This window comes from Meriones unguiculatus, chromosome 3 (assembly GCF_030254825.1).
Source record: "Meriones unguiculatus strain TT.TT164.6M chromosome 3, Bangor_MerUng_6.1, whole genome shotgun sequence".
NCBI lineage: Eukaryota > Metazoa > Chordata > Mammalia > Rodentia > Muridae > Meriones > Meriones unguiculatus.
In genome coordinates this window covers 144,562,888-144,634,976 of record NC_083351.1, presented here as the reverse complement: position 1 = coordinate 144,634,976, position 72,089 = coordinate 144,562,888, and positions in this window count along the sequence as shown.

Below are 72,089 nucleotides of genomic sequence, written 5' to 3'. Positions count from 1 at the left end.
TAGACATTGGAAGCAGGAGAAGACAGGAACAGGACAAGTGCCTACCACAGATGGCCTCTGAAAGACTCTACTAATTGAGGTATCAAAGCAGAGGCTGAGACTCATAGCCAATTTTTGGAAAAAATACACGGAATTTTATGAAAGAACAGGGAGATAGAAAGATCTGAAGGGAACAGGAACTTCAAAAGGAGACCAACAGAGCCAAAAAAAAAAAAAAAAAAAAAAAACTGGCCCTGGTGGCCCTGCATAGACAGATACCCCAACCAATAACCTTAGAGTGGATCTAAACCCCCTGCTATCTCATAGACTCAGTCTCCAGGTGGAGTCCTAGTAAGGGGAACAGGTGCTGTCTCTGGCAAAAGCAGGTTCTTAAGTGTGCCTAGCCAGTGTTTTTACTAACTCAACCATCTCCCTAGTCCTTGTATAATTTTTTTAATTATAATAGATGACCTAATTCTTTCAGTATTTTGAAGTACATATTCATTTTCTAAACATTAAGTTCCCTTTATATTTTAACAGATATAATCATTTGTTATACAAGAATGAAGAAGACTTGGGCCCTGTTGATGAGTTGCTCATAGTATACAATGAAATGAGGCATTTAATAAGGTGTAAAATGAAATGTTAGAAGAATGATAACAATATATGTATATATTTTGAAATAGAGAATGTGTTAATAGTAATACTATTAATATTTAATGCGTGAGCTTCAGAATGAGGACAAAGATGACTTTCCCATGGAAAAGGAGAGAAGGGTATACTGAGGAGGCTCCTGTCATGAGCTGTGGCATGTAGCATCCTCTCTATTCTTCTGTCTTGCTTCAAGGAGAAGTTTGAGAAAACAGGATTCCATGAACTTGAAACTGTTGATTTATACAGTGTAACTATATAGACTTCATTCATGTTGGAAGTATTGAATTTTGTAATTCTTATATGTCTTCCCATAATTACATTAGATATGAAGATGAAAAAATACAAATTAAAGCATCCTACTAGGAGATGTGGTGATCCTTCATGTCTCACTATAATATATAAGTAATTAGTTATTATTATTATTATTGTTATTATTACAGCCATTTTGAGACAGTATCTCAATAGGTAATCCTGTATGCACTTCACTTCATTATAGCCAGACTGACTTCGAGCTTATATTGATCTTCCTGCTATAGTCTATTGTGTGGGTGGCATATAGGTGTGTCCTACACCCAGGTAAAATCTAGAAATTCTTTCTGGAAACAAAGATGTATTGTTTCTTTTGTATGGAAGAAGATATGTATAGCTGGGCAGGCTGAGATGAGCTGGTTTTAGGAAAAATGGCTACTTGATCTTCAGTTATGTTAGAGAGCCAGGTATATTTTTGTTTACTCCTCTGTAAACTACACATGTACACAACAGTGAGCTAAAACACTGACCTCCAGAAAAGCTCCTTTTCTGGACAGGGGCACAGGTATCTTCTTTTGCTTTGATGAATGGTATGTAAAAGCCAAAATATTGCACATAAGTGAATAAAACCCCTTCTTATAAAATTTGTGCGCTAACTTAGAAAAATGCAGTTTGTAAGTGTCATACAGGTTTCTGAAAGCCGGAAACATTTCTAGATTGTTCTTTTGCTGGGCTTCCTCAAAGATAAGCTTGTCTGACACAGAGCCTACCACACAAGGCATTGTAACTAGCTTTCCTTTCGTCCTCTTGGGTCTGTTTTTTACCTCTCACTTTCCAACTAGCTCAGCTTGACCTCTCATTGCCCGCATTAAGTGCAATTTTCCTTGCATTACTCTTTGAATTTCCATGGGAGTAACTGGCTGATTTTTTTCATTGCAGTACGCCACTAACCACACTGTGTTAACACTTTCCTCACAAAGGTGACATGGTCTCATCCAGGCAAGATTTTTATTTGCTGGGAGACCAACAGGAAGTCAATAAATGTTAAATGAAATTGACTTTTTTTCACTCTATCCTTTGAGTTGAAGCTGACTCTATTTCTTTGCTTGTTTACAATAACACCCACCTAACTGATACCACTATGTTCTTCAACCACTCCCCATGCTGTTAAGTGGGTCATCACTCAGAAATATACATGGCTTCCTATGTCCTAAAACAGCTCCTCAGTTTCGCTTACAAGTCTGCGACTTACCTTGTCATTTCTGATAGTCCAGTTTGAATCTGTCTTACCTATGCTTCTATCTTCTAGCTATATAGGTCTACCTACATTCTTGCATGCTTTTGAACCTTGCAAATGCAACAATATGTGCCACCACCATGACCTATTACTCTCCATTTAAATCTGAATTTTATAAACTATTGGTCACAACACAGTTGTCACTTTTCCTTAATATATAGTGCCCAAGTTCCCTGTACCTCCCTTGTTCCAGATTCTAATTAGCTTTTATAATTATGAATACTAATTGTCTTTAGTTTTTTTTTTGTTTGTTGTTTTTTTTATTTTTTTATTCATGACACTGTGCTCCATGCTACCCTGTATACGCACTGTGTGTGGTTAAATCGGAAACTGACACTGATTCTCATCAGATTAACGAATGCTCTTTTCTCTACTCCAGTTTCCAAATTTTCTTAATCTCTTATGAGTCCCTACAGATGGTACACCTATATCCACGTCTTTGACCTCATTTATAACTTCTTTCATGCACCATGCTTCCAGGCTCTGGGTTACCTATCAGTTCTTTAAAGTACCATATGTTCTTTGCCCTCTAACTTCTTCATTCGTTCAGATGATATTCATAAGTCACCTCCTCTAAAACAACGTCACTCCTCATGTAAAGCATCTTTTTATCTTGTGCTCCAGCTACATTCAGCGTAGCCAGTAGCCATTTCCAATGTAATGTATTACACACATTTCTCTTTTGTATCGTTGCATGTACCCATAACTTCATAATTCAGGATCCGTCAATATGTGCAATGTGATCAATGGCTTTCCATTACTTTAAAAAATATCTGAGAGAATTAACTTTAAAAGTGTGAAAATATTTGGATTCATGATTTCAGAGGTTTGTGTCCTTGGTCAAATGTCTCTGTTGTGTTGGAACCTGTAAAATACACTCCAACACAGAAGAGAGCCCATAGCACAGCAGTAATGTCATACCTCATGGGTGCTGAGGAATGTTAAGAAGAAGCTAGAGTAGCAATATCCAGTTCAAATGCATTCTCCAGATGACTTCATTTCTTTCCATCATAGCCTGTGCACCCAGGCTTCCATATCTCCAAAGCCCCATCAGTTAGGGATAAATGCTTTCACATGGGAGCTCTCATAATTCTTTCAAATCAGAGCAGATGATGACACTCATATATCTTATTGTTAGTATTTACGTTAAAACCTGAACAAAAATCTTAGTTTATTTTCTATTGCTGAGAGGAGACTCCATGATTAACAAAACTTGTAGAAGAAAGAGTTTATTGGGACTCACAGTTCCAGAGAGTAAAGCCAGAGACATCATGTTAGAAAACATCACAGCAAGCAGGTAGGCATGACACTGGAGCAGTAGCTGAGATTCACATTTTGAGACAAGAACCAGGATGAAGAGAGAGCTAGCTGAAAAGGGAATAAGCGTTCAAAGCCTCAAAGCATACACCTAGTGATATACTTCTTCCCACAATGCCAGATGTCCAGATAATTTCCAAATGTTTCAACCCACTACGAACCAAGTATTCATATGAATGACCCTGTGGAGGCCATCCTCATTTAAACCACCACAGAAACTAAATATAGTTTTAGTGTATTTCTCGCACCTTTTGTTTATGAGATTTTATTTGCTTATTTTAGTTTGCCTTGATTATGTTGTATAACTTTACTCCTTTGTAAGTTAAAAATGTGTTGTAATACATAATATATTAAAATGCATTCTATATGCCTTAGTAATTGAAAATAATATATTATATTTAACAATAACTTTTGCATTTTTGTAGGTTTAAAAGTATTAATCTTTTAAATTTTGTTATACTATTATGTTAACTAAAATGCTTTATAATCTTAAAACAAAACTATAAAATTTTGTTTTTAGGTAAAATAATTAAAATGTTTCAAATCCTATGATAAATATTGCCAAACTTATTTGCATAATGGTGATTATTAATTTACCTTCTCTCTGACAATATAATGTCTACTCAGTATAAATGCCTCATACACAATAGTCTTGTGTATGAGTCTCATTCCCGTTTTACTTTCTTATTTAGTAATAATAAAACATCATTTTTACGTGAGCGTTTCTTTCCTTACCAATTAAATTATTCACTTTTTTCCTTTGATACATATGATTTATTTTGAATAGACTGTGTATAGTTTCCTCCATTAACCTATCTTAAATACTATGATTGGATTAGTGAAAAAGTTAATACGGCCAAGTACTGTGTTTATTTATTGCACATATTTATTCTGCTTCTTTCTTCCTGTTTACTCTATATGTTAGAATTATTTTGGCACATAAAATGAACATATCACTCTCCCTCTGAATGAGTGGTACCAGCAGAGCTCATCTTCACAGTGAGCACAAGTAATTACGTGTATTCATCATGTTTCCTTTAAATGTAAGCCAATGAATATAGGTTAAATGATCCACATGCAAATAGGTTAAATGATTCTAAAATGATCCATTTTAGAATTCTATTTCTGGATTCAGAGCACAGAACTTCTGTTTCTTCTCAGTATATCATGTTGTTCTAACTTATCTCTTGAAGAATAAAACTGCACCTTTGTTTTAAAAATATTCTTGGTTTTTCTGTCTGTTTTTTCACAAATATCAAAATTATCTAGAAAATATAACTTTACTTTGGGGTACTAAAAATATGATTCCAATAATGTAGATGGTTTTAGGTTATAATAGATTGTTTTATTTCATAATATAAGAAAATCATTCATGGTCTATATTCACTTATAAGTGGATATTAGATATATTATATATGATAAACATACTAAAATCTACAGACTTAAAGAAGCTAAACAATATTGAGGACCCTAGGGAAGATGCTTAATTCTCACTCAGAAGGAAAACAGGATAGACACTGGAAGTGGTAGAAGAGAGGAAACAGGACTGAAGCCTACCACAGATGTCCTCTACAAGACTCCAACCAGCAGGGGTTCAAAACAGGTGCAAAGACTCACAGCCAAACTTAAGACAGAGCATAGAGAGTCTTATGGAAGAAGGGAGATATAAAAAGACCCTGAGGGGACAGGAGCCCTACAGGTAGACCAACAAAGCAAAAACACAGCCCAGGAGGGACTGCAGAGACTGATGTATCAACCAAAGACCATGCATAGAGGGGACCTAGACCCTGCTGCTCAGATGTAGCCCATAGTCAGCTCGGTCTTCATATGGGTTCCCTAGTAAACAGGAGAAGAGACAGTCTCTGACATGAACAGGGTTGTCAGCTCATTAATCAATCACTTCTCCCTGGTGGGGCAATCTAGCCAGCCCACAGAAGAAGAGGATCCAGGCAGTCTTTTATTTTTTCTATTTAAAACAATTTTTATGTGGCTATTAGCTATATAATATAGGATAAACATACCAAAATCTATACTCCTAATGAAGCTTAGCAACAAGGAAGACCCTAGGGAAGATGCTCAATCCTCATTCAGAAGGACAAAATTGGTAGACATCAGAAGCAGGAGAAGACAGGAAACAGGACAGGAGCCTACCACAGATGGCCTTTGAAAGACTCCACTGATCGAGGTATTGAAGCAGGGGCTGAGACTTACAGTCAAACTTTGGGCTGGATGGCTTAATGGGACCTGGTAGGCTAGGGTCATACAGTAGGGGAGGAGGACTTCCTCTATCCGTGGACTAGGGAAGAGGGATAATGATAGCAGAGGAAGAGGGAGGGAAGGTGGGACCAGGAGAAGATGAGGCAGGGGACTACAACTGGGATACAACGTGAATACAATGTAATAATAATAATAAAGAAATTTGTTTCAAATTCTAGTTTGGACCTATATGATGATTTATATGATGATTATGATTGATAAGGACTCAGGTGTCTCCTGTGTTTTAGATGCGTATAGACAAATGAGGATCTTACATCATATATTGAAGATGGGAACAATTTCTCTTACATTTACTCTGTTCTCCACTTTGATATATGTACTATTCACTGACCTGCTGGAATTACATTTGACTTTTACTATTAAAAATGAAATTCAAAAAATACCAACCATGTATTTTTGAAATGTCATTACTCCTAAATATTTGTTACAAGATTTCATAAGAATTCTGATTTCCTTGGTTGGAGTATCAGTCTCAGAAAAGACCCCTGGGCCCAGATATTTTGGTTTTGTTGCTCTCCTTGTGGAGCTCCTGTCCCCTCCAGGTTTTCTATCTCCCCCTTCTTTGATCAGATTCCCTGCTCTCTGCTCAAAGTTTAGCTATGAGTCTCAGCATCTGCTATAATACCCTGTTGGGTAGACTCTTTCAGAGGCCCTCAGTGGTAGGCCCCTGTCCTGTTCCCTGTTTTCTCCTCCTGAGAGGGTGGGGGCAGCCTTACAAGGCCACAGAAGATAGCAATGCAGCCAGTACTGATGAGAATTGATAGACTATGGACAGATTGAATGGGAGGAGGACCTCCCCTAACAGTGGACTGTGGGAGGGGCATGGGAGGAGAAGAAGGAGGGAGGGCAAGATTGGGAGAGGATGACCAAGAGGCCACAGCTGGGATACAAAGTGAATAAACTGTTATAAAAAATTAATTAAAAAAGAATTCTGATTTCCCATTAGTTGTATGACAAAAAGTTTGCAAACTTATTTTATTTTTAAAATATTAGTTACAGTTTATTAACTCTGTATTCTGCTCCCTCATTTCCTCCCAATCCCACCCTCTCTCCCTCATTTCCTCCCTGCCCCTTTCCAAGTCCACAGATAGGGGAAGTCTCCTCCCCTTCCATCTGACCCTAGCTTATTAGGTTTCTTCAGGACTGGCTGCAATGTTCACCTCTGTGGCCTAGCAGGGCTGCTCCTCCCTCAGACTAGGGGAACAGGGAATCAAAGAGCCAGCCATTGAGTTCATGTCAGAAATAATCCCTGTTCCCCTTACTAGGGTACACACTTGGATACTGAGCTATCATTGGCTACATTGGAGCAAGGGTTCTAGTTTATATCCATACATGGCCATTGGTTGGAGATACAGTCTCATAAAAGACCCCTGTGCCCAGATATATTAGGTCCTTGTGGAGACTATACTTTCAGGGATCATTTCTATAGTTTGTAAACTTTGGATAATTCCTTTCACTCACATAAACATAAAACCATAAGATTTTTTTTAAAGAAAATATTTTGGTGAATCAATTTACCACTCACAATAATCATACTGGTACATAAAATAACCCTTCAGACCTGAAACTTATGGACTAGAAAAAGGGTAAAACTAATGCAATTATAAAAGACACTACTTATAGCCTGCTAATTAAAAAAAAAGCATAAAAGGAGTAAAATTGATCTCAATTACTGGAGGTTATGACCTTGGTTTGCAATAATAGGTCACATTATTTTAAACCAACCAACAAAGAATATAAAGGGTCATTTCATTTGTCTTACATTGGTTGCTGTAATGGTCATTATGTCATTTGTACAGCTGTGGCATTTTCCCCAGGAGATGCCATGTTGGAATCTTTTGCTAAAATGTTAACTTAGCGGTCTGGATGTCTCCAAAGGACATGGTTGCTGCTGATTTTTCAGTGGTAGTAGAATACCATGAATGAGTGTTCTACTTGCTGATGAATACTGGAAAGCATATCACTCTAGATTTATAATAGGGGGTATCTGGATGTCTGTGATATAATACTGGAAGGCATTATGTTTCAAAAAACAGAAACGGGATTCAAGCTTTTCTGTTTGACTTCTTTTTTTTATTTATTTTTTGACAGTTAAATTTTTTTTTTATTTTTTTCTTATCAGTTACATTTTATTAACTCTGTATCACAGCCGTGTCCCGTTACCTCATTCCCTCCCAGTCCTTCCCTTCCTCCCTTCCTCCCTCCCTCCCTCATCTCCACTGTGCCCCTTTCCAAGTCCACTGATGGGGGGGGACCTCCTTCCCATTCATCTGATCCTGTTTTATCAGGTATCTCAGAATGTTTCATCTGTAATTTCTATGCTTATTTTTAAGAACTTTGAGTGAAAACAAAAATGAGACGACTAAGTGAGGTAAAAGCCCGGAAACCTTTGTTGTACTGAAACATTCCAAGAGATGTCACATAATATAAAAATTAGCATGCATATACTTACATTAGAGTGTGGACAAAAAGAAGATTCATGTGATTGTTGTTTTATTCATGTGATTAGATAGTGAATAAAAATGGAAGAGACTATTAGTTTCCTGATGATTTTTTTTATTTGTTTTTCAATAAATATTAAGAAAGAATAGAGTGAAACTGAGGTTATTAATTCTGGCATTCCGTATACATTACACAATAATGGTCTTTTGTGATGAGATTATTCAACTGAGTGTTGGTGAGAAAATCTGTGAAGATTTACTTCCTCTAAATAATGACAGTGATAATTTTTTGTTGTTGTTGTTAATAAAATATCTACTGTTAGTACAGACCAAGTTATAAAATTGGTCTTTGCGATATGTGATCTTGGTGTTGCCAGTATTTGCTTAGCAAGAAGAAAATTTGTAGTAAACATATTTACAAAATGAATTATTATGCTAACATATCAATGAGATAATAGAAGCCTGTTAATAGAAATTAGGGTGAGGACTGTGTAAGCAGACAGGTGTATCTTGAGAACTGACATGGCCAAGGCGTGAAGAAACAGCAGCACAAGAACCCAGATTACCAGAGCTAGAGGTGCTTGAGGCATAGGCACTCTGAGAACAAATAGTGGCATTCTGAGCTTGGATCAAATGGAGGCACTAGGAAACTCTTCTCATCTCTGGATAACACTGAAGAGAATTTAAAGACCCATTATAGCTTATGAAACATTCAGAGCAAAATGGGAGTATATTCAAAATTCTGTAGCATAAGCCTACCATAATACCCATGCCCAGCTGTCAGACACAAAATGACATTTGTACAGAGTTATGGTGTACATAATCCAATTCATCATGTTTCCTCTATTCATGAAAAGATTTTAATTTTCTAGGTTTACAAGTTCTCCTTCTTTGTATTTTATTTTCTTTGTTTCATTGTTTCATTTGTTTTTATATCTAGCCTACCCTTTGTTCTCACCTATGTACCTTCAAGAAACTATGTAGATAATTTTAAAAGTATATATTGTTATTGTATGCATGCACACACATAAAGTACGGGTTAAACTTAACAATTATCACATCTAGGAAATACCCAATTGTTAATATGCAGCAGCTTATCTCAAAATTCATCTCATATATTAGCATATTTACTCACATAGATAATAGGAAAGTGAGACATATAGGGGCAAACCTTACAACTTGCTCAATAATTATTAGGAGGTCGGATGCAACAAATAAAGAAATTTGAGGACCTAACCAATATATTTCTTTTATAAGAACTTGAATTGGATTTCAGGTCACTTTCCATATTCTATTTATATTTTAAAGATTTGAGGACATTAGTATACAAATGTTATTGCTACAGAGTGATAAGTCTCAATTCCATTTTTTTTTTTTTTTAGGGTCTATTCACAATAAATGTACTTAACAGTCTAGTGAGAAACATGAATGAAGGGCTGTCCTCATGGAGTTCTTGGACTGGCACAGGTTTTCCTTTCACTTTCCTTTTTTTTTAATTTTTTTGTTTCTTTATTGAAGCAAAAATATTAATATGTGTTTCTGTTTAAAATGAATTATTTTTAACTTTTATTAGTTACACTTTATTCACTTTGTATCCCCCCATAAGCCCCTCCCTCCTCCCCTCCTAAATCCACCTTTCCTCTCCCTTCACACATGCCCCTCCCCAAGTCCACTGATAGGGGAGGTCCTCCTCTCCTTCCTTCTGATCTTAGTCTATCAGATCACATCAGGAGTGGCTGCATTGTCATTTTCTGTGGCCTGGTAAAGCTGCTCAGGGGGAGGTGATCAAAGAGCAGGCTAATCAGTTTATGTCAGAGGCAGTCCTTCTTCCCATTACTATGGAACCCACTTGGACACTGAACTGCCATGGGCTACATCTGTGCAGGGGTTCTAGGTTATCTCCATGCCTGGTACTTGGTTGGAGTATGAGTCTCTGGGAAGATCCCTGTGTTCAAATTTTCTGGTTCTGTTGCTCTCCCTTGTGGACCTCCTGTCCTCTCCAGATCTTACTATTTTCCACTTCTTTTAATAAGATTCCATGAACTCTGCCCAATAGTTGGTAATAAGTCTCAGCATCTGCTTTGATAGCCTGCAGGGCAGAGCCTTTCAGAGGCCCTCTGGCAGGTTCCTCACTTGTTTCCTGTTTTCTTCTTCTTCTGATGTCCATCCTCTTTGCCTTTCGGATGGATTGAGCATTTTAGTCAGAGTTCTCCCTCTTGATTAGTTTCTTTAGAGGTGTGGATTTTAGTAGGTTTATCCTATATTATATGTCTATATGAGTGAATATACACAGTGTGTGTCTTTCTGTTTCTGGGACAGATCACTCAGAAAGATCCTTTCCAGTTCCCATCATTTACCTGGAAATTTCATGACTTCCTGTTTTTTTGTTGCTGAATAATATTCCATTGTGTAGATGTACCACAATTTCCATATCCATTCTTCAGTTGATGGGCATCTGAGTTGTTTCCAGCCTCTGGCTATTACAAATAAAGCTGTTACAAACATGGTTGAGCAAATGCCCTTGTTGTGTACTTGAGCCTCTTTTGGATATATGCCTAGTAGTGGTATGGCTGGATCTTGAGGAAGAGTTAGGGAAACAAAACTTTCACAATAGCCACAAATGACATAAAGTACCTTGGTGTAACCCTAACCAACCCAGTCAAAGATTTGTATAAAAAAATTTCAAGTCTCTGAAGAAAGAATTGGAAGAAGATATCAGAAGATGGAAAGATCTCCCATGCTCATGGCTTGGCAGGATTAACATAGTAAAAATGGCCATTTTACCAAAAGCAATCTACAGATCCAATGCTATTCTCATCAAATTACCAACACAATTCTTTACAGACCTGGAAAGGAAATTCTCAACTTCATATGGAATAACAAGAAACCCAGAATTGCTAAACAATAAAAAATCTGGAGGTATCTCCATCCCTGATCTCAAGCTGTACTATAGAGCAACAGTAATAAAAACTGCATGGTACTGGCATAGAAACAGAATGGTGGATCAATGGAACCGAACAGAGGACCCAGAAACAAACCCACACACTCTATCTACCCATTTCCGTGTCCAGTTTCTGTCTCCTAATTCTTTTGGAATAAAGAATATGGAGGTGTTGGGTTTGTGGAGCTATGTGCCCAACAACATGTGGATTCTATCTCAGCAGATGCTTGGGCAAGGCTTAAAATAAAGTTCAGGCCCAGCAGGCTAACGTTATTGTCAGTTGACATTGACTCTAATTTGTACCTAGAATATTCACAATTCTCTACTCTTCACAAACGTGTGGTAAATCATTCCTTAAAATTCTTCTTTGAGCCCACACTTCGGTTGGGACTGCTCTTTTGTGCACAAACAGTTCTACTATTATTTCTGCATTTATTTTCACTTCCACTAAGAATAATTTACACAAAGAAGTACCTTGCCACATGACTGTAAGCAGCGAATGTTTATCTACTGTATGACCATCATCACTACTGTATTACAGACTATTTGAGGTGAATGCGAAGCCCATCTCTATGCGCTCTGACCTTTACTAATGACTAGTGGGTTTAACATTTCTTCTCACATCTATGTTTTGAACATTTTCTAGTACATATCAGTGTTAAATACACACACACAAAACAGGTGCACCTGGAGTGACTTATACAAGTTCCATACAGTGACCCCAATTATCATATTTTCAAAAAATGGATTTAATTATAAGACAGGCTTTCAAGTAAATCTGCTTGCATCCTGTGTTTTTAAGATGTGAGAATTGTTTTTCTATGTGGGTATGAGAAAATAAAATCAAACATGAGTAAGAGAGAAATGCCGGTTTTCTCTGATGGTTGTGGCTTTTCCTCTTGATCAGTCTAGACTCTCATGTATTTCTTGAACCACACATAAAGTCTCAGGAGTATTGGTAAACTGTATTGTAAAGAAGTCTTTTGCCAACCCCCAAAATCTCTGTGTAATAGCAGTAGAGATAGAAAACAGTGCTATTACTGCGTAAACATTAACTGGAAAGTACATTTTCCAAGCAATCTGCTGTTTACAAAGAAAGAAAAAAATTAATTCCACCAGTACAGTCAACCAGTGCAAGCAGAGCGCACAGCTCTCCTGAAAAACAACAAACCGTTTTCCCCAGACAACTTGACAGCACTATGCGCACGATGCTCACCTTACATCTGTTTGCTGATTGCAGTGATGATTTGCTTTAAATAACTGGTGGATAGGAATAAAATACATTTGAAAATTTCTGCCCTCAGTGATCTTGGAGCCTGACAGTGTCTAACTACTTAGCAAGAACAGACAAGTGAGCATCTTTGAGTGTAACCTATTGATATCTTCCCTTGTCTTTTACAGCATATGTAGATAATTGATAATATTGAAAACAATACAAGAGGTATTTCATTAGTTTTTATATAGAATTATTTAAGAAATATTAGCAACAACAAAATTTAAATCTGTAAGCATTAACTACAGACACAAGTTTTTTTTAATTTTAATTTTTTATATTAATTACAATTTATTCATTTTTTATCCCAGGTGTAGCCCCTCCATCATTCCCTCCTAATCCCACCCTCCCTCCCTCATCACTTCCCATGCCACTCTACAAGTCCACTGATAGGGGAGGTTCTCCTCCCTTTCCTTCTGACCCTAGCCTATCAGTTCTCATCTGGACTGGCTGCATTGTCTTTCTCTGTGGCCTGGTAAGGCTGCTCCTCCATCAGAGGGAGGTGATCAAAGAGCCAGCCACTGAATTCATGTCAGAGACAGTCCCTGATCCCCTTACTAGGAAACCCATTTGGAGAGTGACCTGTCCTGGGCTACCTCTGTGCAGGGGTTCTAGGTTATGTCCTTACATGGTCCTTGGTTTAGAGTTATTAGTCTCAGAAAGGATCTTTGTGCCCAGATTTTTTGGTTCTGTTGTGATCCTTGTGGAGTTCCTGTTCCTTCCATGTCTTTCTATCTCCCCCTTCTTTTATAAGATTCCCTGCACTTTGCCAAAAGTTTGGTTATGTGTCTCAGCATCTGCTTTGATAACTCTGCTGGGTAGAGTCTTTCAGAGGTTCTCTGTGTTTGGCTCCTTTCCTCTTTACTGTTTTCTTTTCTTTTTTTTTTTTTCTTGAATATTTTCTAACAGATATTTGATTGACTTACTGACACGAACACCAAAATATAAAAACAGGAACCAAGGTTTTATGTAAATAAATTATGGTGATTCATTAACATATTTTGGTTATGAAAAAGTAGTTGAGGGGGAGTTCTTGTGTAGCATGCAGAAACATTATGACACTGCTACTAGCGAGACACTCAGGTTCTCATTAGGGCGATAATTCAAGCTTTCCCTTGGTTTAGGATTTTTTCCCAGCACTGTGGTGGAGCTGCTTTTTTAAATGTCCTAATCGTTTTAGCCCTGTGTACCCCCTGCCTAGCTTCCTTGTGCAGTTTCCAGTTGCCTGCTTACTCCACTTTCCAGACTAGGCAGCACCTGCTCATGTTTCCCTATGGCCAGGGTTGCTTTGGTTTGCATTTCCCTGATGACTCAACATGTTGAGCATTTCTTTCAGTGTTTCTCTGCAATTTGTATTCCTCCGTTGAGACTTCTATGTTTAGCTCTGTACCCTATTTTTTAATTGGATTATTTGGTTTGTTTGTGTTTAACTTCCTGAGTTCTTTATATATTCTGGATATTAGCCCTTTGTCAGATAGAGGATTGGTGATGATCCTTTCCCATTTTGTAGGCTGTCATTTTGTTCTGACGACAGTGTCCTTTGCTTTACAGAAGCTTTTCAATTTCATGAAGTCCAGTTTATTAATTGTTGATCTTAGAGACTGTGCTGTTGGTGTTCTGTTCAAGAAGTTGTCTCCTGAGACTTATGACCAACTGTTGGACAGAGTGCGTGGGATCTTATGTAAGAAGAGGAAAATAGTAAGATCTGGAGGGGACAGGAACCCCACAAGGAGAGCAACAGAACTAGAAAGTTTGAGCACAGGGGTCTTCCCAGAGACTCATACTCCAACCAAGGACTATTCATGGAGATAACCTAGAACCCCTGCACAGATGTAGTCCATGGCAGTTTAAGTGGGTCACATAGTAATGAGAAGAGGGACTGCCTCTGACATAATTGGATTGGCCTGCTCTTTGATCACCTCCCCCTGAGGGGAGAGCAGCCTTACCAAGGCCACAGAAGATGACAATGCAGCCACTCCTGATGTGATCTGATAGACTAAGATCAGAAGGAAGGAGGACCTCCCCTATCAGTGGTCTTGGGGAGGGGCCTGCATGAAGAAGGGAGAGGGAGAGTGGGACAGGGAGGGGAGGAGGAAGGGGCTTATGGGGGGCATACAAAGTGAATAAAGTGTAATTAAAAATTAATAAAATAAAATAAAAAATAATAGGAAGTTGTCTCCTATGCCAATGAATTCAAGACTCTTTAACAGGTTTCTTCTAACAGGTTTATGTTGAGGTCTTTGATTTACTTGGACTTTAGTTTCTTGCAGGGCAATAAATACTGATCTATTTATACTATTTCCTTCACCTGTTTGAATGTGGATTCCTGTCTGTCCACGATAACCTCCATTTTTTTTGTTCATTTCTACTTTATGTGCCTCAAATAACTGCACATTTAGAGATTTAAGATCATGTTTTTTCCTGTGTTTCAGTTATATTAGAATATCTGTTGATTTTTGGAGATTCTGGTGAAGCCATGTTGTCCTGGTTTTGTTGCCTGCATTCTTATGCAGTCCTCTACCATCTGGTTGCCTGTAGCCTGCATTGCTGATTGCTGCATTACTGATTGCTCCTGCAGACTGGGACCATCTATCTCTGGCATCTGAAGTACCCTCTGCTGGATTTTACTGTCTTTCCTGGCTCACCGTTTGTGACCCAAGTATGCCAGGCGGTGGGGGCGCAAGCAGAAAGATCTCCAAGCCTATTGCTGCTCCAGTGCCCCACAAGCTCTCTTGAGATGGGGACAATGGGATTTGGGTCCAGCATCTGGCTCAACTTTATTGGGTTCAGTGGGTGTGCTGGGCAACTTGTTTCTGACCCAGGTGGACCAGGAAGCTGAAGAGCAGGCAGAGAGATCTCTAAGCCTAGAACAGCTTCAGTGCCTTACTGGCTTCCTCCAAATGGCAGGCAATGGGACTAGCGCTGCTCCGAAGTGTTCACTGTGCCTGTGCTAGCCAATTCTGACCCGGGTGCACCAGTTCGCTGCGAAGGAGGCAGAATGGATCTGCACCTCCTTCACAGTACCAGAATGTGTCCCCTCCACAGGAAGGTGAGAGGAAGAATCGCTAGCTGCTCAGACAAGAAAGATGCACACAGGACGGCGAGAGACAACTTCTTGAACAGAACATCTTTGAATACGGGCCCTACGATCAACAATCAATAAATGAGACCTCATGAAACTGAAAAACTTCATCTTGTTATATTTTATTTTGTCACATTTGTTTATTATCTCTCAGAAGCTTGTTCTTTTCTAATGAAAGACATAAAGGTGGTGGATTCATGGGTCGGACAGGTAGGGAAGAACCAGGAGGTGTAGAATGAGGCAAAGTATAATCGAATACATTTTGAGAAAAGATTCTATTTTTTATACAAGAAAAAAAAATTAAACCCTACTTTTTAAGCAGTTAAGAATATGTTGCAGGAACACAAATTTGAAGTTAGAGCACAGTAATCCTTAAAAAAAAATCTACTATCAGTATAAAAGTTTTCCAGTAAAAGACAAGAAACCTTCTTAAATATTTTTGTGCTAACAGAAATTTTAACTTCGGCAGAAAAACTATGTCATAGATTTAATAAAAGATGCAGAACTAAGGAATTTAGTCTATGACAACAATTTGATGCTTTATAATTGTTGGGAAACAGGATGCCGTGTTCAGTTCCAAAAGTAACACAGACTCACTAAGGGAGATGATGCTGGATAATTTAGAAACACTGTTTCGCTGATAGTACAGGTGTGAAAGTGATATATATTTTATTCCTGGAAGGTTGCAGTTGTCTAGCTTTGAAGAGAAAAAAAAAATACTTCTCTGAAACTGAATTTCCCTATCTGTAAAATAACTACTGAGGTGACATTTATATCATGAAATAGTCTGGGAATGGAAAGTGATGAAACATAGTCAAATTCTTAGCACAAAATGGGCCATGTGGTAAGAATTTAATGCTAGCTTTGTATCTAGAGGCAAAATAATTTATGCATATTTGTCACATATGCTGCTCTTAAAACTTTTTTTTTTTTTTTAAATCACCCATCAAATTTAGAATGCAAAAAGCTTACATAGCTAAAAGTAAAATATTTTTACAACATCTCATCCCTAGAAAGGTTCTCAAAGCAGTATCTAGAGCAGTCAACTTAAGGCAAATGTGTGCTAAGCTTTTATGTAGCTTGTAAGAAGTGTTCACTGAATTAATGCATTCTATTTTATCATAGAGTTATATATCAAGGACATTAAAAAGCCAGAGAATTTACCTAATCTAAGAAATCACTTGATTTATTTTTTGATATCACTGAAAATATGGTTAACATTCATTTAATATTGTCAAGTATTTGTGTTTATTTCTTAATATGAATAATTGACTAATAATACCAAAATATTAAAATATCATAATTAACAATCATAATACTATAATTTTTAATAATTATAAAACAGGTTCTAAAGTTCATTATATAAAAATAACTTCAAACATATTAGCACATTGAACTAGACTGGAATACTATTTCTATGAAGAAACAAAAGTAAGTTTGGGAGGAAAGGGTTTGTTTGTCTTACACTTCTACATCATTTTACATCTTTGAAGAAAGGAACTCAGAACAGGAGCTTGGAAGCAAGAGGCTGATGAAGCAGCCATGGAGGGTGTTGTTTACTTGATTGCTCCCCATGGCTTCCTCTGCCTGCTTTTTATATAACATAGGATCAACAGCCAAGGTATATCTTAGGGCACATTGGGCTGAGCACTCTCCATCAATCACTAACTAATAAAACTTTCTTAAGGCTTATCTGCTCACAGCCCAATCTTCTAGAGGGACTTTTTTCAACTGAGTTTCACTCCTTTCAGATGATTATAACTGGTGTCAAATTGACATAAATATAACCAACACATACAGTTAACTCAAAATATGTGTAGTGCTTTAGAGGTGGTGCATTCTTTTGTGTCTAAATCACATAATAATAATCAGTGGAACAGAATGCATTAGATTAATTTATGCATACTACATTTGCCAACTGGCTCCATATCTCTTTTTCTAAGATAGTGTGCTGTTTCATGCCTGCAATCCCAATATTTGAGAATGTGAGATAGGATTATAAATTCAAGGCCATCATGGAGTACAAAATAAAACCCTGTCTCAAAATTAAGTCTCATTTTTCTTAAATAAAATTCTTCCACTTTGAACCACTCACATATCCATGATGAAAGATAAATCAAGAAAAATTGGTGGAATTAAACTTTGAGAAGTATGTATAAGCTAAGTACAAACAAGTCTAGTTATATAAAATGCCCTAGACTGCAGTCAGCCCAAGGTTCTTTTTTGGGAATACTTGATGAGGTGGTCATACTCTCTAGAATGTTCTCTGTGACATTTGTTAGATTTATGTCTAGCAAGCAGAATTCTGCTATTCATTATGACTAAGAAATCTGATATGTAATATGATAATCAGAAAATGACTTATGATATTGTAGACAGGCAGAGACAGGGGGATTGTGAGTTTGGGGCCAGTCTGGTATACACAAAGCTCATCTCTACAACAAGAAAACTGAGTGAGGGTACAACAATTCTACAAAACTCTTTCCACAAAATCAGCGCTTAGAACAACTTGACAATACCCACACATATCTGAGTAAATACCAAAAATGAAATGTGTCCTCAATGAAACTATAAGAGTTAGACAAAGTAGGATGATTCAATTTTGTTCTATTCATAGATGTTGCCAATTTGAATTATTTTATATTTTGAAGAAAACTTTTCTGAAATATTATTGAGATAGCTAAATTATGGTATTCTTAAGGATAAATAATTTCTTCAATACATGTGATTAAAATGACTACAATAAAGAAAATGCATAATATAATTTTCATTACATCTAAACACTTAAATATTTAATTTGAAAGCCATTAATTGCCACATTATCTAGAAAATAAAACCATTTACTTTGTAAAAGAAATTAATTTCAAATAGTAAGACAGTATTAAAAGTACATAATATTGTATAATGAATATAACAGAGGAAAGGAGGTTATGCTACTATCGAAGTGAAGTCAGAAAAAGTCTACCACAGCAGATAAGAAGACCTTATATTAGATGAAAAGAGAAAGTAATCCTTAAAATGAGTAGAATGATATTCAGAACTGGAGACATACATTTACTAAATATTTTAATCATTGGATTATGATAAAAATAAGATTAATTTAGAAAACTTTAACAAGCAAATAATAAATTTCTATTAGATATACTTACAAAAATTTTAACTTTATATCTTTAAATTCCAGTTATTGAATACTTGAATTATGTTCTTTTATTATTTTTCTGTGTATTTCTATTTCTCTGATCATTGCTATGATTTATATTTCAGATTAAAAAACAAAATATCAGAGATCAGACCTCTACTCTTGCCTGATGCGTCTAAAACAAAAAGGGGGAACTGTAGAGAGCTGCGGAATGCCACGCCTTAAAGATGGAGCTGGTTTCCGCCTTCCACCTTCCCGATGGTGAGTGCTCTCTGTCACGAACAATTCCACATTTGGCTAAGGCTGAGGATCTGGCTTGCTTCCATGTATGTGGACCTATCTGCATTGCCCACGTGGCACGCCTGGGTTGGCTACCCAGAGGCTATTTAAGCTGTGGGCTGGCTTTCCCCAGGGTCCGAGGATTGTTCAAGGTTCCTGAATAAACTGCATTGAAAAAAAAAATAAATAAATAAATGAAACCAACCAACCAACCAACCAAACAAACAAACAAACAAAAACCCAAACCCAACCAATAAAACTGCAGTTTTGTCAATACATTTACAATACAGCACAAGCAATGAAGGCTCCGGACTTATTTCAGAAGTGAAGAGAGGAATAATATCAGTGGGAGAGGAACAGGTGTATTGATGTGAAATTGTATTTTTCTACAAATGTCAGAAGCTAAACCCATATAGTTTCACGAACATGGCTGCCTAAATGTGAGTTAAAAAAGAATGTGTTGTGGTTGTTTCTCTCCCTCTGGCCCCTCTCTGTGTAGAGTGTGTGTGTGTGTGTGTGTGTGTGTGAAATGTTAATGAAAAAACGAGCTGAGAATATTAGCGAGCAAGAAGAGATATATGAAAAGATTTGGGAAAGAAAGAGAAAGGGGAAACAATGTACTTATATTCTAATTTCAAAAGTAAAAGAAGAAATAATTTAAAAATAGAAAAGACCAGTACCATGCCTAATACTGCACTTATTCCCGAGTAAGAACATACAGAGGCAACCAAGAATTTGCTTTCCTTTCTCAGTTGCTGTGAATTTTTATTAACACAGGGCAGTTTCAGAAATCTATCCCTCAGTGGAATAATGAGGATGGGTTTAAAAGGCATACCTAAATATTTTAGATGAACATAAATCAGAAAATCTCAAACACTGCCAATAGCCTTGTTCTCTGTAGTTTTTAACCATGCCTTCTGAAAAGACAGAAGCTTAAATAATTTAAAGGACTTTGTGGTCTACTTTTCCAAAAGTCTTGTTAGAATCTTGTTCAAAATCAAAGTAGAGTGTTTGATTCCTCATGTTTTAAAAATTGTATATTAAAATTCTCCCCTCTAGATTTTGTATCAAAATTCAAAGTAGAGAAAAACTACTAAATCTTCAGTGTACAGCAAACATACCGAAATGCTTTGGTCTTGGATTCAGAAAAACTGAGTTTTCATTGTGAGTCTTTGAACTTGGAGAACTGTGTGTCTTCAGAAGTCAGACTATTCCTCTGATGCTCTGACTGTCTAAAGTAATCATCAGTGTGGGAATCAGATTGTAGTCTTATTAGGCTCTAAAATTAAATTGTACATAACCTACCCAAAGCCTTTTCTTCAAAAGAGACTCCTCACGACAGGCATTTATCACGAAAATCTTGGCAAATGTGTCTTCTGCAATGCACATATCCATCATGTTTTGTAATGATCAGCATCTTACTGTTGGACACAATTGTCGTAGTGATTAACTAGGTGTTTTTAGTGATTAACTAGGTATTTACCATCTGAACTGATGGTAAATATTTAGCTTTGGGCTACTTTGAAATGTTTGTTATGTTTAAAAGGGAGAAAAAAAAAGAAGAGTTTACATTTTCTCCAAATGTGCAAAAAATGGTCTGTCCCTTATAACCTACAGAATAGGTTAAATGCTTATTACATATTCAAAAAAGGAATGAAAAGCAAACAAACCAAGAAAGAGTTAGTGGGCACAGTATTTCCAGTCTTTAATTTGCCCAAATTTAATTTCTTTAGGATTTGTTTGCCAGCCGTGGCTCTGTTGAGATTTGGATTTGTAGAGCTTTTAGAAAGTCCTGGTAGGAAAGGTCAGATTACTGGTGGGATTCCCTCTGTCAGGAGGGAAAAAAATTGGGATTCTGTACCCCCTCCTTTTCCCCTTCTTCCTGCCCTGCTCCTCCTCTCCTCCTGCTCCTCTTCTTTCTTGTCCTCCTCTTCCTTCGCTGCCACGGATTCAAAGAAATAGAGCTTTATGACCATGGATTGAAATCTCTAAAACCAATCAGATATGTCAGAGGCCTGCTCTTTGATCACCTCCCCCCTGAGGGGGGAGCAGCCTTACCAGGCCACAGAAGATGACAATGCAGCCACTCCTGATGTGATGAGATCTGATAGACTAAGATCAGAAGGAAGGAGAGGAAGAGGATCCCTCCCTTATCAGTGGACTTGGGAAGGGACATGCATGAAGAAGGGGGAGGGTGGGTGGGATCAGGAGGGGTGTATGGGGGGATACAAAGTGAATAAAGTGTAATCAATAAAATAAAAATAAAAAAAGAAATCTCTAAAACCATAATTAAACTTTCCTCTCTTTTATATTTATTGCTTTAGGCATTTTGTCACAGTAATGAAAAGCTTCCTAACAGAAAAAGCTAAGGCTAACTTATAACTGTCAATTGAATCCTCTGGCATAGCTCATTGAAAAGTTCAGGTTTCAGTTTAAACCTCTCATTTCCATGTTATGACTTTACAGAATTTCCATTTTCAAATATCCTTTGGACATAGCTATATATATCCTCTCTTTAAATATTAGTATTATATAATGTGTTCGCTTGTTTTGTCCTGAGCTTCTATATATTAACATTTATTTAGTCTGGGAAGAGCGTTCAATCAATGAAGTGTTTTCTGTGCCACAAGGAAAACCTGGAACGGTTGGAGAATAGAGGGAGGAAAGAGAAAAGGATCCAGAAGTGACAGGAGCTCCACAAGAACTACAACAGAGCCAACTACCAGGGCCCTGAGGGGTTTGCTGAGAACGAAGCATCAACCAAGAACCATGAATTTTTTTAAGGCCTCTTACAAAGATGAAGCAGATGGCCAGCTTAGGCTTCATGTTGTGGCTCACAGAGCTTCACAGGGAGTCCCTCACTCAGCTTCAGAAAGCAGTGTCTGTTCTGGGGACTTGTCTCTGGGTAGACTCACAGGGCCTGTGAAACATAAGAATATGTAAGAAGATAACATTTCTGCAATCTTTGAGCATTTCTAATAAAATCAGTTGTGATTTTGATATGTTAGCATAATGAAATAGATGACATTTTAAAATCTCATCACTTGGTGGAAGCTTCTTGACTGTTGTTAGTACATTCCAGAAGTTTTATGTGATGTTAAGTCAGAGACGGGTGAGAAGTGAATGGCTATTAGGGAAACTGAAAAAACAGAGAAACTTTGGATTTGGACAGGTAATATTAAACTCTTAATGATCAATGTGTTATACAGTCTTTAATGTGGTGTTTCTTTTGTGAATTGCTTTTACTTCTCCTTCCTTCCTTCCTTCCTTCCTTCCTTCCTTCCTTCCTTCCTTCCTTCCTTCCTTCTTTTCTTTCTCTCTCTCTCTCTTGTCTATATTTGGGTTTGGGACCTCAGTTCACATTTCTAAAGCTTAAAAGAAACCTGGAGATGACAGATCAAAAAATACTGGGCACAGTGATCTTTTCTGAGACTGAAACTCAATCAAGAACCATGCATGGAGATAACCTAAAACTCCTAGAACCCCTGAATAGATGTAGCCCATGGAAGCTCAGTCTCCAAGTGAATTCCCTAGTAAAGGGAACAGGAACTGTCTCTGAGATGAACTGAGTGGCTGGCTCTTTGATCACTTTCACCTGATGGGGGAGCAACCTTACCAGACAACAGAGGAAAACAGTGCAGCCAGTTCTGATGAGGCCTGATAGGCTAGGGTCAAAGGGAAGGGGAGAAGGATCCCTCTTATCAGTGGACTTGGAGAGGGGCATGGGAAGAGATGAAGGAGGAAGGGTGGGATTGTGAGGGGATCAGGGAGAGAGCTACAGGGGGGATACAAAAAAACCCCACTAAACAGATGATCATGAACATAAATCCTTCCTCAATGAATTGGATTATACCAACCCTGAATTGCAGTTCAGACAGGTAGGGAAGTAATCCTCCTTGCTTGTAGGTAAGAATGAATATATTCATCTAAACATAATTATCAAAAATTACCAGCATTCATCCTAGCATGTTTCTTATAGACAAGTAAAGTGTTTATCTACTGTATATATTAATAAACAGGGTCTATCTCTTAGCCTCAGGGTTTTTATCAACAAGGATGTAATGTTGTTAGGACATTTAAAATATCTAAAATTTAAAGCAAAAAAGTTAAATTAAAACTTAAATTCTTGGATTGTTTTTCCCCATGTTACATATATCTCTTTTTTAGAATTAACAGTATGCTTAAAGTTCAAGCTAAACATTTACCTTGATACGTACATTTATGAGCATGAATTTTCTGTTACAATGTGCACATTTAACTCACTATAAAGAAAGTTATACCTCATGACCTTGGCTTGTCTTTAGAACAGTAAACATGATCATCTCCTTAGATGCCGAAAAAGCATTTGACAAAGTCCAACACCCATTCATGTTTAAAGTCTTGGAGAGATCAGGGATACAAGGCACATACCTAAACATAGTAAAAGCAATATACAAGCAAGCTTATAGCCAACATCAAACTGAATGGAGAGAAACTTAAATCAATCCCACTGAAATCAGGGACAAGGCAAGGCTGCCCACTCTTTCCATATCTCTTCAATATAGTACTTGAAATCCTAGCTAAAGCAATAAGACAAGTAAAGGAAATCAAGGGGACACAAATCAGAAAGGAAGAAGTCAAAGTTTTACTATTCGTGGATGATTTGATAGTATACATGAGTGACCCCAAAAATTCAACCAGAGAACTCCTTCAGCTGATAAACACATTCAGCAAAGTGGCAGGATACAAAATCAACTCAAAAAAAAAAAATCAGAAGCCTTCCTGTACACCAAAGACAAAAGGGCCAAGAAAGAAATCAGGGAAACAACACCCTTCACAGTAGCCACTAATAATATGAAGTACCTTGGGGTGAGACTAACCAAGCAAGTGAAAGACCGGTTTGAAAAAAATTTCAAGTCTCTGAAGAAAGAAATTGAAGAAAATATCAGAAAAAGGAAAGATCTCCTGTGCTCATGGATGAGTAGGATTAACATAATAAAAATGGCCATCCTGCCAAAAGCAATCAACAGATTCAATGCAATTCCCATCAAAATACCAACACAATTCTTTACAGACCTTGAAAGAAAAATTCTCAACTTCATATGGAGAAACAAAAAATTCAGAAATTCCAAAATGATCATATACAACAACAGATCATCTGGAGGTATCTCCATCCCCGATCTCAAGCTGTACTACAGAGCAATAGTAATAAAAACTGCAGTGTATTTGCATAGAAACAGAATGGTGGATCAATGGAACTGAATAGAAGACCCAGAAATAAACCCACACACATATAGATACTTGATTTTTGACAAAGAATCAAAAACCATTAGATGGAAAAAAGACAGCATCTTCAACAGATGGTGCTGATCCAACTGGATGTCTACATGCAGAAAAATGAAAGTAGACCCATATTTATCACCCTGCACAAAACTAAAGTCCAAGTGGATCAAAGACCTCAACATAAAACCAGATACTCTAAATCGGTTAGAAGAAAAAGTGGGGAAGAGCCTTGAACTCATTGGCACAGAAGACAACTTCCTGAAGAGAACACAACAGCACAGGCTCTAAGAGCAACAATCAATAAATGGGACCTCATGAAACTGAAAAAGCTTCTGTAAAGCAAAAGACACTATTGTCAGAACAAAACAACAACCTATAGACTGGGAAAGGATCTTCACCAATCTTATATCTGACAGAGGGCTGATATCCAGAATATATAAAGAACTGAAGAAGTTAAAAAGCAATAAATCAACCAATCCAATTTAAAAATAGGGTACAGAACTTAACAGAGAATTCCCTATAGAGGAATATAGAATGGCAGAGAAACACTTAAAGAAATGCTCAACATCCTTAGCCTTCAGAAAATTTCATGATTTCCTTGTTTTTAAGAGCTGAATAGTATTCCATTGTGAAAATGTACCACAATTTCTGTGTCCATTCCTCAATTAAGAGACACCTGGTTTCTTTCCAGCTTCTGGCTATTAAAAGTAGAACTGCTACAAACATGGTTGAGCAAATGTCCTTGTTGTATACTTGAGCATCTTTGGGGTATATGCCTAGGTTATATGCCTATAGCTGCATCCTGAGGTAGCACTATTCCTAACTGAGAAAATACCAGATTGATTTCCAAAGTGTTGTACAAATTGACATTCCCACCAGCAACGGAATAGGGTTCCCCTTTCTCCACATCCTCTCCAGCATGTATTGTACTTTGAATTTTTTATTTTAGCCATTCTGATGGTTGTAAGGTGAAATCTCAGGGTTGTTTTGATTTCCATTTTTCCGATGACCACTTAAAGTGGATATTAGACATATAATATAATATAATATAATATAATATAATATAATATAATATAAATATACTGAAATCTAAAGAAGCTAAACAAGAAGGAAGACCCTGGGTAATATGATCAACCCTCACTCAGAAAGGCAAACAAGATAGACATCTGAAGAGGGAGAAATCAGGTGATAGGAGAGGAACACTGAAAGACTCTATCCAGCAGGGTATCAAAGCAGATGCTGAGACTCATAGCCAAACTTTGGGCGGAGTACAGGGAAACTTATGAAAGACAGAAAGAACTGGATGAGACAGAAGTTCTACAAGGAGAGCAAAAGAACAAAAAAAAAAATGGGCAAAGGGGTCTTTTCTGAGACTTATACTCCAACCCAGGAACATGCAATGTAATAACCTAGAACCCCTGCACAGATGCAGCTCATGGCAGCTCAGTGTCCAAGTGGGCATTGAGTAATGGGAACAGGAACTGTCTCTGACATAAGCTCAGTAGCTGGCTCTTTGATCACTTCTCATGAGGAAGCAACAGCCTTACCAGGCTATAGAGAAAGACAATGCAGCCAGTCCTGATGAGACATGATAGGCTAGAGTCAGATGGAAGAGGAGGAGGACCTCTTCTATCAGTGGAATGGGAAAGGGGCATAGAGGAGATGAGGGAGGAAGGATGGGATTGGGAGGGGAAGAGAAAGGGGGCTACAGCTGTGTTACAAATGAATAAACTGTAATTAATAAAAAATAAATAATTAAAAAAGAAAATTGTAGCTAAAGTGTGACTTCATAAATAAATGGGAAATATAAGTAAAATTACAACCAAGGAAAGCTGGAGCAGGAGAGAATGTCTTCCTCCAGTAAGAACAAAACAATTGGCCATCAAATAACAAATGGTCAGTCCTGCAATTATATGTAACATTAATATATGGACTGACTATGTTATACTTAGGATATATTGATGGAATATGTATAAATATATGCAATAATTTTGAAAACAGAAACCATGGATTTGAAGGAAACTTGTGTGAACAGTGTATATAAAAGAGATTGGAAGGAGAAATGGGGAAGGAGAAATGTAATTAAAGCATAATATCCAAAATAAAAGCATTTCCAAAATGCACTTAAAATATATCTGCTCATTTGAGAATGAAATAATCATGTCCTCATAGGCTCTTCATTAATTAAAACAAGTATATTAAATAAACCACTAAAGTTTGAGTAATTTTGATGATGGCTCACATAAACCAAAAAAAAATACTGCTATTTTCTCTGTAAAATGAGATGAAGCCTTAAACATTACATAAATATAAGTTTACAGTGCAATTGGGATAATTTTTATTTTTATATGAGCAATATATACCAGTAAAGTTATAGTCATCCAATTCTAGTAAATGCTTTAATAAAAGCTTAAGGCAGTTCTTAAGTCTACAAAATTTCAGTTGGATGTTTTTCAGAGTGCCCCCCAAAGGAGCACACCAAATGAAACAACACTTTCCCTAATTTATTAACTTTTTCCTTTTTATTTATTTCTTTTTTTATTTATTACAGTTCATTCACTTTCTATCCCAGCTGTAGCCTATCTCTTGTCCCTTCCCAATCTCACTGTCCAAGAATTCAATTACTTTTAGATTTTAGGTCCTTAATTAGCACATATATAATTTTGGAAGTGTACCAATTACTCAGATTTACTAAATAAGATCAAAAGCACATTAACTATATTTTTATATATCAGTTAATTACATTTTAAAATTTGTACAGATTTCAATTAAGAAGATTACATAAAGAATGTGTGCTATATGCTCAAGTCACTGAAATAAGGCTATTTCAACAAATATATGCCATATTTCCTCCTGTGTCTGTGCTATATCATTCAGAATGATTTTTTTCTAGGCCCATCCATTTGCTTGTAAATTTCACTCCAACAGCTGAGCAATATTCCATTGTGTAAATCTGTCATCATATATATATCTGCATATATACTTGTGTGCCAGAAGACATTAGAACTTATAGATGGTTGTGAGCCACCATGTGGTTGCTGGGAATTGAACTCAGGACCTCTGGAAGAGCAGGTAGTGCTCTTAGTCTCAGAGCCTTCTCTCCAGCCCATGTCACATATGTTCTTCTGTTGAAGGACGTCTAGATTGTTTTCATTTCCTGGCTATTATGAACAAAGCCACAAAGAACATGGTAGAGAAAGTGTCTTTGTGGTACGATAGAGCCACCTTTGGGTATATTCCCAAGCATGGTATAGCAGTATCTTGAGGGAGATAGATCTCCGATTTTCTGAACTGCTACCGTATTTGTTGATCTTCATAGTGCCTGTATAAGTCTGCACAACCACCAGCAATAAAGAAGCGCTCCCCTTGCTCCACATTCACTGCCAGCGTGAGCTGTCACTTTTGTTATTTATTGTAGCCATTCTTACAGGTATAAGATGGAATCTCAAAGTATTTTCCACTTGTGTTTCTCTTCTCGCTAAAGATGTTGAATGTTTCAAAAAGTTTGGTGTTTCTCATCCATTTGAGTTTCATCTATTGAAAATTTTCATCTGTACTACATCTTTTAATTGAATTATTTATTTTTATATCTATTTTTTTTGAGTTTTTATATACATTTCGGGTATTAGACCTTTATCAGATGTGGAACCATTAGCTAAATGATAATCAAGCTACAATATGGAGGTCCAGAGATGTTGGGTGAAGAGACTGGGTCTGTGGAAGGACACTTGAATCTTTCTGGGAGGGGGAAGTAGAGCAGATTTTAGGGGTAGACTGGAATTAACTGCTGCTCTAGCACATATGTGGTTTGTAAGGATTGGCTTATCCTAAACACCCAGTTGGTATAGGCTCTCTGCAATCCTGCCCTAAAACAAAACAAAACAAACAAAAATAATCTGATGCCAGACTCAGATCAGATAAGATAGGAAAAAAAAAAAGCTTAGTCCTCTGCCTCCTCTCAGTTAATCATCCTATTGAAAGAAGTTTTCAGAAGTAAATGTAAGAACGTGCCCATCAAGTCAAGACCATTTCTGTTTGTTTTGTTTTTCTTCCTTTTCTAAGTTCAATTTCACCAGAAATGTTCATCCTAGGTTTTGGAGGAAATGAAAATCTAAGGCTAAATAAAGTCATATGCTCTTTAAGATCAGTGAAACTTCTGCAGACACCCTCTAGATTGATCAATACAAACAAAGCACTTCTCTTTCTTTTGCTCTCATGAAAACGAATGCAATAAAATATATAGCTTCCACTTATTTAATCCTCAGCTAGACACAGCCTTCTTGCCCGCTTGGCTATTCATTGCTAAGTCATTCAGTATGTTAACATACATCTGTGATACCAGGACTTGAGTACAGATGTGCGCAGCTTAAAAGCCCTTTGTGTTTAGATTGTGCATCCAGCCACCCTTGACAGCACTGCACCCTTCAATGATAAGGTGAGACAGAGGTCCGTGCAAAATCTCAAGGCCAAGAATAGTGATACTAGTCATAGATACTACTAAAATACCAGTGATGCTAGTGATACTAGTATAATGCTTTATACTTTTTATTATTACAACACAGAGGAGGACATTGCAGCCAGTCCTGAAGAGATCTGATAAGTTAGGATCAGATGGAAGGGGAGGAGGACCCCCCCCATCAGTGGACTTAGAGAGGGGCAGGAAGGAGATGAGGGAGGGAGAGTGGGATTAGGAGGGAATAAGGGAGGGGGCTACAGCTGGGACACAAAGTAAATAAACTGTAACTAATATAAAAAAGAAAAAATATTGTTAATTTTCAGTGTAGTAATAAGTTTAAATATATTGAGCATATTTCATATAATTAAGAAACTATGAGCCCACGTAGAAGAAAAATATGATATTAGTTTTAACTTTTATTTTTTAAATGTTTCTTTATTGTTATTATTCATTACAATTTATTTACTTTGTATCCCAGCTAGAGCTCCTTCCTTCATCTTCTTCTGGTCTCACCCTTCCTCCCTCCCCACCGCCCCCCCGACCATATCCCTCTCTAAGTAAGCTGATAGGGGAGGTCCTCTCCTACTATCTGACCCTAACCTATCAAGTCTCATCAGGACTGTCTGGATGTGCTTTCTCTATGGTCTAGTTAGGTCAAAACTCAGAAAACGTGGGCATTTATCTGTAAAAATATCACTGATTTTAGACTGTTGAGAATGTTCATATCAAGGACCAAATACATATGAGAAAACTTGGATCAAGGACCGGAAAGCTGGATGGTAATTTGTAGAAAGCAGTGTTATAAACCTTCTGGATCGGGACAATGATAAGTTCCAGTAGTTCCTCCCTGCCCTACCTGTGGCGGTTCCTCTAATTTCTCTCCTTTGAATCTGCTTAAAGAGCATGAAAGAGAAAGTGTTTTTCATTAAAAATCTGGAACTCTGCCCCAGTGGAGCTCCTGAATGAAAGAACTCTTTCCTCTAAACAAGTGGGATATGTATGAGGAAAAGACAATAAAGGAATAATGAGATCATCATGGGATTTACAACCAGAACTATCAAGGTTTGTATCTAGCCTCTATCACCAATAAAATATATGGAACTGGATAATGTACACACCTTGGATTTTTATGTTTCTTATATATTTACTATAGTATATCAACACTTTTCTGCTCAGTAACTTTTTTTTTCAGAAATTCAATAATATGGTATTTCAGTTGGTTTCATGTTGTAACAGGATATTACAAAATAGGTAATTTATGATGTTTTGGTGCCTACTTATCAAGGATGTTGAGCCCAGAAAATTCAGTATCAAGGTACCCAGACCTGGTACTTCCTTGATGCCTCATAATGTGGCAGAAAGCATCACGTTCCAAGAAGAGAACAGGATAATGTGTGTGCTTAGCACTGATGTCAAAGCATGCTCTGCTCCAAGTTACTTTGCGTCATGTAAGTCAGTGAGTTTTCAAGATATGTCTGACTCTGAGAGACTCCACATATTAATAAGTGACATTTGACTCTTTGAGTGCAAACACAAAGGCAGAATAATTCTGTACCTTGTGCATATGTAAACACCACCATCTGGCTGTCACCACACAGAAGGCAGAGACTGAAAACTAATGCAAGAAGTAAAGCTAATGCTACCCCATACATTTATAAATGTAAATTAGACTCAATTACTACCTAACTATATTAAAATCCTGTCGTGAAAAATATACCTGGGAACCTATTAAACACACCAGGTCAAGGAAAGGGTCCAATAACCTCATTTGAATCCCATCAAGAGGAGGACACTTGGCAACTTGATGACGCCAAACTGTCATCTCACTGCCACTGTGTGTATGTGTGTGTGTGTGTGTGTGTGTGTGTGTGTGTGCATACCTGTACACATTATAGTCAGAGCAATCCCGACTGTCCAAGAGACATTAGCTTAGTTCTGACCCCAAAGTGGATAAGGATTGCTCAAGTTTGACCTGTATGTATAGTTATTTACCAACCCAGACCTGGACCTTAACATCTCTTTTAAGGCTCAGCTACTTCCAGGGTTATCTCAGTTCTATAGCTTGACTTGACTTTGAGGCTTGTTACTCCTCTGACCCAAATGGCTTTGCTTTGTAATAGGAAAACCAGGAGGTTTCTGACAAGTGTTTTTTTTTTTTTAATCTAATTTCCATACAGACAAGATATTAATCCATATCAACATTTCACTTTCTCCAGATAAGCTTATTTAGAAGTGCTAGGACTCAATTTTTGGTGTCATTGTACTTAACACTCATTTTGTAATCTACATAATTATTTATACAGACAAATAAAAGAAAGGACATATTGATGATCAACATATATATATATATATATATATATATATATATTATAAGGATATGTCGTACTCTATATACTCTATATGATGTTCTAAGATTTAATATTAGTAGATGAATTTATATGACTAAAATCATGTTTTCCTCAGTGTTCTACTAAGTTAGGACTACATGCAAACCACAGCAAGGAACTAAAGTAACTCACACATTTGTCATTATCCAGTAGCCTCTTCAATTGAGGGGGACACAAATGTGTCCATTTGTGTTCCCGACGAAGTGATTTCTCCTCTTATAAAGCCACTAATTTCAACATAGTCCCTATTCACCCCATAATACTCTTTAATTATAACCATTTCCAAAATGTCAGTCTTCAAACAGAAGACAGTAAAGTTCATGTCAAATAAATTATGGCCTTAGTCAAATTTTATGTGGAAATATTAGTGATTAAATCTATAGACTTTGAATAGATAGTGTCTAATGTTAACTATGTGATTTTCAACAATATTATCCACATCTTAAAACTCACCTTTTCATTAAGTTTTTTTATTCAGTTAGGATTATTATGGAGTTTTGTGAATAATGTATAGACTTTCCTAGCAGAAACTCTGGAATTTGGAATAAATTATAAGAAAATACTAGCAAAAATTTTGTTCTTTTAGAAAAATATGTACATATTATGACAGGATGGGAGTTATTTTGATTAGCAAAGACTTGGGGTCTTTAAAATATTTCAAAATTAAGCTAGAAAATTCTTACAAAAGCTCAAGATTCCCTTGTTCAACTTCATATTGCTGTATAAGAATAACATGGACAACATAAACTATCCCAAACATAAATGTATTTTCCTTATATTTATGTATGATATTAAGAACAAGCTCAATGAGTCAGTGTCTGGTAAGGGTTATATGCATTATAATATAGAAGAAATGAGGGCTAGAGAGATAGAAAGAGAGAAAAGTGGGAGAAGAGATAAAACAATGAAGAGAAGAGAAATATGTGGAGAGAGAATGGAAAGAAGATGGTGAAGAGGAGAGAGAAAAGAGAAAAAAAAAGAAAGAAAAGAGAAAGAGGTGGTAAAGTAGAGGAATAAACAGAGACCCTGAGAAAAGAAATAGTATTTATATGTACAATGGAAAGAAATGTAGAGTAGGGATAAGAGGTAAATGACAGTTATTGCTTCTTGCCTCACCAAATATTTGATAAATAATAGAAGATACATAGGTAATTTGTGAGTGTGGGAATTGAATACAGAAATGTATTAATTTGGGGTTAAGCATGTTTGAATAAGGAAGGTGTAGACTATGTCTTTTTTTAATTCTGCCAAGGAGAAAAAGCAGCATACAGCATCATAGAAATTGGATATTGTAGAGTAGATGTGAGGAAAAGTGGATGTCCTAGTTAGATTACTATTGCTATGACAACAACCAAGACCTAAGGCAACTTCAGATAAATTGTATAATACACCTTACAATTTCATGACTTAGTCCATTATGATGTGAAGTTAGGGCTATAATTCAGGACAGGAACTTGGAGGGAAGACCTGAAACAGAAACCATGGAGGAATGCTATGTTCAATATCTTTTTTTTTTTAACATACTTTCTGAAACTACCCAGGGCATCCTCTTCTGGATTGGCCACTGCCTACAGTGAGTGGGGTCCTTCCACATTAGACATTAATCAAACTATGCCTCACATACATTCTTATTGGCCAATGTGTTGGAATATTTGTTTGTGTGCTTTTTGAGACAGGGTTTCTTTATGTAGTCTTGACTGTCCTGACTTGCTTTGTAGACCAGGCTGGCCTCAAACTCACAGATCTGCATGACTCTGTCCCATCCTCACCTTCCATCAGTTGCTGGGATTAAAAGCATGCACCACCATGCCTGGCTTGGAGTCATTTTTTTTTTTTAATTGAAATTCCCTTTCTTTACAGTCTTAATGTGTGTCACGGTGAAAAAAACATAGCCAGCAGAGAGTGACACTGTTTAGATGGCAGCTTAGCCAGCAGATAAATGAAAGACAAAATGGGGTATAAATGATTGTTGTGTTGGCACAGGTAACAATTATATCAGCAGACAGGAAACCTCTGGATTTACTGCAAAATGGAAAACAACAACAAAGACAGCAGCTGTGAATACAATCATCATATAAAGATGCCTTTCTCCGAGAATTAGAGCTTGAGTAAAATAGACTAACAAGTGTAAGAGACAGTTCAGGAACTTCTCCTCCAATTTCTCCAGCATGAAGACAATAGCATGTTGACCTTAGGTTTAAGGATCATCCTAAGTAAAGGTAAATAAAGTCACCATCCCTGTCAGAGTCCTAATTCAGGTTTCCAAAAGAGAAAGAAAGAAAGAAAGAAAGAAAGAAAGAAAGAAAGAAAGAAAGAAAGAAAGAAAGAAAGAAAGAAAATGTTTATGTTTAATTAGACTTTTCCTTTTCATTAGCTGATTAAAATGTTAGAAAAGATCTCCTACATCCCATGGCCACCTCCAAAAGAGATATGGCCTTGTGGTTGAGCAAATAATGGCTCCATTGTATCCTCTTGCTAGTATTTGGTGTATGTACTTGCTTTAACCTTTAGAATAATGTATGAAGTGTTATCCACATTTTGTAGATTGGAACAATAGTTTATTAAAGGTCAGGGCTACAAGGCAATAAAAGTAGAATTCAACTAAGGAATTGTGATTTTATAAACACAGCTGCCCCACAAAACATGAGTTTGTCAATAACATGATGAGCGGATGAAGAACACTAGTGGAACTCAGATCTTCAAAAGAACCTTCTGGTTGTATGTGGTAACATATTAAAATTTAATATAATAAGAGTGAGTTTATAATTATATCTATATTTTCATATAGTAAAAATGATGCACATATTTTAATAAACAAAATGTGTGCACATATACATTATTGATGTATTTTTTTCTTCAGTCAGTGGGCTCTGGGGACTGTGCTTTCTGCCATAAAGGGAGGGACAAGCATTTGACAGAAAACTCTCCTTTTTCTGCTGTCCATCTACATATCGATATTTAACCAAAGATCTTCCACAGCTGTTTTCAGTAGCAATCTGCAGAAATTAACTGGAGTAGACAAAGAAGACTCCAGTCCATCAAGGCCTTCACTGAGTAGATAGATGTACTGTCTTAAATGTGATTAAGGAAAGAATGCAACTATTATTTTCTTGTAGGTGACAGCTATCTGCTGTGCTCACATATAGTTGTCCTTTCTTCCAAGGTACATCTGACTTTCCTCAGGGAATCTGAATTTTATATATTTTAATGGCAGCTGGAGAGTCTTAGAACTGGATTTCCTTCTGCTCTATCCTTCCTTCCAACCCTCCAAGATAATTCCCACAGCTTTTCTTTCAAATTAATGGCTTCTCTTTCAATAATTGTAATACATGTGTATGTTTTTAATTACTGTTATGTGTGTGTTTCAAAACATATAAGTAGAACTTTCTCAGTTTGTATAATGTTGCCTTATGTATGTATGTATATATGTATGTATGTATGTATGTATGTATGTATGTTCCTTGTATGCCAGGGCTGACCATTGAGAATTGTATAACCCAGTGGTTTGATCTTTTCTGGGAAAGGCTATTTATCCTGGTTTTAGCATTCCTTAGTTGTCTTTAAATAACAGAAAAACAGAGAGATAGCTGTGATTCTGTGTCTGTTTGAGAGTACATGTTACACCCACAAAGTCGCACCAACATGCTGGCCTAAACTTTACATGAACAAAGACACAAATTGTATTGTGTCTACAAAATGCTATTGTAGGAAAGAGAACGTTCATGAAAATTTCAACCTACATAAAGATGGAGGCCATTTTTTTCCAACTTCGTTAATGATTTTGTCATGTGATGGGTATTAATGAAGACAGCTTTTATAGATGAAGGTAAGATGAAACTTCTCAAAATGTATTATTTAGCACAAAATTTACACCGTTAAAAGCAACCTTTATCTGGTTGTTAAAATAAAAATGAGTGATGAACTATAGAAATAATCCCTGAAAATATAGTCTTAGTAGCTATCTTTGATTCTTTTAGTTGCTCACAGGATGCTTTTCTCCTCAAAGCTGTCTCATCCATCCTTCATGTCAGGGTTTGTACCTAGTCTTGTTTCATATTTTTATTCAGTTTTTGGTTGGTATCCTTAGAAGGCCAACTAGTTTCTGAAGGAAAATGGAGGAGCAGTAGATATGGGGGAGAATTGAGGTCATAGAAGGAAGTTTGGAGGAGTGGAGGGTGGAAAAAATGTGGTCAGGATGTATTGTATGAAAAAAGAAAACATAAAAATAAATTAGTTAATAAAAATGAGTTTTAAAAAATTTAAATTTTGTTTCTATGTTTATATCACCACTATTCTACATATTCATTCATGCTTTGAATTCATAGGCAAAGTAATCCCATGAGAGGGTTTTATATAAAAAGTCAACAGCCACTGGGGTGCTACCCTGCAAGCCTTTTTTCCCTTTGGTATGGAGTAAAAATGCCTCCTATTACTAGTAATAGCCTGTGCTAATCTTTTACTGTGCATCATTTAAAATGAATTATCTAATCATATTATTACCTTTAACCTAACGACACAGCTATTGTTATTCTCCTTTGTTCTGCTGAGGAGGCAGATGAAAGGAGAGATTAGGAACTTTGCCCTAGTGAACTTATCTATTTAATGTCAGAGAGTTGATTTAATATATACTTGACTGACAGACTATTGTTTAGTAAGTACAAGTTCTGGAAGTCTTTAAGGTAACTCCAAGACTACTTCTAATAAATTTGTTTACTAGAATCAGTCACATTGGTAGTTTAGTAAGAGCTCATTGAGGCAAAAGAAGAGGGAAGTTATTTAATCAAAATATTGCCTGTTTCATCTCAAATATTCAGGGGGAACAAGGGCTTCATGATGACAGTAATTTTAGTAAGAGCAGAGCCTTTCTGAGGCCCTCTATGGCAGGCTCCTGTCCTGTTTCCTGTTTTCTCCCTCCTCCGATGTCCATCCTCTTTGCCTTTTGAATGGGGATTGAACATCTTAGCCAGTGTCCTCCTTCTTGATTAGCTTCCTTAGATGTGCAGATTTTAGTATATGTATCCTATATTATATGTCTAATATCCACTTATGAGTGAGTACATACCCAGTGTGTCTTTCTCCTTCTGGTACAGCTCACTCAGGATGATCTCTTCCAGATCCCACCATTTACCTGCAAATTTCATGATTTCCTTGTTTTTTATTGCTGAGTAATATTCCATTTTGTAGATGTACGACAATTTCTGAATCCATTCCTCAACTGACCAGCATCTGGGCTGTTTCCAGCTTCTGGTATTACAAATAAAGCTGAAACACACATGGTTGAGCAGATGTCCTAGTATACTTGAGCATTTTTTTGTTATATGCCTCACAGTGGTATTGCTGGATGTTGAGGAAGCACTATTTCTAATTGTCTGAGAAAGTGACAAGTTGATTTCCAAAATGGTTGTACAAGTTTTCAATCTCCTTTCTCCACATCCTCTCCAGTATTTGTTGTCACTTGAGTTATTCATCTTAGCCATTCTGAAGGATCAATGACCTCAATATAAAACCAGACACACTAAATCTGTTAGAAGAAAGAATGGGGAAGAGCCTTGAACTCATTGGTACAGGAGACAACTTCCTATACAGAACACCAACAGCACAGGCTCTAAGAGCAACAATCAATAAATGGGCCCTCATGAAACTGAAAAGTTTCTATAAAGCAAAGGACACTGTCATCAAAACAAAACTACTGCTTACAGATTGGGAAAGGATCTTCACCAACCCTATATCTGATGGAGGGTTAATATCCAGTATATATATAAAAAACTAAAGAAGTTAAAAGGCAATAAATCAAGTAATCCAATTAAAAAATGGAGTGTAGAGCTAAACAGAGAATTCTCTGTAGAGGAATATAGAATGGCAGAGAAACACTTAAAGAAATTTTCAACGTCCTTAGTCATCAGGGAAATGCAAATCAAAATGACCCTGAATACAAAAATGAATAACTCAAGTGGTTTTGTCTTTCTTTCTTTCTTTCTTTCTTTCTTTCTTTCTTTCTTTCTTTCTTTCTTTCCTTCTTTCTCTTTTAGAAAATTCTATTTGTACTTTCAATCTGTTAGTATAGTATATAGTATATGAGTACATAAAGTAGATATTGTTTGTAATTGGATGATAACTCTCAGAGTCCATGGAATTTCAAATATTTTCTATATTGGAAAGCTGTGACTAAACAAAAATTGCTTCTAATCTAGAAAAGCTTCCTACAAAAATAAAACCCAAGTGAATATGAAATATTGTATGAATCCTAGGCATATTGCTAATATATCATAAGAAAAAAGCTTACCTTTTTGTGTAGTCCTGATTATATACATGTTAAAATGTACCATGACTACTCCTCATGAGGAGATAATAGAAACACATGTCATATATAATGCATCCTACATTCACAGGTCTTTGAGAGGACCACCAGCTAACAAGCCACAGGAAGAAGGACATATCTTCATGGCCCTAGGTGTACTATGTAGTCTGTGCTGTTAAATCAAGTATTTTTACCTCTAACAAAAACTGGGAGATAAAACCATTAGTTGTTGTTGTTGTCTATTTATTTTTATTTTTATTTTTTGTGGAATGATAGTGTTTCAGATAGTTTCTAGATCCTTGAGTAGTATAGTCATGGAAGTAGTTTAGTAAATAACAAACATTCAACAGCAGAACATTTTATACATTCTTTTTTTTAATTGTTTGTTATTATTAGTTACATTTTATTAACTCTGTATCCAGCTCTCTTATTCCCTCCCAATCCCACCCTCCCTCCCTCAGCTTCTCCCTGGTCCTTTCCAAGTCCACGGATTGGGGACAACCTCCTCCCCTTTCGTCTGGCCCTGTTTTATCAGGTATCTTCAGGGTTGGCTGCGAAGTCTTCCTCTGTGGCCTAGCAGAACTGCTCCTTCCTTGCGGGGTGGGAAGTCAAAGAGCCTGCCATTGAGTTCTTGTCAGAGATAGTCCCTGTTCCCCTTACTATGGGAAACCAATTGGTTACTGAGCTACCACGAGCTTCGTCCGAGTAAAGTTCTAGGTTATGTCCATACATGGTCCTCGATTGGAGAAACAGTTTCAGAAAAAAACCTCTGTGCCCAGATATATTTGGTCCTTGTGGGGCTCCTATCCCTTCCCTGTCATACTAACTCCCCTTCTGCTGAAGGTTTGGTTATGAGTCTTAGTATCTGTTTTCAAACGCTGCTTGGTAGGGTCGTTCAGACGCCTTCTGCGGTAGACTCCTGTCATAAGTCCAATGCACATCTCATTTGTCTTTCTAAGTGAGGATTGATCATCTCACCTCGTGTCTGCTTTCTTGTTTAACTCCTTTAGGTGTATAGACTTCATTATGTTTATTATATCTTGTAGGTCTATATAAGCGAGTATATACCATGTTTTACGTAATGGAATATTACTCAGCAATCAAAAATGAGGAAATCATGAGATTTGCAGGCAAATGGTGGGATCTAGAAAAGATCATTCTGAGTGAAGTATCCCAGAAGGAGAAAAACAAACGTTTTATACATTCTAAAGAGCAGAAGGATTAATTTAGATTTGTATTTTTATTGTATTATTAAATTTTTATCTTTTTATATTAATTACAGTTTATTTACTTTGTATCCCATCTGTAGCCCCCTCCCTCATTCCCATCTAATCTCACCCTCCCTGTCCCTCTCTAAGTCCAATGATAGGGGAGGTCCTCTTTACTTTACTTTCCATCTGACCTTAGCTTATCAGGTCTCATCAGGACTGGCTGCATTGTCCTCCTCTGGCCTAACAAGGCTGCCCCACCCCCGATTTGTATTTTTAAAGAAATATTCAAGCAAACCTGACCAGATTCCTTCCCTTCTTCAAGAAAGGAGAATTAAGCCTCATATTTTAAAATCTTTTACTAGCTCTATGTACTCTTGATGATGATAGTTTTGACGTCAATTATGAAATATTTGCTGGAGTAATTGATCAAAACCGGGAACACCAGACTGTCCCCCTTAATGTTTCTAGACTATACTTGGCATTTAGACTGCACGAAGAGTGCTCTAAATTTCATATTTGAAAGATACTAACAGAATATTACACCATATTTATATTAAATGATCTTTTAAAGACATAATTTTTATAAAACCCCATAATATTTGTGTGGTAGTTTTATTTGAATGGGCTTTGCATTTCTAGTCTCTTTGCTGCTCAGATGTTCAACATGCAAATATTTGCTTTATGCATGGTCTAAATAATTCCCGGGTGCAACATATTCCGACAGAAGTCATGTTTTATTCATAAATCCCTTTCTTTCAGAGGATTTTTATAATTGCAAATGATAAATTGAGATATAGTTAATAGTTGTCATTTGTTATTGCTTATTGTACAAAACCAGACATTATTTCTTCTATTTTGTTTCTAATTGCATGATTTATCATCATACCTCAAATTACCTAAAAAGTACCACCATAAGTGAGAATTTTTCAAAAATAAGTATTTTATTGGTAATGTGATATGCTTTTTCTTTTACTAAAGTAAACACAGCATGATAAAGTTGCACAAAACATGATTGTAAGAATTTTTTGCTATCATTTATCTATACTAAAGTTTCCCACTGCTCTATGTGGAGATTATGATGTAAACAATGATCTCAGATAAATGACCTTTAGACATTGTACATCTCATATAATGTGATAGTAAGAGCACGGATTCTCAGAGAGATCCTCCTAAATGTGTTGTATACTTAGAACCTCAGGGTGGGATTTTATGGAAAATGGCCTTGAAAGATTAACCAGTTGGTTTCCCAAAGTGAGGGGAACAGGGACTATTTCTAACAGGAACTCAATGACTGGCTCTTTGGTCTCCCCACCCCCGAAGGGAGGAGCAGTCCTGTTAGGCCACAGAGGAGGGCTTTGCAGCCAGTCCTGAAGATACTTGATAAAACAGGATCAGATGAATGGGGAGGAGGTCCCCCCTATCAGTGGACTTGGAAAGGGGCACGGTGGAGATGAGGGAGGGAGGGAGGGACTGGGAGGGAATGAGGGATCGGGACACGGCTGGGATACAGAGTTAATAAAATGTAACTGATAAAAAAAATAAAAAAATAAAAAATAAAAAAAAAGATTAACTTAGCTAAGGTATGCTCATAAGAATTTAGGGTAAATACTTTCTTGGTGACTGGTGTAGATATCTTAAGCCAAGGAAAACGGATTGATGTATTGATGCGGATCCCCAGAAACCAGAAGGGGCATGGGACAGGCTGTTCCCCAGAGCAAGAGTATTCATCCCTGCTCATTCTTTGATCCTACTTAGACTACAGAAAGATGACAGGACAAATTCCTGATGTAGGTAGCCTTTATATATGCTGCATGTTTTTACCATAGCCTGAGGAAAACAAACACACTGCTTTTCTGGCAAACATTTCAGGCAGTAAAAAGTGTCAGGCAGTAAAATAGCCTAGGCTATGTGCTATATATTTTTACCATGGCATGTATTTTTTCACTCCAGTTTTAAGATCTTTTACCATGCAAAACTTTCTAGACTGGTTGGTCACTCATAAGTAGATGCTATCATATTTGACCCAGAAATATAGGTAATGTGTTGATCCACTAATTTAAAAGTATTCTTATTCCTATTCTGGAAGATGAATAAATCAGGATAAATAGGCACAAGTTTGGAAAATTAGTTTAGAGTTTGTTGGCTCTCTCTCTACCTATCTATCTCTCTCTCATATGCTCTCTCACTCTCTTGCTCTTGTTGTCTCTCTATTTATGACTCTGATATTCTTTGTTTTTCACATATATATTGTCTATTAATTCAACAACTAGTTAAAAATAATAAGGCTCAAATAATGGAAGCACATTTCATTATAAAATTTTCATCTAAGTAATTTAATTGTTCACAGAAAAAAATGCCTGCCTGAATGGCTAAGAGAACCAGAGAAGAATTATAACTGATATTCTCACACTACTGCCATTTTATTTGTTTATATTGTTTTATTTTTCATCTATTACACATTATATATCTGTGGTCAGTGTTTAATTAAGCAGTTGAACTATTTATGTTAGTGATAATATTCAATTGTTAAGGTGTGGTTTCGGTCTAATTTATTAGGCTAATTAGTATCAATGTGATCAACTTATAAGGCTTTAAAACTCGTGTTTTTATTATTTGATTGTTTATGTTTTATTGGGAAGTGCAAATAGAAATTCCTATAATTTTGAGCATCTAAAATGTATATTACATTACCACTAGGTCAAAACAAGGAAATGACAAAATTCAGAAAAGTTCATGAAAATTGTGTATATGAAGCCGCATTTCCTGCAGTAAATGCACAGCCAATATTTAACCTTCTGGGTTGCTATATGTTTGAACAAATCTTGTGTCCAAGAATCTTTTGAGGATTCTTTTGCCATGTTTGAAAGGCTCTGCCATTCTATTAAAAAGTGGACAGTATACCTAGAGTTCAAAACAGTTACAGATCAATAATCATAGTGAACATTAAAGCTGTTTCTCAAAGTCTGTTTTATGTTGGTCTCAAAACTCCTAATATAGAGACATTTACAATGTCAGTTAAAGTATAAAAACTGATTAATGAGAGTTTTACACTTTTAAATTAATGCAAACATTATATTACAGTTCATTTAAAACATATTTCTGAGTAATTTGTAGATTACCTAATTTCTTTGAGGTGAAATTTGTGAACATACAAATCAGTATCTGCCTTTAAAGCAGTTGATAAACATACTTGAATATAAATTCCAAAGCAAGTTTAAAGATTCATGTAAATCACATTTTTCTACTTGCTATGGACAAAATCTCTGAATCAAAAGTGATTTGACAGCTGTAATCCAAACTTTAACTTTGCCATATTTTTTTTCCTGGTATGTTCTGTATAAAAATGTTTGTAGCCATCTTGTATAGGTGTACAGATTTTAGTATGTTTATCCTATATTGTAAGTCTAACATCCACATATAAGTGAGTATACCATGTATGCCTTCCTGCTTCTGGGATAACTCACTCAGGATGATCTTTTCTAGTTTCCACTATTTTTTTCTCCAAATTTCAATTATTTCCTTGTTTTTAATTGCTGAATAGTACTGCATTTTGTGATTTTACCACAATTTCTGTGTCCATTCCTCAGTTGAGGGATATCTGTGTTATTTCTAGATTCTGGATATTACGAATTAATCTGCTACTAACATGGTTGAGAAAATGTCCTTGTTGTGTACTTAAGCATATTTGGAGGTAAGCATGAAAGAGGACCTTGGGTAAGATGATCAATCCTCACTTAGAAAGGCAAATGGGACAGACATTGGAAGAGGGAGAAAACAGTGAACAGGACAGGAGCCTACCACAGAGGGCCTCTGAAAGACTCAACCCAGCAGGGTATCAAAACAGATGCTTAGACTCCTAGCCAAACTTTGGGCAGAGTGCAGGAAATGTTATGAAAGAAAGGGGAGATAGAAAGATCTGGAGGGGACAAGAGTTCCACAAGGAAAGCAACAGAACCAAAAAATCTGGGCAAAGGAGTCTTTTCCGAGACTAATAGTCTAACCAAAGAGAATGCATGGAGATGGCTTGGAACCCCAGCACAGATGTAGCCAATAGCAGCTCAGTATCCAAATGGGTACCCTAGTAATGGGAACAGGGATGGCCTGTTACATGAACTCAGTGGCTGGCTCTTTGATCATCTTCTACTGATGGGGGAACAGCCTTACCGGGTCACAGAGGAAGAGAATGCAACCAGTTCTGATGAGACCTGATAGGCTAGGGTCAGATGGAACTGGAGAAGGACATCCCCCCTCAGTGGATTTTGGAGGGGTATGGGAGGAGATGAGGAAGGAAAGATAGACTTGGAAGGGTATGAAGGAGGGGCCTACAGCTGGAATACAAAGTGAATAAACTGTAATTATTAAAAGATAAACCAATTTAAAAATTAAAAAGAAATGTTTGTAGCTTATTTTCACATGAAAAAATAATTTAACAGAAATTTTAATTACCACTATATAATACTTAAAAATACATAAAAGACCTTGACTCACAAAATCTTGGTAAAGACAATTTTTTGTGCTTTTTTGGCTCAGTTCATTTCCTAACTACAGAGAATAAAATCAAAAGACTATACTGTTTTTACATAAATACTTGTCACGCTATGTATGCTTTCCAGATGATAAAAATCCCATCATCTGTGGCCCACAGAATATAATTTAAGACCTTGTGATAGATGAGGCCTCAGATAATCTTTCTCTATAGGGAGAAAGTTTATCAGAGTTGGGAACACAATTCCTTAGTCAGTATGAATATATGCATTAACCATCATCTAGAAGAGGATAAGGAAAATATGATCAATGTTATTCTTACATCCTCTTGTCATATTCATATATCACAGTGCAAGTCATACAGTTCTGTGCTGAATGCTGCCACAATTATGATTCACACCATCATTTTCTCATATATATTTTTCCAATGTTTTTTTCTTAGCTTTTGCTCATGTTATAGCTTTGCATTTATTTCAGTAAAGACTTACACTGAGGTTTGAAACAGGAAAGACATATAGTTTAGTAGGAGAGTATTGCTCAGATTGTGCAAAGCCCAGTAGTAATCAAATAAGGACTTACTGATGAGAAGTTTTTGAATATCAAAGAATTCTCTTCAACAAGCTGAATGTAAACCATTGACACAGCCTGAAAAACATGTGAACTCTGAGCAGAAGATAAATGAGAACAGTTTGTCCTTTATAGAGGAAAACACATTTACTGAGAAAAAGATATTAGAGATGAGCCATTCTGTCAGTGATAAGAAGATAGGCAACTTCAAAAGTTGAAACAGGGCAGCATTTTATGTCATAACTGGGCAAACAAGGACAACATGGCAGGAAACAAAACAAAATCCCACAATGGAGATCTTTAAACGTAAACAGATCTATGATCAAAACATGGTCTGAATGCCTAACTATTGTCATTATACAAATCAGATAAACACTTTGATTATCTGAACTCAGGGTCTTTCTTCCAAACATTACTTTTTTATTGTTTTTATGTGTCAACTCTAAAAAATAAAGACTATTTATTACCAATATGCTTCCTGTATTGAAGTTACTTTAAACATAATAGTTTTAAATTGTTTATTGTAATTCCCAGCGCAGTTATAAGTAAAGTACATGAACCAATTCAATGTGCCTTTTTATTCTTTTATTTTTTTTATTTTAAAATTTATTCCCTTAGTGTCCCAGTTGTAGTTCCCTTCTTCATCTCCTCCCTGTCCTACCCTCCCTCCCTCTTCCTCCCAAATCCCTCTCCCCTATTCCACTGATAGGGAAACACCTTCTTCCTATTGCCTGACCCTAGCCTATCAGGTCCCATTAGGACTGTCTGGATCCTCTTCCTCTGTGGACTGAGGAGGTTGTCCCATTAGGGAGAAGTGACTAAGGAGCAGGCAACCCAGTTCATGTCAGAGACTGTTGCTTTTCCCCTTACTAGGGAACCCACATGGAGACAGATGTCTATGGGCTACATCTGGGCAGGGGGCCTAAGTCCTCTCTTTTTATGGTCTTTGGCTGATGCATCAGTCTCTTCAGTCTCATCTGGGCCCATCTATTTTGGCTCTCTTGTTTCCCTTGGGACTTCTGTCTCCTCTAGGTCCTTCTATCTCCCTTTTTTCTCATAAGATTCCCTGAGCTCTGTCCAAAGTTTGGCTGTGAGTCTCTTCATCTACTTTGATCCCCTGCTGGTTGAAGTCTTTGAGAGGTAAGCTGGCTCCCTTCCTGTTCCCTGTCTTCTACCACTTCCAGTGTCTATCCTGTTTTCACTTCTGAATGAGAATTAAGCATCTTTCCAAAGGTCTTCCTTGTGGCTTAGCTTCTTTATGTCTGCAGATTTTAGTATTTTTATCCTATATTATGTGGCTAATGTCCACTTATAACTGAGTATATTCCAGAACAAAATTACAGCCTACAGACTGAGCAAAAATCTTCACCAACCCTACATCTGACAAATGCTAATATCCAGAATATATAAAGAACTCAAGAAATTGAACACCAACAGACCAAATATTCCAATTTAAACATGAGGTACAGAGCTAAACAGAGAATTCTCCACAGAGGAATATTGCACGGCAGAGAAACAAATGAATGCTCAAAATCCTTAATCACCAGGGAAATTCAAAAAGAATCTGAGATTCCATCTTGCACCCATCAGAATGGCTAAGATTAAAAAAGGCAACTGATAACACATGTTGGAAAGGATGTAGAGAAAGGGGACCTTCCTCCATTGCTGATGGGAATGTAAACTTATAAAACCATTTTTTGAGAATCAATCTGGCACTTTGAGAGCTAGGAATAGTGCTAGAATAGTGCTACCTCAAGATCCAGCTATACCACTCTTGGGCATATATCTGAAGATGCTCAATCACACAGAAGATTATTTGCTCAACTTTGTTCATAGCAGCTTTATTAGTTATAGCCAGACTCTGAACCGAAGAATGGAAATTTTGGTACATTTATACAATGGAATACTACTCGGCTATTAAAAACAAGAAAATCATGAAATTTGCAGACAAACGAATGGAACTAGAAAAGGTCATCTTGAGTGAATTAATCCAGAAGCAGAAAGACACACATGGTAAACACTCACTTATAAGTGGATATTAGCCCGTATATTCTTAAGGAAAACATCCCTTTACTTGATGTATTAATGCCAATGTATTAATGCCACAAAAACATCCCTTTACTTGATGTATTAATGTCAATGTATTAATGCCACATTATTAATGCCAATTTTGAAAATGTAGATGAAACAGATTAGTTCCATGGACAACAATTTGTTGATTTTTCCTCAAAATACCAATTACCACAGGAGTGAGGCAGAAATATTGCATTTGGGGGATTGTGGTATAAGCAGCATTTTTACCAAACATTTGATGGGGAGTTTTAAATCTGACACAGTAGCATACTTTCTCACTGCTCTTAAATTTTCCTACAGTGTACACTATATGCAGAACCAACAGGAATAGTTTTTCCAAGAAAATGATGGCAGGTATAAACCTCAAAATATGTTTGGTATTAGGGGCTTCTTATATCAGATCACAGGGATCAAGAGATGAGAAGATTAAAAAAAAAATCGTATCCCAGCTGCAGCCCCCTCCCTTATCTCCTCCTTGTCCCATCCTCCTTTCCTCATTTACTCCTATGTCCCTCTGCAAGTCCACTGATAGGGGAGGCACTCCTACCTACTAACTGACCCTTCACAATCAGGTCTCATCAGAACTTCCTGGATCCTTTTTCACTATAGCCTACTTAGGCCACCTCATTAGGGGTGGGGGATGTAATCAAAGATCCAGCCAGTGAGTTAATGTCAGACAGCCCCTGCTCCCTTTACTAGGGAATTCCACATGGAAACTGAACTGTCCCTGGGCTACATCTGAGCAGGAAGTCTAGGTCCTTTCCATGTGTTGTGCTTTGTTAATTCATCAGTCTTTGCAGGACCCCTGAGCCCACATTATTTGGCTCTGTTGGTTTCCTTGTGGAGCTCCTGTCTCCTCCAAGTCTTTCTATCTCCTCCTTATTTCATAAAATTCTCTGCACTCTGCCCAAAGTTTGGCTATGAGTCTCAGCATCTGCTTCAATACCCTGCAGGGTAGAGCCTTTCAGAGGCCCTCTGTGGAAGGGTCCTATTCTGTTCCCTGTCATCTTCCTCTTCCAATGTCTATCCTGTTTGATATTCTGAATGAAGATTGAACAACTTCCCTAGGGTCTTTCTTGTTGTTTAGCTTCCTTAGGACTGTAGATTTTAGTATGTTTAAGCATATATTTTGTAGCTAATATCCACTTATAGTGAATATATACCATATTTGTCTTTCTGCTTCTGGGTTTCCACACTCAGGATGATCTCTTTTAGTTCCATCCATTTGCCTGCAAATATCATGATTTTCTTGTTTTTAATTGCTGAGTTGCACTACACTGTGTAAATGTATCATAATTTCTGTACCCCATTCTTCAGTTGGAGGACATCTAGGTTATTTCCAGATTCTGGTTATTATGAATAAAGCTACTATGAACAAAGTGACAAAATTGTAATAAATAATAATAATAATAATAAAATTTTAAAAATACCAGAGACAAAAAAGCAAATAACGTATCCATTAACCAAAGCAAGGCCACCATGACATTCCCTGTGCAACTCTATTAAAATCACCTACTAGTTTTGTACATGCCAGAAACTTAGGAAAGGCTTTCCTTTTACTGTTTCAAGCTCACTATTATATAACTCTAGCAGACTAGTAATTTCAGGATTCGTACATATTAAAAGCTTCCATTTTAAAACCTGCTCTTTGATTACCTTCTCCTGAGGGGGGATCAGCCTTACCAGGCCACAGAAGAAGACAATGCAGCAACTCATGATGAGATCTGATAGACTAGGATCAGAGGAATGAGGGGGAGTACCTCCCTTATCAGTGGACTTGGAGAGGGTCACGGGTGGGGAAGAGGGATTTTGGGATTGGGAGGGGAGGAGAGAGAGATACAGGGGGGATACAAAGTGAATAAACTATAATTAGAAAAAAAATAAATAAAAAACAGATGTTCAACATGAACAAAGTGAAGTTTTTAAAAAGAGACAAAGATAAAATATATTAAAATGTGTGATTGAAAGTTAAAAAAGAACATATCTCTTTCAAATTATAGTATTATGTGTAAGTTTATTATAGGTCAGTAATTTAACTGAGTCAGTCTCTTAGTATCTACCCTTCTGTAAATATCTGTTCCTTCTGACTGATATATCGACCAAGGATACATACTTGGATATACTAGACTGTGGTGATCAATAACTGAGACCAGACTCAAGGTGTAGATACAACTTTATTGTGCAGTGTATAAGCCTTAAATGACTGAGGAGCCAATCAGATCATTCCATGGTAGCCTCAAGCTTCATTAACAGTCAGTCAGGTTGGTGTAACTCTATAGAACTGTGTAGGGCAGGCAAGGTCACCTCAGAAGACTTCTGTAAAGAAGGGGGAGGCAGTTATGGCCCCAGCCTTGGATCCATATTGAGACTTCAATAGTGTGCTAGGAGACCCTAGCAGATCAACACTGTGTGCAGTCCATCAGGATCCTTTGATTCCCTATGGGCCTCTATAAGGCTTGTGTTGACACTCCCACAACAGACCTCTTACTATATGTAGGAACTCTGCTCAGTTAAAATGTACGGACCAACGTAGAAATACAGAAACTAAAGCAACAAATGGATCAGTTCCAACTGGTAGAAATTTCTGGAACTCCTGACCCAAGTTATTTCCTTAATGAAAAAACAAACAAACAAAAAACCAACTTTTCTTTTCCAAAGAAAAGACATGTCAAAAGATGAAAAGCGATTTTGGTTCGTAGTCAAAAGTCTAAGGAGAATGAAGTTATGGTTTAGCATTAAGGCTATACTTGGCTAAATGGAACTTTGGATCAGTGACTTCCATTTTCTCTACTTTTATAGTATTCTTGAAAAAGAAGGTAAACCATGTCCTACAAGATAATTGTGTCCTGTCATTTGTTTTCATAAAGAAAATTTTACTAAAGTAGGCATCGTATTTGGAAGATAATGAGATGGTTATAAGTCTTCTACACCAAACAATTTTTTTCCACTGACATACATTTCCTTCTGACCCATTGCAGATAAAAACATTTAAGCTGTACTACACTCAAATACAGAGCACAAAAATTAAAAAAAAAAACCTTTCATATTCTATATAAAGATGTGGATCCTGTTAAAATGTGAAACAAATTCTTTTAGAATTCTCATAAAAAGTAGATTAATTCTCTTAAATAATTGCATTTTATAGTTGGTATATTCACAGGATCCATAGATCAAGACATAATTGGCTCATAGATTATCACCAATAAAACTCTGAAAACAAAAACCAAACTTATGGAGAAGACTCACTGGTTTCTTCAGTCTATAAACCAATGTTAGAGGTTTGCCTGAAAGTGCATGGAGAATGGAACAAATTTCTTCTGTGTGTTTCCAGCACAGATTTCAAAATCCAACAGAATCTGGATCTTCAGAAAGATTCCTGCCATGTATGCTTCTGACATGATCTCTGCCATCTCTGCTGTTGTTTGTTTCTTAATTTTTTTTCAATCCCAACCTGTTGCTCTGCCGAATGGTTCACAGTTCCTTCCTTTCCTAAAGGTGAAATATTAAGCACCACTGGGTGTTGAGTTATCTTTCTAGTCTTAATTATTGTGGGAGGTATTCTGAGGTAATTCATGTCACCATCACATCACTTTTACTCTGAAGATCACATATTAAAAGAGAGGAAATTATGAGTCCTGTCAAACTTCAGCAATATCAGCTGTCAGATAAAGTTGTACTTGAACATGAAAAGGAAAGAACACACACACACACACACACACTTTTCTTAGAGAAATGATTGGGCCTATTAATACGAGTGTGACATTGTCAGGATGTTCTGATCTAACTTTCTTAGAAACAGAAGTTATAGCAGCCACAGAAATGTACAATTTGATCTGCTATCATCAATGGCTTCCAGATCAGTGGCAATAAACACAGTAAATTGACAACAATCTGGCATTCTGTAGCACCACTCATTGTGAGAAGACCCAGGGCAGTTATTGAGCATAGTGGAACAATAAAATGAAGTAAATTTCTCTCTGTACAGTTTTTTTTTTTTCCAGCAGGTAGTTTTCTTTTGTTTTTAAATTAAATTTTCAAAGCAAAGACTCATGACCAAACCTTTGGCAGAGTACAGGGAATCATAGGAAAGAAGGGGAGTTAGTATGATGGGGAAAGGATAGGAGCTCCACAAGGACCAAATATATCTGGGCACAGGGTCTTTTCTGAGACTGACATTCAACCAAGGACCATGTATGGATATAACCTAGAACCTCTGCTCAGATGTAGCCTGTGGTAGCTCAGTAACCAATTGGTTTCCCAAAGTGAGGGGAACAAGGACTATTTCTAACAGGAACTCAATGACTGGCTCTTTGGCCTCCCCACCCCCGAAGGGAGGAGCAGTCCTGTTAGGCCACAGAGGAGGGCTTTGCAGCCAGTCCTGAAGATACCTGATAAAATAGGATCAGATGAATGGGGAGGAGGTTCCCCCCCCATCAGTGGACTTGGAAAGGGGCAGGGAGGATATGAGGGAGGGAGGGAGGGGCTGGGAGGGAATGAGGGATCGGGACACGGCTGGGATACAGAGTTAATAAAATGTAACTGATAAGAAAAAATAAAATTAAAAAAAAAGTATTGCATTCCCCAACTCATAGCTTCTGGCAGGAGTGGGGGTGGGAAGGACTGAGTTTTCTTTAGTGGGCTGGCCAATGGGAGTTTGATCATGCTCAGTCGGTATATGCATAACTCAAATTGAACTTTTTTTTCCTTTCTTCTTTTTTTTTGAGGGGAGATCATAAAGATGGGAGTGGACATGGAAAGATGGGGAAGTGAGTGTAATAAGGGTATATGATGTGAAATTTCCGAATAATAAATAAAAACATGTCAGAAAAATATAGTGTCCCCTCATACTTATACTACTTGGATTTCTATTTAAAATATTTGTTTTCAATAAACTTGAATAACAATAAAAAATTAAAAAAAAATAAAAAAATAAATTTTATTTTATTAATTACACTTTATTCATTTTGTATCTCCCCATAAACCCCACCCTCCTCCCCTCTTAATCCCAGCTACTCTTCCCCTTCTTCATGCATGCCCCTCCCCAAGTCCACTGATAGGGGAGGTTCTCCTCTCCTTTCTTCTGATCTTAGTCTATCAGATCACCTCAGGAGTGGCTGCATTGTCATCTTCTGTGGCCTGGTAAGGCTGCTCCCTCCTCAGGGGGAAGTGATCAAAGAGCAGGTCAATCAGATTATGTCAGAGGCAGTCCATCTTCCCATTACTATGTAACCCACTTGGACACTAAACTGCCATGGGCTACATTTGTTCAGGGGTTCTAGGTTATCTTCATGCCTGTTACTTGGTTGGAGTATGAGTCTCTTGGAAGACACCTGTGTTCAAATTTCTGGTTCTGTTGCTCTCCTTGTGGGGTTTCTGTCCTCTCCAGATCTTACAATTTCCTACTTCTTACATAATATTCCATGCACTCTGCCCAACAGTTGACCATAAGTCTCAGCTTCTGCTTTGATAGTCTGCAGGATAGAGCCTTTCAGAGGCCCTCTGTGGCAGGTTGCTAGGTTGTTTCTTGTTTTCTTCTTCTTCTGATGTCCTTCCTCTTTGCCTTTCAGGATGGGGATTGAGCATTTTTAGTCAGGATCTTCTCTCTTGACTAGTTTCTTTAGATGTACAGATTTTAGTAGGTTTATCCTATTTTATATGTCTATATGAGTGGGTATATACCATATATATATGTGTCTTTCTGCTTCTGGGACAGCTCACTCAGGATGATCCTTTCCAGGTCTCACCATTTACCTGCAAATTTCATGATTTCCTTATTTTTCTTTTTCTCTAAAAATTTTTATTGTGTAATTTTTTATGTTAGTAAAATACATGATATGTGAGATTTCTAATATATGACAGTTCTAAAAATTAGTTACATAAAAATTACAGTAAAGCAGGGCAAGGTGAACAAATCATTCATTAAGTTTTGGGGTGTTCAGGAAATAATTGTTAATATGATTAAGTAGAGAAATTGCCCCTAACATTAGAGATCTTTTCTTTTTTTTTAATTTTTATTTTTTTCTTATTAGTTACATTTTATTAACTCTGTATCCCAGCTGTATCCCTCTCCCTCATTCCCTCCCAATCCCACCATCCCTCCCTCCCTCCCTCCTCTCTGCCCTTCCCCTTTCCTAGTCCAGGGTCAGATGAATGGGGATGATTTCCTTATTTTTCATTGCAGAGTAATATTCCATTGTGTAGATGTACTACAATTTCTGTATCCATTTTTCACTTGAGGGACATCTGGGCTGTTTCCAGCTTCTGACTATTACAAATAAAGTTGCTACAAACATGGTTGAGCAAATGTCTTAATTGTGTACTTGAGCCTCTTTTGGATATATGCCTAGGAGTGGTATAGCTGGCAGCAAGTAGTTTTCAATCCAGGTCTTCCTGTTGGTTAATGAATACACTGCTGTATTATCTTGGCAGTTTAACACTTTCTGTGACTAATCTTACCTTCTTAATCTCAGTAGCACTACCTCTCAAATAAACCCTTTTTTTGGTGTTTCTTGAATATTTCTCAGCATCTATTTTTCAGACTACCCAACTCACATGTTAAAATTAGGTGAGATATGTTGTATTTTTTTTTAAATAAATACACTGGTGACTAACTTGGTTTTACATAGATATTATTGCTTAGTATTGTAGTTTGACTTCAAAAATTGCATGGTACTGATGTCTTTAATTTACATTTCAAGTTTTCTGGAAGTATATATACTTTTCCAAAATTTTCTTTAATATTTTATCAAGTTTAACAACAGGAATTTTCATGTATTTGCTTAACACTGCTAAGAAAACTAGTTTGCATATTGCAACGATGAAATTTATGCTCCAGTAATTTTAAATGATGACTCTTAGTCTTAACTTTGCTTCTCCAAAGAGAGTTAAACCAGTCAGTCACAGTCAAGTGTGATCAGATGGATTCCTTACCAGAAACTTTAGTCTCCCAGACATGAGTGATAAAAACTCATGTCTTGGTAACTTTTCTAATGCTGTAAGGAAGCACTATGAACAACAAAGCTTATAAAAGAAAGCATTTGTAAGGAAGATTGTTTATAGTTTCAGAAGATGAGTCTATGACTATCATGGCAGGGAGCAGAGCAACAGGCTGGCAGGCATGAAGGCTACCCCACTTGTCTCTCCAACTATATGATATCTCAGACATATCTGGAGTTAGGGCTGTTTTTGGGTTTTTTTTGTTTTTTTTTTTTGGAGATGAGATTAATAATGTCCTAAACCTCAAGACATGAAATTCTCATCATTCCCGAGACTTTAACGTTATCTTTGGTAAATAGATCCTTAAAATGAGCTCAACATATAGGTCTCTTTACATATTCTGCAATGCATCAGTATCTAGACACCACCCCAGGGAATTAGTTTTTTTAAATGTTACTGGTAGAAAAGCAAGATAACAGTGATCTCATAATTGTGCATCATTATGTCAGATAAAGTAATTTTGGTTTTCTGTGTCGTTGAGACCTCTAGATCCGTTTGCTTGATATGAATACAACCTGGTTCACTAAGTTTCTTTTCTTGGAGACTGAGAGATCCTATGGTACCCTCAGAGGCACTGTGAGGGAGATATCAAGGCATCTTTTACTTAGCTACTAAGCTTGCTGTATGTCATGTCAAATAATAGAGAGATTCAGAAGGCCGAGGCTCTTTGCCAACTCTGCTTCATTATATCTAAGGAGTATTAAACTAATGAATAGGAAAATAATTTATATGTAGAAACATACTTTACAAATGGAATACTTCAGGTAAACTTTAGACATATGAAGGAACTAAAGTTTTGTTCTTGTTCCTGGACTTGAAAAACTAACTTTTAAGGTATAAACTTGGAAGTAATTTGTTTAATAGACAGTCATAGAAACTAACATATAAATTTTTCAGTCTCTAATATGCAAACTAAATATCTAGCCTTCCTAAGCCACTCTGATTTATGAATTAAAACTACAGTAATATGAAAATATTAAGTAATTCTTAGACAATAAATGTCAAATATGAACATAAATAATTTAAAATGTCTTAACCTCAGAAAGCTTTATCTAGAATGTGGTATAGATTTTCTGAAGGTATGATTTTCGCTTTTCTGCTCCAAAATGGGGAACAGAGCTAAGCAGAGAATTCTCAGTAGAGGAACACAGAATGGCAGAGAAACACTTAAAGAAATCCTCAACTTCCTTAGCCATGAGAGAGATGAAAATAAAAACGACCCTGAGATTTCATTAAACAGCCATAAAAATGGCTAAGATCAAAACCTCAAGTGACAACACATGCTGGAGAGGTTGTGGAGAAAGGGGAACCCTCCTCCACTGCTGGTGGGAATGTAAACTTGTACAACCACTTTGGAAATCAATCTGGAGCTTTCTCAGACAATTAGGAATAGTGTTTCCTCAAGATCCAGCTATATCACTTCTAGGCATATATCCAAAAGATGCTCAAGTACACAAAAAGAGCATTTGCTCAACCATGTTTGTAGCAGCTTTATTTGTAATAGCAAGAACCTGGAAATAACCCAGATGTCCATCAATGGAGGAATGGATACAGAAATTGTGGTGCTTTTACACAATGGAATACTACTCAGCATTTACAAAAGAGGAAATCATGAAATTTGCAGGCAAATTGAAGGACCTAGAAACGATCATCCTGAGTGAGGTATCCCAAAAGCAGAAAGACACACATGGTATATACTCACTTATATAGACCTATAAGATAGGATAAATATACTGAAATCTATCCACCTAAAGAAGATAAAAAAGAAAGAGGACCCAGCGTACGATGATCAATCCTCACTTAGAAAGACAAATGGGATGGACATTGGATGTAGGAGAAAACAAGTAACAGGACAGGAGCCTACCACAGAGGGCTTCTGAAAGACCCTACTAACAATGTATCAAAGCAGATATTAAGACCCATAACCAAACTCCTGCAGAATGCAGGGAATCACATAAGAGGAGGGAGTTTATACGACCTGGAGAGGACAAACAAGGGCAATGTATGGATGCAACCTAGAGCCCCTGCTCAGATGTAGCCCTTGGTAGCTCAGTATCCAAGTGGGTACCCTAATAACTGGAACAGAGACTGTTTCTGACATGAACTCGATGGCAGGCTCTTTGACACCCCCCTCCCCCAGGGAGGAGCAGCCTTGCTAGGCCACAGAGGAGAACTTTGCACCCAGTCCTGAAGACACCTGATAAACCAGTATCAGATGTAAGGGGAGGAGGTTCTCCCTTATCAGTAGACTTGAAAAGGGGCAGGGAGGATATGAGGGTGGGAATGTGGGATTGGGAGGGAAAGAGGGAGTGGGATACAGCAGGGATACAAAGTTAACAAACTGTAACTAATATTAAAAAAAATAAAATTATTAGCCAGATAGAGCCAAGTAATTGTGGTAATGATACTTGCTTTTTTGCCCAATGCTGGAATGCTAGTAAATTTAGGTATGCCCTGGTTACTTGCATGCCTCACTGCGTGCCTGTGCCCGTTGATGCCCCTCACGCTACGACTCTCTTCAGACAGAAAAGGGATCTTGGAACTACAGCCACCATTGTTACTGCCATCTCATTGACGGCTGTTGGAGCTACCACCAGGGCATTAGCCATGAGTCATACTGGGCAGACTGCTCAGACCCTGAACAATCATTTAGCCAATGTAGCTCATGCCTTAGTTGTACATAAAGGAATTAATGCTCAACTAAAAGGAAGCTTGATGGTGTTCAATCAGAGGATTGACCTCGTGAAGGAGCAAATTGATACCCTATGGCAAATCGCTCAACTTGGCTGTCAATGAAAATATGCTGGACTTTGAGTCACTAGCATATAACATGAGAATTTTTCCTGTGCTGCAAATCTGTCTAAACAATTGTCGAGCTATATTTTAGGTAATTGGACTGGAGAATTTGATACTACGATGGAGCAGCTGAGAGTGGCCATTGTCACAGTAAATTCTACCAGAGTGGACACAGGACTAGCCACAGGATTATCACCATGGATTGCTGCAGCCATGAATCATCTGAAGGAATGGGCATGGGAGCGTTAGCAGGCCTTCTGGTGCTGCTCCCCTTGGTTTGCCTGTGGTATATATGCAAGATTAGAGTTTCACAACAGTGTGATGCAGCCATGATCATTCAGGCCTTTACAGCCATTGAAGCAGGACATTCGCCCCAAGCATGGTTGGCTACCATAAAAAGCTAAAATGTTACGCTCAGGATGTGAGGCTAAGCACTGCACTCAGGGTCAGCCGCTTTGGACCCAGAGAAGAGCATGTCTGATTGCATGCGGGTTGATGCCCCAGGTCCCGCCTCTGAGAAAAAGGTATCGGACAGGTCTGATGCTCTTTGGGTGGATGACACCTAAATGAACATCGGTACAAAGTCCCAATTTATTTCTAATATCAGAGATCAGACCTCTACTCTTGCCTGATGCGTCTAAAACAAAAAGGGGGAACTGTAGAGAGCTGCGGAATGCTGTGCCTTAAAGATGGAGCTGGTTTCCGCCTTCCACCTTCCCGATGGTGAGTGCTCTCTGTCACGAACAATTCCACATTTGGCTAAGGCCGAGGATCTGGCTTGCTTCCATGTATGTGGACCTATCTGCATTGCCCCCGTGGCACGCTGGGTTGGCTACCCAGAGGCTATTTAAAGTGGGCTGGCTTTCCCCGGGGTCCGAGGATTGTTCAAGGTTCCTGAATAAACTGCATTAAAAAAAGAAAAAAAAAAAAAAAAAAAAAAGAAGGTCAATAGGATATGTGCACCCCTCCCCCCCTTTTTTTCTTATCTGGTTGCATGTTTATTAGTTTTGTAATCATGGCGACAAATATGTATAACATAAAGCTTATCATCTTCAAAAAAAAAAAAAAGAATAAGTGAAACAACATGCTCTAAGGGAACGGGTAACCGCAACTAGTTTAAAGGCCGATCCCCAGGGATGCTCATCAAGCTTACAAAGAGATCAACTCAGTAGCTCCAGGGGGCTCACGAGACTGACCAAACACACTCGGGCCCTCCTTCTCCAAGCATACATAAGCAGTAAGATACTAAGAACTAACTCTTGGACAAGCTGAGCTTCATTGAAGTAGCAGACACCAACAGAGCTATCTGGAAGAGACTCGTTCAAATGAACTACCTGAAAGACACTCTCCAACCTGTGGAGCTGCCAGAAGACTGTACAGTGTGTCTCAGGTTTCTAGTTTTTCTGGGCTGTCATCATGCTTGGGTTGGCTTTGGTGATGAAATGTCTTTGTGTCATTTCTGCTCCTGTATATAACTCCTCACCCATATTCCTACCGGTAGCCCCAATAAAATTCACTGGCTTGATAAAAAAAAATAAAAAATAAAAATTTATAAATAAATAAATAAATAAATAAAGTAAAGAGATTCTAAGATTTGAACCTGTGGAAAGCTATTTATAGCTGTTCAATTAATATTACAACATGTACACAAAACTTTACACTAGTAGAAATAAAAGAAAATTGTTGATATTTTTCTTCCAGGCCCCTAATTCCTAGATTTAATTTGCCACTTTTTTAAAATTTTCCTTCCTAAATAAATATAAAATCAAACCAAGGAAAAATGTTTTCAGTCAGTGCTTATTACTGTGCAAAGTTTAGGAATTATTCAACTGGGTCTTGTAGTAACAATGACTGAGTGTATGTGGTGTTAAAGGATATCATTGGAGCAAAAAAGGATGAAAGCAAAGGCCAAAGCCATGGTCTACTTTGAGAAGGAAAAAATAATGCCATGCAAGAAGTTCAAAGCTTATTTCTGATATACACAAAACTACATGCCAATTATTTCTGCTCTAGAAAATTTGTAGCTAAGGAAATATTTTCACAATATGAAACTAGATCAAAGTTAGCAATGAACTAAAATATAGTATTGTAAGTGAAATCAAATATAACTTATAGTTATAGGTATGTGTTACTCAGCATTATCTTCCAGAGAATATTACTAAGAATGACTAGGAACTTTACAGTGAGATTGTGATTTCTAGGTATGAGAAGGAAGCCATGCCCATTAGAACTCAACAACATGTCTTCCTTAGCAACGCCTGGACAATTAAAACAACAGATGACATTCCAAGATATATTAATAAAAATCTCAAAGGGCTCCATCCTGATGTAAATATCTGTGAGCAATTAACAGTCAATAGAGGAAAAAATATTTTTCACGAGGGATTAGTACTTCACTACTTTTCCAATACTGAATGGTCAGCTTTTGAAATATAATTCAGACAATACTTAACAGCCTCAGTAGGTTGTATATTTCTGTGTTTCTTCATTCATATGTGTATGAAACAACAATGGTTAAAAAGAAGAAAGGCAAAGTTCTACTGGAAAATGTCAGGGTGGTAGAGAATGTGGGAGGGGTAAGAGGAAGTAGAGGAATAAGCAGTTAATATAACTATATTTTAATTACAAAATGTTGGATAAGAATGTTTCTGGGTGACAGACTGTAGTTGTCCTGTGTCAACAGCCTCTTACCATGACAAATACCCAAGAGAAAACATTTAAATAAAGATCTCTTTTAGGTCACTGTTGTAGGTGTATTTTTAAAAAAAAATATTTATTATTGTTATTTATTTCAATTTATTCAGTTTGTATCCAGGCTGTGTCCCCCTCACCAATCTCACCCTTCCTCCCTCTCCCCCTATGATCCTCCACTGATAGGTGAGGTCCTACTCCCTTTTTATTTGCTCTTAGCCTATCAGGTCTGGTTGCATTGTCTTCCTCTGTGGCCTGGCAAGGCTGCACACTCCAGGGGAAGGTGATCAGAGAGCTTGTCACTGAGTTCATGCCAGAGATATCCCCTGCTCCCCTTACTAGGGACCCTGCTTGGATACTGAGTGCATGGGTTACTTCTGAGCTGGGGTTTTAGGTCCTTTCCATGAATTGTCCTTGGTTAGGGTATCAGTCTCTGCAGTGTGACCAGGACTCAGATTTTTTGGCTCTGTTGGTCTCCTTTTGGTTTTCCTGCCCCCTCCAGGTCTTTCAACCTCCCCCTTCTTCCATAAAATTCCATGCCCTTGGCCAAAGTCTCAGAAAATTAGGAATAGTGCTAGCTCAATATCCAGCTAAACCACTCCTAGGCATATATCCAAAATATGTTCAACTGTACAACAAGGACATTTGCTCAACCATGTTTGTAGCAGTTCTATTCATAATAGCCAGAAGCTGGAAACAACCTAGATATCCCTCAATTGAGGAATGGATACAGAAATTGTGATACATTTGCACAATAGCAATTAAGAACAAGGAAATCATGAAATTTTCAGGCAAATAGTGGGAACTAGAAAAGCTCATCTTGAGTGAGGTAACCCAGAAGCAGAAAGACACAATTGGTATATTCTCACTATAAATGGTTATTCAACATATAATACAGGATAGACATACTAAAATCTGTACTCCTAAAGAAGATAAATGACATGGAAGACCATAGGAAAGATGCACAATCCTCATTCAGAGGGGCAGAGAGGATAGACATTGGAAGCAGGAAAAGACAGGGAACAGGTCTGGAGTCTACCACAGAGCGCCTCTGAAAGACTACTGATCGAAATATCGAAGCAGAGTCTGTGACTCATAGCAAAACATATTATTTCTTGGAGCACATGATACAGCATGTAAATTTCTTCATGAAACTCTATAGAATGTGAGAGGAAGATTGGATTCTTCCTTTTGGATTGCATTACTGCTGTAATGGCATACACCCAGTTAATAACACCTTACCTCCATTGAGTGGGTAGTTTTTTTAATGTGTCTTTGGGCATGTTCAGTGGAGAACATAAACCAGATCCCAGTAGAAACATGAGTTGGTATAGAAGGAACATCTTTTGTAATATCTGGATACAGTACCTGTCAATAATAAATTTCATGGCCTATAGCTTAGGCAAGAAATAGGAAGTGGTACATTTGGGAGACAGAGAGGATTCTAGAAGAGAGCCAGGCATAAGAGATTTAGATGGCAAGATGTGAAGAGGACAGATGCTTGGTACCAGTGCATTGGTAACCAGCTACATAGCAGAATGTAGATTATTATAAACGAGTTATTAAATTATGAGCTAGAAGATCCTACCTATATGGCCTAGGTACTTATGAAATTATATGACTCTTATGATTTGCTACTATTGGAACTTAGTGTCAAAAGGAAACTCCCCACAATCACTAGGTTGAGGACGATGCTTTTAACATATTGATTTGTATATATTTAACTTCCAAATAATTGCTTTATGTTCTTGTTATATAAAATTCCCAAGGTAAAAATAGCTATGAAATAGCTTTAAAAAATGTTCAACATCCTTAGCAATTAGAGAAATTCATATTAAAACTACGTTGGGATTTCACTTTTCATTTAACAAATGAAGATAATTGACAACAGATACTACGGGAAGGGTAAAAGGGAATCCATATTCATTGTTGGTGGTTTTTTTGCAACCTGCTGCCAGCTCTTTGACAATTGCTGTAGAATTCTCAGAAAGCTAATCTGATCAAGAATCATGCCTTGTTCAACTCTCATCAGAGAAGCTATTTGCAGTAGATAGTAAAGAACAGAGACTCACTATTGGACAATGTGCCAAGAGTGAGATAGCCTGGAACATTTAGTCCTACATGAAATTTATTCAACAAATACCTGCTCACAAGGCTCCGAGATATCTGTCAAAGAGATTATGAGTTCCAACATTGATGGATGACTTCAAGGAAAGAGTGTCTCCCAGAAACAACAAACTGACGCACATATGAAATCATAAAGACTGTGAGAACATGCATAAGACCTAACAGCTTCAAGGCGATTAGGGTCTCAGCATTGCAAATTGTAAGATAGAGTCATATGGCTAATTGTGAAGCTATTTAAAATTGATATCTGTTGGGAAAAGGAAAATTAATATTCTCAAATTAAATGTGAAGGTTTAGGTTTTCACCAAACCTACTTTATTTAGGGTTCTTAAATACCTTTACCTAGTAGAATTTTTGGGTCACTCAAGTATACTATCATATCATCTGGAAATAGTGATACTTTGACTTCTTTTCCAATTTGAATCACTTTGATCTTCTTTACTTGTCATATTGCTCTAGGTAGGACTTCAAGATCTATGTTGAAGACATATGGAGAGAGTGGGCAGCCTTGCCTAGTTCCTTACTTTAGTGGGATTGATTTAAGTTCTCTCTGTTTAGTTTGATATTGGCTTTAGACTTGCTGTATATTGAGTTTACTATGTTTAGGTATGTGCCTTGTATCCCTGATCCCTCCAAAACCTTAAACATGAATGGGTGTTGGATTTTATCAAATGATTTTTGGCATCTAAGGAGATAATTGTGTTTTTTTTTCTTTCAACTTGTTTATATGGTGGATTACATTGATGGATTTCCATATATTGAACCCCCCTGAATGCCTGGGAGGAAGCCTACTAAGTCGTAGTGAATGATATCTTTGATATGTTCTTGGATGATGTTTGTCAGCATATTATCAACTATTGTGGAGTCTTCATAAAGGAAATTGCTCTGAAATTGTCTTCCTTTGATGGCTCTTTGTGCAGTTTAGGTATCAAGGTCACTGTGACCTCACAGAATGAATCTGGTAATGTTGCTTCTCCTTTCTTTCGTAGAATAGTTTAAAGAGTATTGGTATTAGCTCTTCTTCGAAGATCTGGTAGAATTCTGCTTTAAAACCATCTGGCCCTAGGCTTTTTTTAGATGGGAGACTCTCTATTTCACAGAGGAAAAGGATCCAGCTAGCCCTGATGAGACTTGATAAGCTAGAGTCAGATGGAAGGAGAGGAGAATTCCCCCTTTCATTGGACTAGATGAAGGGGATAGGGTGGGGAGAATGAGGGAATGAGGGTGGTACTTGGGGAAGGTGAGGAAGAGGACTAAAAAAGGATATAAAATGAATACATTGTAGAAAATTTAAAAAAGAACAATGGAGAACAATTAACGTAATGTAAATATAATTGTATATGTAGGTGATTGAAAAAGGAGAGAGACAAAGTTGTATATTCTTTGAATCTACTATTAGATTACAGGAATAAATTCAGTCGGGGGAACAGAAAAATGTAGCAAGATATTAACAATTCTTATTCCTCAGTGATGTAGTTTTGGAAGAATTTTCTTTAATTTCAGAAGTGTTCTTGTTTTCTCGCATTCTTAGAATTAGACGTCATTTATTGTGCTGATTTTTGTGCGCTTACAATGAAGTATGCTGAGACAATTGGTTATCTACAGTGAGTACCTTTTCTTTCATTTATTACTGTTGCTAAGTGTAAGTCTCATCCATGTGGTCTTAAGTTTTTAGCACAATTCCTATTATTCATAACACACAAAACAAACACATTTTTTTTTAAGAAAAAATGAAGTTTGCATTTTCCCCAGGGTCTTCCTTGTTGTTCAGTTTTTTTATGAGTATAGATTAGAATATGTTTATCTTATATATGTCAAATAAACACTTATGAGTGAGTATATACCAAGTGTGTTTTCCTGCTTCTGGGTTACCTCACTCAAGATGATCTCTTCTTATTCCCACCATTTGCCTGCAAATTTCATGATATTATTGTTTTAAATAGCTGAGTAGTATTTCATTGTATAAATGTACCACAATTTCTGTATCCATTCCTCCATTGAGGGACATCTAGGTTCTTTCCTGATTCAAGCTATTATGACTAGAGCTCCAATAAACATGGTTGCACAAATGACCTTGTTGTATAGTTGAGGATAATTTGGATATATGCCTAGGAGTGGTATAGCTGGACTTTGAGATGCTCAATCCTCATTCAGAAGGGCTAATGCAATAGACATTGGAAGCAGAAGACAGGGAACAGGGCAGGAGCCTACCCTAGCAAAAGTGAAAAAGTGAAAGACTCTCCTGATCAAGGTATTGAAGCAGATGTTGAGACTCATATCCAAACTTTGGGTAGAGTGCATGGAATTTTATCAAAGAAAGGGGAGACAGTAAGACTGGAAGGAGACAGAAGCTCCACAAGGAGACCAACAGAGCAAAAAATAAAAATACTGGTCCCTGGGTGCCCTTCAGAAACTGATACCCCAGCCAAAGACCATGCATGGAGAGGACCTAAAACTCCTGCTCTGATGTAGCTTACATTTTTTTCCTCAAAGAATTTTTTAAACCTTTTCCAATTTTATATATTTATGTGATACATTCTGAAAACTACGCCTCCTTTTATATCCTTCTATACCTATCAACACTCTCTTCTTTCCATGTTCATGAATTTCTGCTTTGTAGTGTTACCTAGTAAGTTTGACCATAGCCATCTGTGTTACTATGAACAATGAACTATCCATTGAAGTGTAGTGGGCTCCATAATGATAGCCTCAGCAGCAGGGTGTCAGTCTCTGTAAAGTTGGACAAAGCTTGAGGCGTTAGAAGTGAGGGTAGCAGGTGTATGTTAGCACAATTAGAAAAGATTACCGAGTGCTATCTTAGACACTGTCAGCCCCTTTGCATATGGAGGGGTCCCTGAAACTGCCAGTTGTTTATGGCACAACGATGAGTCAGGCTTCTTATAAGCATATGTGGGCGAACTGAGTTCCTTCAGGCTTTTGGTGCTTTAAATACACAGGCCATTCTTTAGAATGAAAATGACTGGCACTTCTTTGGTGTTGTAGGATTGCTTTTTAGTTAAAATCAAGTGTCATTTATATCTGAGCAGTCATTAGTTTCTATAGTTCTGTTAAATATCATCTTGGAGGATATTGTACAGATGGAGCCTGTTGCCTGAATACTAAACAAAATCATATTGATTTCAGTTGCACTTTGCCTGCTGGCATTTGCATCATAAATATCAGAAATGTAGAGCTCAGATTTCACACAATGGAGAGTGAACATCCCTCCACAGTATGAGTCTCGGAGACTTCATTTTCATCCCCAAAGGTCTAGATAGGGAGGTCTGGTGCCTTGAGAACAGAAATCTCTTTATTTCTTATATTTATATGATTGGAACTGGTATCTTAGATGTGAATAGGAAATTATGCTAACGTGAGATTAAACAGTTATTTGTTAAATTGCTAGAATTTTAAGTACCTTTCTTTGTAACTGCATGTAAGCATGAATCTCCAGGTGTCTAGCTCAACCCTCAGGATTCTGACTCACAGGCATTTTCTCACCATGTATGCCATTGCATAACCCTCACCAAAACAATGGCTACAGGGAAGCTTCTTGTTTACAATGATGAGCTCAGTGATAAGCTAGGTACTGCATAGTTCCACATTAGGACATTGCTTAGAAGCCTCACAAAACATTGTGTTCAAATCATAGAGTGAAATGGAAGCCGTAATACCACTTGAGAATATGCATTCTCAAATGTATTCTGCCTAACTATGAGAACAAAGATGTAGTCTATCTTTTTTCAACAAAACATTCCTGTTTCAATTCTTTTTGTTGATAAATTAGATTATAAGGCTTAAATAGCATTATTGACCACTTTTTATCAAAAAAAGTTTTTATCAAAAGTTGATACCCGTGAAAACTACAAGCCACAAAAATTATAACCAGGCAAGCTATTCCCAAGGGCAAAATAATGGCAAGAATGATGTAAGGAAAACCAACCACCTTCTGATTGAATTTAAGTCTCTTTCATAGGGCATAACACATATATAGCATTAAAAAAGGGATTAGGAAACATAAGCTGAGTAGGCCACAGGTCTTAGAGAAGAACCTAACATGATTATTTTGCTTTAAGTATACATATAAAATTCCTTCTAAGGATTTATCTTTAGACTACCGTAGTTTTCAACTTTCAGGGAATTGATTTTGTAGTTAGCTTTGATTATTACAAAGACTCACAGCTTATGAAAATGTAGAAATTAAATGAATATGGATTGTTCAGTTCCAAATGGGACATCCATATCACACCTCATTTTGGTATCTGCAAGAAAAAAAATTTAATTGCTCAAAAGGTCTTTCCTTGGATGCAAACATTAATGGAACTCTTAAGAGCATTTTGTATACTGAGACAGTATGGGTCTCCTAGCTTGCTTTCAGTTGTTGAGACAAAAACACTGAACTAAACAGGTTTGGCTTATCTGTCCTCACTACAGTCCATAATGGAGAGATCTAAGGTAGGAACCTGGGGGTAGAGACTGAAGTGGACCCTCTGGATGAATGCTTTCTACTTGCTTTCTCCCCATGATTTGCTCACCTTATTTTTATGCAATCCAGGGTGACCTGTCCATGGCTAGAAAAACTCACAATTTCCTGGATCTCTGTGAATTGATTATTAACCAAGTAAACGCCACATAGACTAGCCTTCAGGAAGTTTCCTCTCTCCAGATGACCCCATCTTGTGTCAACTTAATTAAATCTAGCCAGCTAACTTGCTGATAAATTATTTGAAGTATATGGAGGAGGGGAGGATATGGGGCAATTGGAAAGTATACAGTGAGTATGCATGAAGATCTGGGATTGGATCCACAGGATTAATGTAGAAAAACCCGACAGGACAGGGAGGGCCTACAGTCCAGCATTAGGGAACGAGATACACAAAGATGCCTTAGAATTTTTCCAGCAATTATAGCTGAATAGATGTTATTCAGATTTAGTGAGAAACTGAGGAAAAAATTAGGCTGGAGACCACAAACTAGAGGATCAGAACTAAACCTCTGACCTCAATATATGTGCACAAATTTGAACACACACACATATACATATAATCATATATACCACATATGTAGGTAAAGAAGATTTTAAATAACAATTTTAGTACATACAAAGACAATTATCTTAAAAGAGTAAATTTTAAAGAACATTTTAAGCTAAGTTTCTTTTTTTAATTCTTTACTGATTACACTTTATTCACTTTATATCCCCCCTGTGGTTCCCTCCCTCCTCCCATCCCAATCCCTCCCTTCCTCCACCTTCTGCATGCATGCTCCTCCCCAAGTCCACTGATAGGGGAGGTCTTCTTTTCCTTCCTTCTGATCCTAGTCAATTAGGTCTCATCAGGAGTGGCTGCATTGTCTTATTTTGTGGCCTGGTAATGCTGCTTCCCCCTCAGGGGGAGGTGATTAAAGAGCAGGCAAATCAGCTCAAGTCAGAGACAGTCCCTGTTCCTATTACAATGGAACCCACTTGGATACTGAACTGCCATGGGCTACATCTGTGCAGGGGTCTTAGGTTATCTCCATGCATAGTCCTTGCTTGGAGTATCAGTCTCAGGAAAGACCCCTGTGCTCAGATTTTTTGGTTCTGTAGCTCTCCTTGTGGAGTTCCTGTCCTCTCCAGATTTTGCTGTTTACCACTTCTTTCTTAAGATTCCCTGCACTCTGCCTAAAGGTTGCCCACAAGTCTCAGCTTCTACATTGATAGTCTGCAGGGCAGAGCCTTTCAGATGTCCTCTGTGTCAGGCTCCTGACTTGTTCCCTCTTTTCTCCTTCTTCAGAGGTCCATCCTCTTTGCCTTTCTGGACAGGAATTGAGCATTTTAGCAAGAGTCCTCCCTCTTGATAAGTTTCTTTAGGTGTACAGCTTTTATTAGGTTTATCCTATATTATATGTCTATATGAGTGAGTGTATACCTTGTGAGTCTTTCTGCTTCTGGGATAGCTCACTCAGGATGATCTCTTCCAGATCCCTCCAAATACCTGCAAATTTCATCATTTCCTTGTTTTTTATTGCTGAGTAATATTCCATTGTGTAGATGTACCACAATTTCTGTATCCATTTCTCCACAGAGGGGCATCTGGGCTGTTTACAGCTTCTGGCTATTACAAATAAGGCTGCTACAAACATGCTTGAGAAAATGTCCTTGCTGTGTACTTGAGCCTCTTTTGGGTATATGCCTAGGAGTGGTATAGCTGTATCTTGAGGAAGCTCTGTTCCTAGTTGTCTGAGAAAGCGCCAGATTGCTTTCCAGAGTGGGTGTACAATTTTACATTCCCACCAGCAGTGGAGGAGGGTTCCCCTTTCTCCACAACCTCTCCAGCATGTGTTGTTACTTGAGTTTTTGATCTTAGCCATTCTGATGGGTGTAAGGTGAAATCTTAGGGTCATTTTGATTTGCATTCCCCTTATGAGTAAGGATGTTGTTATAATCTGAATTTACTTTCAAATACTATTTATACAATGGAACCTGTTTTCAGGTTTTGTAACTTGTGTTGTTCATAAAAGAATGTGTGTGTGTGTGTGTGTGTGTGTGTAAAATTGTTTTCTTCCCCTACTCCCACTCTTTTGCCAGCTTTTGGGACCAATTTCTGGGTTGCCTTGTCCAGCCTTAATAGAAGGAAGGTGCCTAATTTTACAGTAACTTGATATGCATATTTGGTTGATAACCATAGGAAGCCTACCCTTTTCTTCAGAGAAAAAGAGAAAGAGTGGATGAAGAAAAGGGCAATGTGGGAGGGATTTGGAGAAAAGGAGGGAGGGAAAACTATGGTTGAGACTTAAAAAATAATAAAAAAAAAAGAAAAGAAAAAGAGTTTTCAACATTAGTTGGCTTATATAAAACTTCATTTGACATTAGCATCCTTTCATGTTCAATGAGACATGAAAGGAAATTAAATTTTAATTTACATTTCTAAATCCTATGTACATTCACTTTATATCATCGTAGCATTTTCTGAAATCATACTCTAAATCATTAGAAGTATACCTACAGGTTTTATGCCTATATCCCTATGTATGTGATAACCAGATAGCTATAAATAAATGATATAGATATGGATATGAGCAAAGATAGATAGAGTCACAGATCAGCTATTCTTGTTTTTTTTTTTATTTTTTATTTTATTTTTTTTATCAGTTACATTTTATTAACTCTGTATCCCAGCCGTGTCCCGATCCCTCATTCCCTCCCAATCCCTCCCTCCCTCCCTCCCTCATCTCCACCGTGCCCCTTTCCAAGTCCACTGATGGGGGGGACCTCCTCCCCATTCATCTGATCCTGTTTTATCAGGTATCTTCAGGACTGGCTGCAAAGCCCTCCTCTGTGGCCTAACAGGACTGCTCCTCCCTTCGGGGGTGGGGAGACCAAAGAGCCAGTCATCGAGTTCCTGTTAGAAATAGTCCCTGTTCCCCTCACTTTGGGAAACCAATTGGTTACTGAGCTACCACAGGCTACATCTGAGTGGAGGTTCTAGGTTATGTCCATACATGGTCCTTGGTTGAATGTCAGTCTCAGAAAAGACCCTATGCCCAGATATATTTGGTCCTTGTGGAGCTCCTATCCTTTCCCCATCAGACTAACTCCCCTTCTTTCTTATGATTCCCTGTACTCTGCCAAAGGTTTGGTCATGAGTCTTTGCTTTGAAAACACTGCTAGTTAGAGTCTTTCAGATGCGCTCAGTAGACTCCTGTCATATGTTCAATGCACATCCCATCTGTCTTTCTAAATGAGGATTGATCATCTTATCCCATGTCCGCTCAATTGATTATCTTTTTTAGGTGTATAGATTTCATTATGTTTATCATATCTTATAGGTCTATATAAGTGAGTATATCCCATGTTTGTCTTTCTCCTTCTGGGATATTTCACTCAGAATGATCTTTTCTAGATCCCACCATTTGCCTGCAAATTTCATGATTTCCTCCTTTTTGATTGCTGAGTAGTATTCCATTGTATAAAAATACCACAATTTCTGTACCCATTCCACCGTTGATGGACATCTGCGTTGTTTCCAGGTTCTGGCTATTACAAATAGAGCTGCTATAAACATGGTTGAGCTATTCTTGTTATAGCACTCACTCCGGTGAAATTTTAATATTTGCATAAATTACTCAAAGGTAGAGATGAGGGACAGGCCAGCTTGCTGGCCTCTCACCACAGAACCTAGTGTTCTCTGTGCAACCTCTGTGGACCACTTCTCTTTGCCCTGTTGCTGCTTCTGCTTCAGGGGTTGTTGCCATGCTCAGTGGCAATTCTTGTGACTCACTGGTGTTCTAGACTGCCCCCATATTGACCCTTTGGACCTAAGGTGCTCTGTGATATCTTAGTCCTGAGGCTGCTCTGCTCCTGGATAGGGAATACACAGATACTTGTGAGTGTAGTATATAGCAAAATTCCACAATATAAAGTACATTTATGGGTCTTGGCATGTCTACAATTTTCCAAAACATCCAATGCAAATTAGTACTATAAGTTTTAAGAAAAGATCAGTCAATGTGAAGAGCCTGACTGCATTTACATCATTAATGAACTTAAAACCTAGTAATTTAAAAATGGTTTTAAATTCAGTAGTTATAAGTTTTCATTTTACTAAATTGATATTTGTCCTAATCCTGCTTTTCATAAGCTTTATATTATACTGAGAAAATATTATAAAACAATGTTGTATGTAAATTTTAGAAAAATATAAACTGTCCTGATTCCATCTAAAAGTACAAGTAAAAAATCTAATTTTATGTTTTCCTTTCCAAAAAACATTTTTTCTTTTAAATATACAAAGTTATATATTAATAAAGTATAAAGGTCAAATGTGCTATAGCTAATAAAATAAAAATACCAATTTAAATAATTTTCATGTTTCTTTTACTAACTCTTACGGAATTGTTTTGTGGAAATAAACTATCATTCTAAACATATAATATCTTTTTTCCATAAAAACGACGAGTATAGTGGCAAGATAAGGAACAATTTTTTTAAATTTTATTTTATTCTTATCAGTTACCTTTTATTAACTCTGTATCCCAGCCGTGTCCCGCTCCCTCATTCTTTCCCAGTCCCTCCCTCCCTCCCTCATCTCCACTGTGCCCCTTTCCATGTCCACTGATAGGGGGGACCTCCTCCCCATTCCTCTGATCCTGTTTTATCAGGTTTCATCAGGACTGGCTGCAAAGCCCTCCTCTGTGGCCTAACAGGACTGCTCCTCCCTTGAGGGGTGGGGAGGCCAAGAGCCAATCATTGAGTTCCTGTTAGAAATAGTCCTTGTTTCCCTCACTTTGGGAAACCAATTAGTTACTGAGCTGCCACAGGCTACATCTGAGTGGAGGTTCTAGGTTATGTCCATACATGGTCCTTGGTTGAATGTCAGTCTCAGAAAAGACCCTGTGCCCAGATATATTTGGTCCTTGTGGAGCTCCTATCCTTTCCCCATCAGACTAACTCCCCTTCTTTCTTATGATTCCCTGTACTCTGCCAAAGCTTTGGTCATGTGTCTTTGCTTTGAAAACACTGCTAGTTAGAGTCTTTCAGATGTGCTCAGTAGACTCCTGTCATACGTTCAATGCACATCCCATCTGTCTTTCTAAAAGAAGATTGATCATCTTACCCCATGTCTGTACTCTTGATTATCTTTTTTAGGTGTATAGATTTCATTATGTTTATCATATCTTATAGGTTTATATAAGTGAGTATATCCCATGTTTGTCTTTCTCCTCCTGGGATATTTCACTCAGAATGATCTTTTCTAGATCCTACCATTTGCCTGCAAATTTCATGATTTCCTCCTTTTTGATTGCTGAGTAGTATTCCATTGTGTAAAAATACCACAATTTCTGTACCCATTCCTCCATTGATGGACAACTGGGTTGTTTCCAGGTTCTGGCTATTACAAATAAAGCTGTTCTAAACATGGTTGAGCAAGTGTCCTTTTTGTGTACTTGAGAAAACTTTGGGTATATACCTAGCAGTGGTAGGAACAAATTATTATACGAAGAATAAAATATCTCACCAAATTAAGGAATCTCTACAAGTTACCACAGCCAAAATATATGAGCTATACAAATTGATATGTTAATTCTTATTAATGTTCTTAATTCAGTAAGTAAATCTGATGAACAAGGTGAATGGAATTTATGATAGTTTTTGGGAAAAAAATATGACTATATATAAGGAACATTACAAACCATACCTCCATTTCTTAAATAAAAAATGACTAGTCTTGAAAAACTACAAATGTGCAGTGGAGGTAGCTTATGTTAACAACACAGGATAGAAAGTGTGAGTGTATGTGTGTGCATGCATGTGTGTGTCTGTGCATTTTTTTATTTCTTTTATTTTTTCGTATCAGTTACATTTTATTAACTCTGTATCCCAGCTGTATCCTGCTCCCTCATTCCCTCCCACTCCCACCCTCCCTCCCTGCTCTCCACCCTGCCCCTTTCCAAGTCCAATGATAGGGGGGAGTTCCTCCCAATTCATCTGATCCTGTTTTATCAGGTATCTTCAGGACTGGCTGCAAAGTCCTCCTCTGTGGCCTAACAGGACTGCTCCTTCCTTTGGGGGTGGGAAGGTCAAAGAGCCAGCCATTGATTTCCTGTTAGAAACAGTCCTTGTTCCCCTTACTATGGGAAACCAATTGGTTACTGAGCTACCACGGGCTACATCTGAGCAGAGGTTCTAGGTTATATCCATACATGGTCCTTGGTTGAATGTCAGTCTCAGAAAAGACCCTGTGCCCAGATATATTTGGTCCTTGTGGAGCTCCTATCCTTTCCCCATCAGACTAACTCCCCTTCTTTCATATGATTCCCTGTACTCTGCCAAAGGATTGGTTATGAGTGTTTGTATCTACTTTGAAAACACTGCTAGTTAGAGTATTTCAGATGCGCTCAGTAGACTCCTGTCATACGTTCAATGCACATCCCATCTGTCTTTCTAAACGAGGATTGATCATCTTACCCCATGTCCTCTCTTGATTATCTTTTTTATGTGTATAGATTTCATTATGTTTATCATATTGTATAGGTCGATATAAGCGAGTATATACCATGTTTGTCTTTCTACTTCTGAGATATTTCACTCAGAAGGATCTTTTCTAGATCCCACCATTTGCCTGCAAATTTCATGATTTCCTCCTTTTTGATTGCTGAGTAGTATTCCATTGTATAAAAATACCACAATTTCTGTATCCATTCCTCCATTGATGGACATCTGGGTTGTTTCTAGGATCTGTCTATTACAAATAGAGCTGCTATAAACATGGTTGAGCAAGTATCCTTTTGTGTACTTGAGCAAACTTTGGGTATATACCTAGCAGTAGTATAGCTGGGTCTTGAGGAAGCAGTATTCCTAATTATCCGAGAAAGTGCCAGATAGATTTCCAAAGTGGTTATACCAGTTTACTTTCCCACCAGCAGTGGAGGAGGGTTCCCCTTTCTCCATAACCTCTCCAGCATGTGTTGTCACATGAGTTTTTCATCTTGGCCATTCTGATCCGTGTGAGATGAAATCTCAGGGTCATTTTGATTTGCATTTCCCTGATGGCTAATGAGGTTGAGCATTTATTTGTTTCTCTGCCATTCCATACTCCTCTACAGAGAATTCTCTGTTTAGCTCTGTTCCCTATTTTTTAATTGGATTACTTGGTTTGCTGCTTTTCAGCTTCTTTTGTTCTTTGTATATACTGGATATTAGCCCTCTGTCAGATAAAGGGTTAGTGAAGATTCTTTCCCAATCTGTAGGCAGTCATTTTGTTTTGATGACAGTGTCCTTTGCTTTACAGAAGCTTTTCAGTTTCATGAGGTCTCATTTATTGATTGTTGC